This window comes from Coturnix japonica, chromosome 1 (assembly GCF_054131305.1).
Source record: "Coturnix japonica strain WE chromosome 1, WE-NBRP24, whole genome shotgun sequence".
NCBI lineage: Eukaryota > Metazoa > Chordata > Aves > Galliformes > Phasianidae > Coturnix > Coturnix japonica.
In genome coordinates this window covers 9,868,393-9,940,481 of record NC_140663.1, presented here as the reverse complement: position 1 = coordinate 9,940,481, position 72,089 = coordinate 9,868,393, and the positions used below count along the sequence as shown (strand labels likewise).

General features: G+C 37.6%; 1 protein-coding gene and 1 long non-coding RNA gene across 3 annotated transcripts; both read left to right on the top strand.

Annotated features, from left to right (window-relative positions):
• The first annotated feature begins 18,600 nt into the window (after positions 1 to 18,600).
• Positions 18,601 to 51,446, top strand: GNAI1 (G protein subunit alpha i1). 2 transcript variants are annotated; one of them, XM_032442286.2, is made up of 9 exons: positions 18,601 to 19,042; positions 39,575 to 39,617; positions 39,694 to 39,835; positions 41,766 to 41,923; positions 43,537 to 43,665; positions 46,844 to 46,973; positions 48,286 to 48,439; positions 49,299 to 49,513; positions 49,614 to 51,446. In XM_032442286.2, the coding sequence occupies exons 1-8, from the start codon at positions 18,925 to 18,927 to the stop codon at positions 49,487 to 49,489; spliced, it is 1,065 nt and encodes a 354-aa protein (XP_032298177.1). In that variant the 5' UTR covers positions 18,601 to 18,924; the 3' UTR covers positions 49,490 to 49,513; positions 49,614 to 51,446. The 2 variants fall into 2 exon arrangements, with proteins under 2 accessions (XP_032298177.1, XP_015732882.1); XM_015877396.3 differs by having other exon boundaries at positions 49,299 to 51,446.
• Positions 51,447 to 61,178: 9,732 nt separating this feature from the next.
• On the top strand, positions 61,179 to 64,389 carry LOC107320578 (uncharacterized). Its single transcript, XR_004306004.2, has 3 exons — positions 61,179 to 61,297; positions 63,633 to 63,703; positions 63,938 to 64,389. It is a non-coding gene; the product is annotated as an uncharacterized LOC107320578 (long non-coding RNA).
• The last annotated feature ends 7,700 nt before the right edge of the window (positions 64,390 to 72,089 follow it).

The following is a 72,089-nucleotide window of genomic DNA, read 5'->3' as shown; positions in this document are numbered from 1 at the left end:
GCTTAGACATATCACAGACACAGTTTTTTTTTTTTTACAAAACTGATAGCAAGTATAAGCAATGCCAGCTGCTGGCTTGTGCCAAACATTATGGTCACATGCAGAGCCTAAAGCTGATCATGTCAGTTTACTGTAAACCAAACACACCCCACAGGCCTCACCTTGTGAAAGCATTTGGGCTGCAAAGCTGTTGTATCTTATCAGGACAGGATCTCTGGATTCTTTGGCCTGGTGACTGAAGGGGACCATTTATATTATATATATATATAATGTCCATTATATATATATATATATATATAATGTCAGCTCAGGAATGAATATTATAAGAATTCTCATATTCTGCACATTTCCGTACTAATTAGAACTGCTTTGATCAATTTAGGTTTTTGTCATAAAGCTTGCCAAACATTGTTTGACAGAACTACTTTACCTTTATAGAGAAAGGCAATGACCTATAAATACAATGCCCTAGAAGAGAAGTTTAGCAGCCTTGAATTTTCCATCCTACTGCTGGTAGCATTCCAGATGAGGCACATGTCATGCTTTTCGTACAAACATATAAATCAGTTACAAACTTTAAAACATTAATTGCCTGACAGAACAGGCATCTTGAATTTATTCATTTCCATAGTTTGCCTGTGGAGCCGATACTCCCTGAAATTACAGACACATGTGTTCACACGGACTCATACAAAACACAGCAGCACAGACCCTGGCCACCCTGCAGCTGTAGGCTGTGCACTGCCAGAGCTCAGCTGCAGACTTACAGAGCTCACACAGCCTCAGCTGGGATGGCTCAACATTCCACCACACCTCTTACTCTTAGCACAACCAGCTAACTCTGATCTTAGGGGATATTTGAAAAGACATGACAGAGTCAGCTATTCCAGCTGTATTAGTAGCTTTCATACTGGCAGATGAGCAGCAAGGTGCAATCAGCACTCCATTCATTTCCCAGATAACTCCTCTTTCTCCCCCTGGGGCCAGAAGCTTGAACAATGCCTGGTGTAAAAGGATAATAGCTTGCTCTTACTCTGTACCTGTAATGAAGACAATGTTCTCCGTTCTGTTCTTCCTAGTACACAGTTAATTCACAGAAGAAACAACATTTTCTAAACTGTGAGGCTGAAACATTTCTTTGGGCATGCTGTCAAGTCATCTATTTGAACTACTGTCAGCCACTGTTGGAAGCTGCACAATATGCCAGTTGTTTCCATTCAACAGTTTACTGTGTTCAATAAATAAGAATGAACAAAGGAAGTAAAGATGCAATTGTGTTTCAACTCACACAGCTAAATGGAATAAATTATTTCTGTTTTCAGTTTTCTCTTTGCACTTTTTATAGTATACAATTACTCACCTCAGAGTTTTCTATCAAAGTACACAGCATCAAAATCTCAGTTGGAATAAATCACTACTGCTGTATTTTTACCAGTGGAATTCAGTTTATTTGTACAGTTGGTAATTTGCTCACAGTTACTGTGCCTAGACATTGGTATCCATCATAACTCAATGTCATTAAAACATTCTAGAACATTGACCATGCACATAAAGAAAGTTACAAAACACCCTGACATTAAGTTTTCTTTCTCTCCCAGTGGAAACACAAGTATTTCAACTCAAGGAACTCTCCCCTTCTGGGGTGTACTGTGGTATTTTGTAACAAAGCTGCATCAAGCTGCAAATTCACTACTTACGTTGTTTTACTTTTTGGACTCTACACAGACCTGTATTTCAGCTTCACTTTTTCAACCACTTTCCCTTTCAATTCCTCTTATCACCTGCAAGTGGAGCAAGCTGGGATAGCCATGCCTGGTTTCCTTTGTAATCAGCCTAAACAGACCGATAAATGTAGAGGGTGACTCATCTAATCCTAAAATGGTTGAACACAGCGGGAGATAAATTGCCTTTTGGAAGTGCTTATCTTTTCCATTGCTTGTTAAAGAGGTAACACTGATCCGGCAATTTCCTTAGATTGGATACCTAATGTCTAGATAACTGAAAGCAGAAGAAATTCTTCATTAGCAACTAGAGCACAGTTTGAAAGCAACCGATCTCTGAGATAGCAGAGATGCCAGTCTGAACTGTAAACTTGCTCTTGGTGGTAAGGCTTGCCATGTGGTGCTCTTTGGACTCCAGCAGTCCCAGGAACATGTCACATAACTCAGCACAAGCCAAGTGCTGTTGCGCTTCTAGTGGGCCACCAAGGGATTGGGGCAGAGAAGGGAAGTGAGAAAGTTTGTGCTGAGATACAACAGGTTTCACTGAATTGTGTAAATCTAGCTCTTGTCCTGGGGGAATTTGATGATTTTTTTCTGTAAGGAGACAATTCTACATATGCGTCAGTATAAGAAACTTCAAGTCATGTACTCGATACTTGAGTCCTCTTGATACTTCCCGTATTAAAATGCCAACATGAGCAGTAATAATATTTCCTATTTCTTACTTCATAACCTATCACATCCACTTCTGTGTCTTCCACCAAATTTCTTGGGTAAACAGTATCTGTTGGATCCAGGCATTTCAGTGTACTACTGCCTACAACAGTCACCACAGTTTATTTGCAGTAGGTTATTGCTTCTGCAGTAGAATTTAATGTACACCAGCTTCTCAGCTGCCCCAGCCAGCCTCCTTTGATCAGAAAGACATTAGGAAACAACAGGGTGAAAAATGGTCCAGAGGCAAATTTTTCACCATAGCTCTGCCAGTTGTGTTTGCAAACAATTGAATTATTGGTATTATTTTACAGAAGAATGACAAGGAATTCAAACGAACTCTGAGAAGTCAGGCTATAAAGTAATGGAAAGGGCAGACCAATTTCTTGCAAATAACAACAAGAAATGACAAAGATGTCATGTTGATTAGCTACAGTTTGGGTGAGTAAGTGGAACAGAAGAGATGGGAAGAATTTGGGGCTCAACACTTGTAAACCCTTCAACATTCTCATTTTTCTCCCCCTCCCATACTGCCAAGAAGACCCTCTTATTATCCTGGGACATGAGACACGGCCAGTAACTGAATCAGAGCCAGGTTACAAATCCTAAGGAAGTTGGCATAAAACTACTCAAGTTCATAAATTAAAGCCAACTGATCAAAAAGGGAAAAGTCACTAAAAGAAAAGTCTCATGTCTATGTAGTGAAAGATGTGAAGCTGCAGAAATGCAACTAGAAAGTAAAGAATTTTCTTTTCCCATCTTCACATTGGTTCTGCTGTTCAATATCAAATGATCCACTGTGGGGAGGAGCTGTATAAAGAACGTTAAAAAAAGCAGATTATACTTTTGTTACACTATTCTAATTGACAGAAGAACAACGATAGCCATTTCTCCAGGATTTCATTACTTTTTGAGAAACAGAACTAATAAGACTCTGGAATCAATATTGGCACTTATCAGCACTGGCCCATTTGTGGCATGTACCTCTTATCATGGTAACTGCATCAAGTGCTTCTGTTAATAAACTCCATGTCACTTGCCATACTATGTATTATTGAATGATCTTTCTCCAACATATAATTGCTTTTTAAAAGCAGTGGGTGATTTGCAATATTGTTTGATTATATCCCTAGGAGCTGGCTTGTCACACCAGCCTAGCTTTTTGCTGTTTTCAATAGCATAGGAGGAAACAAACAAAGAGGTTAAGTGTTCCTACAGTGAGCAGGCAGTAAACCTAGTGGGATTTCATGGTAAACTGATGCTCAGAGAGTACAATAACATAAATGACCAATTCAAACCCATAGAAGCAGCTGTAGGTTAGTAAAAGGTCTCATGATTGTCAGTGTCTCATTTTGAGCAGTAAATCATTTCCTGATGTTTTCTTTCTGATTAATTCTGTAGCTTTATCAGTTTTTAGTGACGTTTGATTTCTATATCCTTTTTAAAGTTTCAATATAAAATCAGAAGCTTTTTGTCAGTTTTGGTTGTCACTCCACATTCCTACTTTTCAGCTGTGTCTGTTTATTGAATTTATTCCACCTACCCTTCAGCTATTTGCTATATATTGTCTCCATAGCAATCCCTCTCTTCTCTCCAGTACAGAGGCAAAAGAAGATGCTTAATAATTATGATTTTAGATGCAAGGTGCTATTTGAATGCTTTCAGGAGTGCAGTCAGCAGGGGATATGGCATTTCTGACACTTTAGGATAACATCACTGCATGAATTCTTTTTTCCATATTCATATTTCATCAACCATTTGCAAATTCTCATTTTACTTGATTCAGTTTAACATTGGTTATGCTCACATTTAATAAACATGAACGATAAAAAATAATACAGTATTCCTCTCTTTGGGCTGCTTTCCTTGTGCAATTTTGCACTTACACTCTAAGTCTTAAGAAGATTTTATGAATTACCCTTCCGATAGTATGAGGGAAAATCACTTGCTTAAACTCCCAGTATAACACATGAAAAAGTCTCTTCCTCCTCAAAACATTAGCCACATCTTTTCTATCATGTTAGCTTTTTTACAAACCCAGTATTGTTAATATCAAGAGGCCCACTTAGAAATTTTCTTTCAATAACCAACAACAGTTATCAAGTATCCTTTATCCTTGAATGATTCACAACTAACCTCATATTTAGGAGGAAAAAAAATTACATTTTATTTGTGTTTGTGTGGTAAGAACATCAACCAATAGATTTTGATTCTATGTTCAAACAGGCTTTGTATAGTGACAAAAAATGGCACTCTAAATTTAAAGCTTATTATAACAGAGAAAACCGAGTATTGTAGACATGTAGCACTGCTGCTAGAGAGCAGCTGAAATACACTAATGACATTATGCCACTATGAAGTCTTTTTTGTAGAGTGAATTAAGTGTGGAGAACTCTCTAAAACACAGTGAGTTTTAGGCTGTGCCTTCAACAGCTTGCAGTATGGAATGAGCCTTAACAAAACACTGTGTGTAGAAACGTGGCAGCAGGGGCAGACAGGTTTATACATAATAGTCCTGAGGAGTGACTAAGCATGGGAGAAGTTTGATAGGAAAAAAAAAAAAAAAAAAAAAAAAAAAAAAAGAAAGAAAGAAAAAGACAGTGAAGTATAACATTTTACAACAAAAAAAGAACCACGGGTGAAAAATAATTACAGACCATAATCCAAAATGAAATTCAGTCAGCGTCATATGACCTACTTTTGAAATGCACAGCAAAGGGTTCTATTACTAAACGCTATTGTTATTTCTCAAGTTCTATAGAGTTTCATACACTCAAACTAAAGGAAAAGTATATTAGTAAGCCTGCACTTTTTTCATGCTCTGAGGTCAAGTCAGTTACCAGATATTCTGCAGAGAGTTATCTGAAGTTCAAGTTGCAGAAAACAAAGGTAAGAACCAGGAGAAGGAGGCTGTAAATGAAGATCAGGTTTGACACCATTCAAAGAACCTGGAGGTGCAAAAGTCCCTGGGACCTGGTGAGATTCATTCACTCTGTGGGAACTGGTGGATGAAGTTGCCAAGCCGCTATCCATCATATCTGAAAGGTTGTGGCAGACTGGTGAAGTTCCCCACTGGAAAAGGGGAAACATCACTCCTATTTTCCAAAAGGGAAAAAAAAAGAAGATCTGGGGAACTACAAGCCAGGCAGTTTCACCCATGTCCCTGGCAAGATCATAGAGCAGATCCTCCAGAAGGCCCTACTAGGGCACATAGAAAATGAGGCAATGAAGGGAGCCTACATGAAAGCTGGGGTGGAACTTTTTATAAGGGCATTTAGACTAGATATTAGTATTAAGTTCTTTACTGTGAGGGTGATGTGACTCTGGAACAGGTTGCCCAGAGGTTGTGGATACCATTTCCCTGGAGGTGTTCAAGGCCAGGATAGATGGGGCTTTGAGAAACCTGGTCTAGATGGATACGTCCCTGCTTACATCAGGGGGCTGGAACTAGATCATGATCAAATGATCTTAGAGGTCCCATCCAACCCAAACCATTCAATGATTCTACTAAGTTCACTGAAATTCTTTAAGTACTCATTATAAACTGTGAGATCAAGATGAAGGTTTAAATAAGAACTTTCCATCCTGTCTTTTGAAAAGTACTGACGTTTGGAAGAAATCTTGCTTTCTCTCTATTTTACAGTTTATTTTCGGTGAGTTCTTCCCAAATTTAAGGATTGGTATCTTACGGTTCAAAATGTCTTTATTAACCAGTGAGTGTATTAAGCAAATTAAAAGAAGGAACAGTTCATCTGTCAGGCTGTTGCCTATTTATCTTTCTGTCAAAGAGCCATGGTTGTTTTATGCTTTCTTTGCATCTTTTTGGCAATGAACCAAGTCAATAATACTTTCAGAATATACACATCTCATATTATTGAGGGCCAGAATCCCTCAGTGATACAGGGAAACAGTACGCTTCTTCAGTTAAGGTTCAGATATCAGAATTCTGCAAAAAGACGGAGCTCATTTATTTCTGTTCTCTCCATAGCAGCCTGTCCATACAAGAGCCACAAGGAGGGGAATAAACATGGTGGAGGAAAGAGTTTGGAAAGAAAACAACTTCTGACAAGAAGATTTAAAAACAGTATATCTTTTCTGTTATTTAACAGTAAGAAAGCCTCCATGGTGGGGTTAAATCTTACATCTCTTATGTATTTAATATGTTAAGAGACATAAGCATTTTTGGGATAATTCCCAGCCTACTTTAACAAGGCTTTAAAAAAAATAATAGAGTTCTAACAAATAACAGCCTCAAGAGATTGATTAGTTCCAAATTCAGGAAAACCGTGTTGGTAACAGACAACAATTGAATTTATAAGTAATATCTTATTAACCAATAATTGTTCAGTGTTCAGTATTGTTTTGAATCAAATTTAATGTTTACTATTTTCAGACTAAGTCTTTCGAATACTTTGAATACACAGACTGACAGTATGAATCTTGGCAAAAAAGAAGTAGTAACTAAAACTAGCTATCCTCAAAACAGAACACACTGCCTTTTTTTCTTTTTATGACACAAGTATTAAAAAAACAACCTTTTATGATCAAATTCTCCACTATAATTCACTTTATACATATTATAGACAAGAGGGCAAATATGGAAATCCTATTTCAATACAACTTATAATTCACCTCTATAACACTACCATGGCATATTTGTATAGATAAAAATGTTGAGGAAAAAAAAATCAGAGTGAATAACAAAATACTATCTCCAATGGCACAAAATTATGATACTAATATTTGCTAAGGTGATTTGTATAAAAGTTTACTTATTGACATATTTCAACATGATTGTCTGCAACATTTTGTAATATATACGGGGAAACGGAAGGGGTCAATTATTCTCCAAAAAGGGACACCTGAAAAGGATCATTAATTTCAAGTTATTACTACTCCTGTATGCCAGTAATTAACATTCTTTTTTCCCAACTTGAAAATGAAAGAAAGAATGTAAAGGATGACCATAAATTATCCCTCAGTAGAAATAGGTTTCTCTTTGGGTTACGGCAAAAAAATGATAGTAGAGATAGCAAGCCTGTGATATAGCTCCCCTGCAGTATATTAAAAATATGTTTGTAAAGCCTTTGGCTTTTGCACTATAAATTCAGTTTAGTGAAATGCCACAATTCCATGTAGTTTAAGACTTTATTACCATTTGGAGTAGAGAAAATGCACACTGCTTGCAACGTGGTGCTTACTGATGTATGTGTATTTTATTTTTTGAGATAGATTCTTGATGTTTTTTTTTTTTTCAGTGAAATTATTGCTTTGGCCTAAGGAATTGCAAATAAGCATTAACATAAAGCACTAAGCAATTATTTTAGCAGTGGAAAAAGTAACAAGAAAAGCAGAGGTGGCAGCATGCTAGTAAAAAAGCTAAATTATTTGGATTAGTGAATTTGGTACCCCAAATAATCTACAGTTATCTTAAAGGCATGTTGAAATATTTCTTAATAAAAAATACACATATTATATACAGAAAAATGCCACATATCTATGCTAGGTGCATAGCCCAGATATATCTTTCATTTCATAAACCACATACAGTGCACAGCACATGTATTCAAACAAAAAGGCATCAAAGTTCAAAGAACTCCCAGATTCGTACTTAAGCCTTTCCCAGTCTTCCGATTAGCATTTCTCTTTCAGACTGAAATAAAGATTTCTAAATTTGAATTTAAGTACACAGAGAATTAATTGGCATTCTGAAGACGAAAACTTTTTTGTCTCTTTTTTGATTGTTTGTTTGTTCGTTTGTTTCAGTTTTTAGATAAATGTGATTCTCATTTGGTGCAATGCTGAACATTTTAGTGTTGGCCGATTGAGACCCATCTGCATTATATAACTGTCAAAAGCCTGACTTGGCCTTGGATCATGTTGAAAGCAACTATTGTATGGAGGGTCACTTGTCATTTTTATGTAACTGTCCAGAGAATGCCCTAGTCCACATTTAAATGACTCTATGACACAAAATTTCTCCCAGCATTCAATCAGGCTTTTGTAATGCTCTGAAAAGACCCTATTAAAAAGCAGAAATGTGTGAATAGAGAGAATAGCCCACTGCCTGCTTCAACCCACTAGAAGCTGTTACAACATTCTTGTGAATAAACACACATATAAATACATAGATATATATGCACACATGCATATATAAAGATGAAGTTAAAATGAAAGGGTTCAGTATGAAGAATAATATTTGTATTCAGGCAGTCTACGCTGGTGTGACCTCAGCACAGTTCTTATGCCAGAGAAAGCTTGTGTGATATCTTTATTGTTCTTCACCCCTGAAATCTAGGTATTTAGGTGTCTTACTGTCGCCTTAAAAAGAGCATAACAAGCTATGAATGTTTGTAACTGTTTTGTAGGGTGCACATTAGTAGAGGCAGATACACACATACAGACCTTCCAAGCTGTGCTGAGGAGCCGTAGGAGCAGGAGACACAGCTCTGCAATCCAAGCCTGGCACTGCCCATAAGCCCTCATTGAAACAAGGCAACACAAAGATCTTCTTCCGTGGCTCTTTCACAAGATCACATTCAGGGCATTTACAGTCTCTAATTACAAGAGATTTGTTACAGTTTGTTTCTAAATTACTTTATGATGGATATGCTGACATGAAAATATTATTAAAAAAATGGAGTACCTGGTTTGATTTTCCATATAAAACTTGAGATCTGAGATAAGTAGCCTTCTCAGTGCATGATATGAGAGGATTGTTCTGAATCCCAGCTCTGCAATGCCTTCTGAAGAGGCTGTCCAAGGTGAAGTTAGGCATGCTGCAGCCAGCTCCTTCTGTTGGCTCTCACATTCCTTACCATTTTTATTAGAGAATTCTCCCCAGTCATTTTTTATGACTGTTTTTACTAGTTTTACACTGACTGTAGATTTTCAGCTTCCTTTTATGGAAGTTCCACACTAGCTCTTTAAGTAGTATTTAAATCTTAGTCTAATCAAAACTTCAAGAAAAAGTAAACATCTGTTCATAAACTTATTCCTTGTTTACCTACATAAATGTCACATATATGTAATTGTATACATATAAAATGTATGTAATTTTTTCCTCAGCACTACATTACATATTTTAATTCATTTCTGAATACAGTCATTTCTAGAGTCATCATATACTACAACACAATGAATAATACCCTATTCTTAAGCACAAAGTTTTGTGTGTGGCTGTAATAAAACACATCTTCTCAGAAATGGTCCAGCCTTGTAATTGCTCTAGGCCATTCTGTACAAATGCGCTAGACACATTATTAGTTAATGATTTGCCAGCCTGTGTGTCATGCTGATGATGACTGGAACATTTCCCTTACGAGGATAAGCTGAGATACCTGGGACTGCTCAGCTCAGAGAAGAGGACACTGAGTGAGGATCTTATCAATGCTTACAAATATCCAATGGGCAGCAATCAAATAGATGAGGCCAGGAGCTTTTCAACAGTGCCCAGTAACAGAACAAGGGGTGAGTGGCACAAACAGGAACACAGGAAGTTCTGTCAAAACATGAGAATAAACTTCTTTGAGGGTTAGTGAGCACCATAAAAGGCTGCCCATAAAGGCTGTGGAGCCTTCTCTGGAGATATTCAAAATCCACTTGGATTCCTTCCTGTGTAACTTATTGTAGGGAACATGCATTACTGGGGTGGGGGCGGTCTAGATGTCTTCAGAGGTCACCTACAACCCCTACAATTCTATGAACAAGCATTATCAGCTATGGTATGATATTTACTTCAGAGGTATCAAACAGCTTGTGAACAGAACAGAAATTAGTCCTATATTCTGTAGAACCTTTCCACAACAGTTAGAATCTGGGCATCATATTTACATAAATGTCATGAATGACAAAATTACACACCCATATATATATATATATATATATGTACATTTTAAAAAAATCTGTCATTTCACTTATCTCAAGTATATGCAGTATATCTGGCCTACTTTAGTATGGGCTATGTTGGCAGCACTCATTCAGTGTTAACATCAAGTTTATTTCTTACAGCGTTTCCATGTGTATCAACACATTGACACTTTCTAAATAAACAATACTGTTACATCAGATCCAGTTCCATAGGAACAGAAACCTGTAGAAATGAACTGCTTATGTATTAATTCAACATGGCTTGGAATTTCACTTGAAGTATAAAAACAAAATATAGATGAAATGCACACCTATCAAAAACAAGCACTGTGATGGGAGTTACTCTTTTTGCTTCAATATTAAAAGTAGGCATGTAAAGCTAAAAGAGATGGCCTCCTTATACTGAAGGAAACTTACCTAATGGGTTAGTTCAGAATCTAAAACTCTAAGAATATTATAGGGTTGTTTGATTGTTTTTATTTTGGTGTATGAATGTCTAAAAAATACAGTTTGTGGGTTCCAAACCGCTTTGCACATCGTGTATATAGTTTTAGTCCAAGACAACTCTGGTGGAAAGCTGCGCATTGCTCATAGGTCTATTTTGGAATCACATACACAAGGCTACAAGCCCAGACCAGCCTCGGGAGACAAGGAACTGCTGTGTTCTAAAGAAGGTGAATTGAGAGGTGGAGAACCTTTCACAGCTATTCATCAGGATACTCATTCATATTCATTAGCAAAGGAGCTGTTAGAAAGCGTAATGATTTCTCAACTGAAATCACTTGAGCTGTGAGCCCTGCAAACCTCAGTTTTCCCGTGATAACAGGCACTGTAAATCAAAGCAAGTACCTGCAGTACTGCCCTACCACGCCCATGGGAAGCCTAGCTGCTTAGTCACAGCAAACAGCACATTAGCACGATGGCAGGTAAGCCTTTGTTCTGATTGACACATCTTTTTCAGTGCTTTCTACCTTGCCGATGATGACCCATTTATCACGATGGGATGTGCCTACTTGTGCCTCAGTTCTCCATCTATCAGCTCAGGAGGACTCACCCTCTGTTCCACCTACAATACACACCTTGGTTTGGTAGCTTGCCTCCTAGGGCTCTCACACTCTGCTCTCTTTACAGTGACATATATCTTCTGAACACAGTTCTGGTTTGCAGTCTGACTCCCTTGTCTCTAGTCCAATTTTCTGCTTCTTTAAACAGCTAGGTGCCTTGTGGACTAGTCTGCACTGCTAACCTGGTTGGTCTGACCTCAGATTGACTTTCTGTCAGAAGCGCACATCTTCAGGGCAATGGTCATTCTGCACACAGCATTAGGGAGTTCTGCAGCAACGAACACTACTCAGACTTTCCTGTTTAAATTCCTGACAGCTCTTTCTCATCTAAAAACATTTCCTGTTTTTTTCCCCCTTAGACACTTTTATCAATACAGAGTTTTCTTAAACTGGGTTCCTCGCATTCTTTCAGCAAGGGCTCACAACTCAGTTTTACAGTTCTTCAATTAGGAAAATAGCTGGATCTTCCAAATGCCTCTCATGAGAGAGGCTTAAAACAGCATCTTCTTTCTTGGGAATAAAGCCTAGATCCTGGCCAAAACTCGTCCTGATGAAATAAACTGCATGGAATAGCTTGCCAGATTATTCCATCAGGTGATCTCAAGACACATAGAGGGAAAAAACTATTTTTGTATACAAGGAAAGGGAAGAGATAATTTTGTTAAATAAGGTTTTACTTCTACGTTTTTTACCACTTCTCAGTGCTGTGGAAAACATAACGTTAACAACAGCATTGCACACATACTCACAACAGCATTCTTTTCTCAGTACACTTGATCTAGTACTCTGAATTATTAGTAATGCTGGCAAAGCTTAGCTAACATGCATTATGCTCACATCTAGCCACAATATTTTTAAAACAAAACATTACTGAAAATATTCTCTCATTTTACAAATAGAATTTATGCCTGTTTCATCACTATGCTTTTATATTTGTGTTTATTCTGTTAACACAATTGTTTCCACAAATTTTATTCTTGGGGAAAAAAAAAAAAAAAAAAAAAAAAAAGGAAGAAATCTGTCAGAATCCTGCATTGGTAATATGTTTATTTATTTATTTTGTAGAATTTAAATGATGGGAAAAAATCAATGAATCTACAGAACACTCCAAGGCAAAACTTAGCTTTCAGATGGAAGACTACATTCAAAATATAATATATAATACCAGACACCATTAGATATAATGTATTATTCAGCTAAACGCCATAATGGTATTCAATTCACAATGATAGTTAAAAATTAATAACTTTGTAACCATTCATTTTCTGCATTCTGCACAGATTAAAAATAATAATAATAATAATAAATGAACTAGTTATTCTTAAAGAAGGAGCAGTCCATTATTTCTAAAAGCTTTAAGGACATGTAAACATGTAAACAAAGAAAAGAATTAATAGCGTAACTCAGGCAACTTGGACTAATATGATATTAACATAAAAGTGGAGTAACTGCCAAGGCAAACAAAGGAACGCTGAAATGTAACTCACAACTGTGTGAATCTGCTTGTTCCTGTTCAGAAGGTGAAGGAAGAAGAAACTGTTAGTTCTTCTAATACAGCAAATACCTCTTTTGCTCTGAATAATCAGTAATTTCCTTTGAATCAACAAAATGCAACCTACTTTACCAATGCATTAGAGAATATCCTGCATATTTATTCTGCCTTTTATTTCTTTAGGCCATTGAAAGAAAACTAAAATGAGAAAATTACTCAGACCAAAATTTTAAAGAGATGGAAATTAACTTGTGTTCTGATTTCAGGTCCTAAATCAGAGAATATACTTTCTCCAAAGACATGCAGAAGAAGATTTTAAACAAAAAGTTATAAGGACTTTCTTCATTTATGCAACAAAACCAGTGTTTTCACACTGAAAAGAGTGTCAAGCACCCTGGCTGTAGTTCAAGCATAAACTTAGACACATGCATAACTTCAAGCATTTGAGTTCCAACTGAGAAATTCTGTCTGTACTGATGAACAGTACGATAAGCTAAAGATAACATTGTCATTGACTTCAGTGGAGCCAACATCTGAACCATGAACTTTGTTGTTAGTAATAAATTGTTTAATCCTAAAGTTTGTTGGTAGAGGTAACAATTTTTATGTAGATCAACTGGTGCAGCTGAAAAAAAAACAAAGCTTTATGGCACATAAACACTTTTTCAGAAGGAGCAGGGTTCAAAGCTAAAGTAAGCATACATAGAAATACAGTTCTAGATTGAATCTGAGACCTTGTACAAGATCACCAGGAATATTCTGAAGATTGAGCATACGTGTAAGCACAAAATCATAGCAAACACCTTCCTTCTCACATGCCTGATATTGCTATAAGAATCAAAGGAGATGGGCAGCTTCAAGACTCTGTTCCTTTCCCATTGTTAGTAATCAAGAGAATTGTATAGAGTCACAGCAGTAGAATGTCAGGTTCTAATGTCAGGTTTTGTCATTGTGCCTGCAGAGGTGGACAAACCCACTTTGATACATTTTCCAAAGTTAAGATTTTATATATTGATCAGAACTCACAGTTAAGCAATATTTTGACATGGAAAGACTACAGCCATAACCAGCGCTTACAAAGTTGGCAAAAATAAAACAGAATACTTATTAAAAAGTTATGTTTTATGTACATGCTAATGTCATGTACACGCTATTTATTTAAAGTCACTAGTTAATGTCAATCTCCACAAGTCATCAATCCTGTTTTTCATTTTGGTCTTTATATGCTTTGTCAACAAAACAGCTGCTGAATTTATCGTATATTTTTAACTAGGAACTAAAATCTTGCAGTAATATCTTATAGAACCTATTCATCAGAATAAGTGATTTTCATAAGCAATTTTCAAATGCGGGGAAAGGAAACAGATCATTCAAGCCGCCTACTCACAAGAGCTGCCTTTTATAGTACATAGGATGACGTTACATACTGCAGTTAAAAAACTTGTATTTTCTTGAACTCAATGCTTGTATGAGAGAGAAGTGAAATATCTACGTAGCTGTTTCAGTCTAAATTCTCACAAATCTTGAATAAACATAATTATCTTAAAGTCGTGTAAACACATCCACCTTTTATGATTTAAGAATAATCTTTATGGGGATCAGTATTCTTGCATTGAGTAAAGTTTACTTCCTACAAATCAAAGTAGTCACTCCAAAAAAAAAAAAAAAAAAAAAAAAAAAGATTTATTAAAACTTTTCACAAGTAGAGTGTTATTTAATCTGTAATTGTTGCTGATGTGGCAACTACACATGAATATACACATTCCTACGCAAGGCATGGTTCTAATTCTTACTCATGGACAACACTGTTAATAAAGAAAACAGTAGTTCAAAGTGCTGTTTCACAATTACTGTGAAAGAATAGGAAGTTTTCTCTACCTACATGGAACAAAGAATAAACACATATCCCAATGGAACATGTATTCTGTAGTATTAGCTGGTTTTTTTTCCTGCTTTCATTTACATATAATTTGTTTCTGCTATGTGTATACTAAAGACACAGCATTCTTAAGCACTAGAGTCCTTGTGTAAGCATCAGCACTATGGAAATAAACGTATATCTTTGTGTGTGTGTGTCACTCTTTTACAAGCTATTATAGTATTTATCAGGAAGACTCAGTTGTTCAGTGAGTTCTTTTATTTGTTTATACTATGAATTCTTTATCATGATTAGTTATCTTGCAGCTCATCGTTAGAATGAACAGTAGCTTATGCAATTTCTTTTGCCAGAAATATTGAGAATTAAAGCAAATTGTAATCTTTCAAGACTATGCAGATGGAACAAAAAGAAATTCACCTTACTAAACATTTTCTCTTGGCTCTAATGTATTTAAAAACATTATATATTAAAAAATTACTTTGCATCCATTGCCTCCATATTAACAAGCAGCTTCTGTATTAGTACACTGACAAATTGCAGCTTAATCAATTCAGCATTGTTCATTCACGGTCTTACAAAATTTAAACAATTTTCATCTCTGTTCCCCCCAAAAAATTCATTTTGAAGAAAGTGTCCAAAATCTTAATAAGGTCATTCACATTTACTGCATTTGAGGACTGTCCTGTCACTAGTAACACTGCTGAGCAGGGACACTATCATTGCTCATTAATACTTAAAGTCTCCACTATCAGATATAGTTTTGTATGTGCATCTTACCTTTCATGTCTACTTTACAGTTTACTCATCTTTCTAACTTTCAAATAGTGGAACGTAACTTCCTACCACTGATAACAATTTACAGCCACGTGGCATCACAGCACCACAGAGAATGCCCCTGTAGTAATCTGGGAAAGAAAGCAGGGGTGTAGTAGAACTGTAAAAAAGTCAAGAAACTGCCTAAAAACAAAACTTTAATATACATACTTTAAAAATGAAATAGTAGTATGGAAGAAGGATACCTTGCAATGGACTTCAGTAATATTTTGTTTTCACACAATCACAGAATCATAGGGGTTGGAAAGGACCTGCAGAGATCATCAAGTCTAACCCCTCTGCCAAAGCAGGTTCCCTACACCAGGTCACACAGGTAGGCGTCCAGGTGGGTCTTGAATATCTCCACAGAAGGAGACTCCACAACCCCCTGGGCAGCCTGTTCTTGTGCTCTATCACCCTCAGCGTGACATTTTGGAATAAAACTAATAGATGGTGAATTGTTCAAATACAGACAATATTTAAATTTTTAATTATAGGGATTTTTTTTTTCTTTTTTACGCTTCAGTAGAATATTTCAGATTAATAGAAAATACTTCAGTACACCAGAAGTGAACTTCTGCCACCACGTAAAGATCTCTGCTGGCTCCAAGTGTAGATTCAGACCTTTGCTGCTCTATGATTTAACATTATATAAGGTGTTATTTGTGGAAAGTACTGCTACTGATGCAAAGCACCTCTGCAATACAATCAAGTATCAGTTGAGGAATTACTTAGTATGTGGAAGTAAACAGATGAGATTAATGAACATAGCTGAAAAAATCTTCATTTCAAGGAATACTGCATGAAGAAATAGATTCATGGAATCATAGAATGGCCTGGGTTGAAAAGGACCACATCTACTTTCAACCCTCCTGCTATGTGTGGTGTCACCAACCACCAAGCCAGGCTGCCCAGAGCCACATCCAGCCTGGCCTTGAGTGTCTCCAGGGATGGGGCATCCATAACCTCCTTGGGCAACCTGTTCCAGTGTGTCACCACCCTCTGTGTGACAAAGTTCCTCCTAATACCTAACCTAAATCTCACTTGTCTCACTCTAAAACCATGCCAAATGGTTTTAAACAAACAAATGGCATTGTTGAAGCATATGTAACCTACAATGAATATTTCCTCTGCTCCTCTAAAATTAAAAACCCACAAAAACTGGCTGCAAAGAAAAACCCGGGCCTACTTCAACCTGTATGAGTATGGGTGTAGTGACAGCATTAAATAGTCAAGAAGGACATAGACAGATTTGTGACAGACACTTGTAGTCCAAAGTACAAAAATATGTGAACTGGGTACATAATTAAATGAAACAAAATCCATACAAAGTTGGGATGCTCCACTTGTAGTGTCTCAATCCACATAACACCTAACTCTTCCATGGTTACATGTTTCCACTTAGCAAAATCTTTGCTTACTGCTTTCTTATTCCTTAATCTGTACACTTCCACTTGCCACTACCCAAACCACGTGCTGTTTACATCAGACATAATTCTTTATCTCTTACTCCTAAATCAGGAAACTATCCCAAAACTGTTTAGTAGCCTCACCACCTTCTGAGTAAGTACTTCCTAACATCTAGCCTAAATGTCCATCTTTTAGTTTAAAGCCATTCCCTCTTTTTCTATTACAATCAAACTGAGTAAAAAAAGATAATAATTTTGCACCTGCTGATAAGCTCCCATCCAGTACTGGAATACAGCAGTTAGGTCTCCCCAAAGCCTTGACTTTTCTAGTCTGAACAAGCCCTGCTCCCTCAACTGTTCTTCACAGGAGATCTTGTGGCCCTACTTTTCAAGCCTGTCCTGGTTTCTCTGTATGGCATCTTTTCTGCCATAAAACATCACCTGTGCTGTCAAATGCTCTACTTTTAGAGCCCATTCCGTGAGAAAAATAAGTAACCTTAAAGGCTCACTACAGAAGACAAACCTGAATGTAACATGCTTGTCTTGTGCTTGCACGTGATGTTCCGACTGAAACTTATCCTTCAACTCAGAAAGTTTTGTCTCATACAGGTTCTGTTGTACTGTACTGGGTTTACATGGTGACGTTTTTGCAGCAGGGTGACAAGAAGGAGTCGCAGGGGTCACCCCTGAGCACAAAGCCGAGCACCCTCCCCACATCACATCATATCACACCAGCTGCTCCCAAGGCCTCCGCTGTGGTATGGAGCAGGGGAGCTCGGATGGCTGTCACCAGTGAGGCAGCAGGAGGCGACAAACAGTGGGTGGAGATATTAGCAGCCATAGGCTGCCAGATGATCAGGGGGCTGGAGCACCTCCCCTATGAGGACAGGCTGAGGGAGTTGGGTTTGTTCAGCCTAGAGAAGAGAAGGTTGCGGGGTGACCTCATTGCAGCCTTTCAATACCTGAAGGGAACTTACTCCCAGGAGGGGAGTAAACTCTTGGAAAGGGCTGACAATAGCAGGACACAGGGAAATGGTTTTAAGTTAAAAGAGGGAAGATTTAGGTTGGATGTTAGGGGGAAGTTCTTTACTAGGAGAGTGGTTAGGCCCTGGAACAGGCTGCCCAGGGAGGTTGTGGATGCCCCGTCATTGGAGATGTTCAAGGCCAGGTTGGACGGGGCCCTGGGCAACCTGATCTAGTAAAGGTGTATGTTTGGTGGCCCTGCAAGGCAGGGGGGTTGGAACTACATGATCCTTGAGGTCCCTTCCAACCCAGGTCATTCTGTGATTCTGTGAGACTATGCCTAAGAAAATCGGACACCCCACCACAGGTGGCTCTCAGTCTCCGGAACAAACCCTATAGGCATTAGCACAGCCTTCACTGGGCGTTCCCTCCTCAACGCAATGGAACCTCCCGCTAAGAGCTATTTAAATTCGAGCCCTCAGCAGCAGCCCCCTCCCTTCACCCCCCGCCCGCCGCCAGGTGTGCGGAGCTGGGCGCTGACGTCACACACACGCACGGCAGCCTGAGGTTCGCTCCGGCCGCTCGATGCTGTGCGCAGGCGCACTGCCGCCCGCCCCGCCCTCCCTCGCGTGCACGCGCACGCCCCCTTTCTCTCCCTCCCGCGGCGCTGTGGGCTGTGCGCGCCGCCGCGAGCAGCGGAGAGACGGGGGTGGTGTACAGCAGAGTCGAGGAAGGGGCAGCGCATCCCCGGGGACGGATCGAGGGAAACATCCCCCTGTTTCGTTGTGGTGTTTTTTTGTACAAATTTGTGGGTTTTTTGTTTTGTTTTGGTTTTTTTTCTTCTTTTTGCTCCGCTCTTCCCTTTACTTGCGCTTCAGGTGGGGAAGGAGGGAGAAAGAAAGCGGGCGGGCTCTGCTCCCCCCCCCCTCCTCTTTTACGCCTCTCCGGAGCTCTCCGCTCCCCGCTTCTCCCCGCGGCGAGGTACGCAGCCCCTGCCGAGATGGGCTGCACGCTGAGCGCCGAGGACAAGGCGGCGGTGGAGAGGAGCAAGATGATCGACAGGAACCTGCGAGAGGACGGCGAGAAAGCGGCCAGGGAGGTGAAGCTGCTCCTGCTGGGTAAGGGTGGGCCCCCCCCGGTCTGGCCGAGATGCGGAGCTGTGAGGGCCGAACAGGGGGCGGGGGACCGCGGAGGTCCCCCAGCATCGCTCCCCCGGGACCGGCGGGTGGTGGGGCGGGAAGGCCGCTCGTGGATCCTCGGAATCCGCTCGTGGATCCTTGGGGGCGGAGGGAGGGGGAGCGCAGGTGGGCGCGGCGGGGCTGCGGGCCGGGCCGGGGAGCGGTTCCGAGCTGTTGGGGCTTTGTTTAGATAAGGCCCCGGCTCCCCAAGGGGAGGGAGTGAGATCTTGTACTTTTGATGTGGGTTCTGGGTACTTCGGTTCCGAGGAAGGGCTTAAGGGGATTTCAGGTTGGGGGATGTTTGTTTAGTGTGGAACATCCCCTTCTGAACTGTTGCTGTAAGAGTGAAGTGGGAAAAACATCAAAGCAACGCGAGGAGCCGTCTGACTTCTCGCTTCGTATTCTTTTGGAAGTTGGTTCTGTCGCCGAACTTTTACAACGTAAGGTCAAACCTTGATGGGGTTATAAAGTGTGTAATACTGGGGATCACTGGAATAGGGTGATGAGGAGCTGCACAGAGAAGCAATGGATTCCCAACCTCAGGATGTGCTCGGGGTGGCATTGGATGGGGCCCTGGGTCCTGATCTGATGAGCATCAGTCCTGCACAAGGCAGGGCATTGGCACTGAATGGCCTTTGAAGTCCCTTCTAACCCAAGCCATTCTGTGGTTCCGTGCTACCAAGTCTTCTTGATTTTACTTCCAAGTTCTTAAAACTGGCAGCTTTGTTCATTTTAAGTGATGTTTGTCTATAAAGATAAATGAAGTAAAATTACTGCTAAAAATTACTATGAAAGAGGAAGAAATGTCTAATTAGTAATGCCTTTGTGCAGCTCTAAAACTACTGTACGTGCTGTGGACAGCTGAATCCTGCAAGGCATATGATGTATTGATGTTACGGGGAGTTTTGTGTTATGCTTTATAGCTCAACTGCACTGGATCCTTTTAACCCATAATTAAAAAATAATTAAAAATAAATAAATAAACATGGAGTTTCAGTTTTCCTTGTGCTGCTCATCCAGAAGCTACAGTTCCAAGGAAGGTTTCTGTTTATAAAATAGTACCCAATTTTTTCTTCTCCATATATTTGTTTTCATGTAGTGCTTCCTTAAGCATTCTATTTAGTACAAATCTTGCTGTAGTAGAACTCTTAATTAATTAACTTCTATCTGTTCCTTGTAAAGCTTGTAGCTTGTAAAATAGCTCCAGACAGGTCCAGGGAACTGAAGCACTTCCTTCTGTGTGTCTGTGAAGAAACGAAACAAGCCTAGTATAGGTAAAGCAAACTTCTGAAAACGTGTGTATAGGCTTAAAGTTCTGCATATGAGGGGAAAAAAAGCTTTTCGGTTTGCTTTCCAGAAAGTGTTAGGCTGTTGGTGTGCTTAGTCCTGTACAAATTCATAAGCCTGGAGTCTGTTGTGTGGAAAGGTTATCCTCTGATCAATAGTAATGCACTGCAGAAAATGTCCTTTTTCAAGAGTCACAGAGTACTGCTCTGTGTGTGCTCTGACAAGTCATTAGAAATGGTTTTTCAGAGTTCTGCTGTTCTCTACTGAGCTTTAAATACTACATAGGTAGTAATTATGCTTTTCCGTGAGTATGGATAAAGTCTTCTATAAAAGTTGCGTTAAACTTGAGAATGAGCTGTTTACAGTAGCTTAATATTCTTGGGTACAAATTCATATGATAGTAGCTTTTTATATAAATTCTATCTGATATAGATCAGCTTTTGGGGGAATTGTTTTCTGCTGCAGTCTCCTGAAATCTTAGGATATGAAACTAATCACAGAATCACAGAATTACCTGGGTTGGATGGGACCTCAAGGATCATGTAGTTCCAATCCCCCTGCCTGGCAGGGCCACCAAACATACACATTTACTAGGTCAGGTTGCCCAGGGCCCTGTCCAACCTGGTCTTGAACACCTCCAAGGACGGGGCATCCACAACCTCCCTGGGCAGCCTGTTCCAGGGCCTAACCACTCTCCTAGTGAAGAACTTCCCCCTAACATCCAAACTAATCCAAACTAATGCTCAAATACATGTGTTTTCTCACATTACAACTCAGTGTAGCGTTTTCCCTTCAACTGTTAAAAAGTGAAAATGAACAGATCAGGAACTTTCAGGGCCAGAGCTGAGAGTAAGTCTTTGTGTATACATCTATGGATACATTTATACATTTCAGATCCTAATGGAAGCTTTTCTGTTCAATTTCCTGTGTTAGCTGTCCTAAATGTTGTGTGAATGCTTTATCTGATGGCAAAACTATTTTAAGCTACTTCCACTAGAGTCATTTTCTTCTCACCACTCATTTTCCCAATTGCTTTTTCTGCCCATATGTCGTAGTTTATCATCAACTCAGTTGTATTCTTGCATCTATTTATGGGCTTGTTCTACTTAAAAGTTACTTGAAATAAAAGGAAAAGGAGAAGTTGTGGTCTGCTGACAGGAAGATATGCTGTGTGAAAGGCATCTGAAATACCTTGCTTATGTAGAAAAAGAGTGTAGCTCTATGTTTACTACTCAGTAAGACAGGATCCGTAAGAACTATTTTTATATGGTGATTGGAGGATGCTAGTGAAACTTGAGTTAGTGTGTTCAACTGAAGGGTATGTTTATAAAATTAGTCTGTTTCTGGCTTACAATGGAATTAAATTAAAAAGCTTTTCTAAAGCATTCTAAACCAGGAAATATCATTGATTTGAGAGAAATGTGATACTGCTGTGTGTAAACCATGACTTTGTGAATAATATCACTGACCTATTGTAGATTCATATTGTGCTTTTCTGTATCAAGGAAGAGGCAGTCCAATTCAGGCTGTTAGAAACACCGTTACTTTGAGTTATCTAACTTGTTAAAAACATACCATCTAGAAGTTGGTTCTGCATTTTGTACAGATTTGACTGTAGATCATGCTTCTGTTCTTGGAATAAGAATATTGGATTTGTGTAAGATATTTTAACCTTGTAATTCACTTCAGTGTTACATGCTAACAGCAGGAGAACCTTTTCTGGAAAATCTGAAAACCATCTTCGTTATTAGAAATAACCTGAACTTCAGCACATAGTTTATGAGCCAGCTGGAAAATGCTTGTATATGGAGCTTGGTGGTTGATTTTTTTTTTTTTAATCCTAAATTATTAAATAAGCTTTTTTCACTTAAATGGCTTTTATCCATATATCTCCTGTCTGTGATGAAGGGTTTCCTTTTAAGTTTCTGTGAAATCTAAGTGCAGTCCAGCGTGACGTCCAATGCTGGAAAATTTAATGTTCAAAGTGTTTTTCCTTAAGCCCTTAACATTTGTATCATTGGTAGATCCTAAACCTATATTTTCATGATTGCTTGAGGTAATGTTTTGTTTTACCATTGTTCTTTCTCAAAGATAGGCTCATACATCTATGGAGTAAACTATATTTCTGAAAGACTGTGTGTATCTTCTATCCTGACTGCCTTGCAAGAACCAACAGAACAAAGTTCTTCTCTTCCGTGGTTCTTCATTTTTATTTTTATTTGTTTTTAAACTTCCTGTGTTTGGAGTAGGGGGCGGGTATGAAGAAAATACTGTGATACTTGCAGAATGAGTGTAATTCTACTCATTTCAGAAAGTGGTGGCTCTTTGTGACTGGTCTGAATGCTGCATTAATATACATGTGATCCAGATCAGGTGTGGATTTGCAAGTACATTTCAGCTGAATTAGCCAAAGCACATAAGACTGAATTCATGCCAACAGCAGGAGAACAGACAGTACCTCATTTAGTAGAAAGCCTTCTGGTATGAGGTTAACTCGTTGAGTTTTATGAATACATTCAAACTGGCAGCATGAGTTTACAGGATTAACACATTTGTCTCGTGGCTTATCACATTTTTCATCTAATACAATAAATTAAGTGCTGGTGTTCTCAGTATCACTTGAGAAAGCAGTAGAGTTATTCTTTAGGAGTGGATTCTGGGGTCCATGAGGCCACTGATCACGTTTGACAAATGAAACTGTCTTCTTTTTGGATAGTCAAGCTTCTTGGTTTAAGTTCAACAGGGACTTTGTAGTCATAACCAGCAGAGCTTCTACATTCCTAAACAGATTCTTATGGTTCATACTCAAGCACTGTTGCCATGTTCTATCTTAAAAAGCTTATTTTTCAGTTTAAGGCACTTTTTTTTTTTTTCATTGCAGTTCTCCCTGCTGCTGAAGGCACTAACTAAAATTATATGCAGTTCTAAATTTTCCCCTCTCAAGCTTTTTTTTTCAAGCTGCTGTTCTTTTGTTCCAGACCTTCATAATTCTGCTCAATTGACTCCCACTGCATACTCATCTTTCCTGCAGCATCATCTTCACAGTCCTTGGCAATACACTCTTTCCTCCAGACCTGGCTGAAAAAGCCATTTTCTCACAAACACATATTGCACCTTTCGGGAATTCTTAAATTTTATTTGTAAATTATGCCTGCCTCTCTTGTCATGGTCCTGGCAACATCTCCTGCCTAACCTTTGGTGGCAACTATCTTTAGAAACTGATGTTCATATCTTATTTAAGGCTTTGTTATGGGATAACTGAGAGAAGTGTTTAATGTTACTTTTAGTTTAGAATAGAATATTTCATTTGGAAGTGACCTATGAGGATCCAATTGCTTGACTACTTCAACACCAACCACAAGTTAAAAGATATACTTAAGGGCATTATCCAAATGCTTCCTGAACACTTCTGGGTCTGAGACAACAACCACCTTGCTAGGAAGCCTGTTCCGGTATTTGACTACTGTCACAGTAAAGTCTTCTTTCTTCTTATCCAGTCTGAATCTCCCTGTGTGCAACTTTGTGCAGTTTCCATGTGTTTACTGGGGAGAAAAGAATTGCCGAGGAGGAGAAAAGTAGAAGCCAGTTGCACAGAATGATAACATTGCTGCTTCTCCTTTACTCCAAACTAGGCAACCCAAGCGTCCTCGGCCTCTCCTCACGGAGCATGCCTTCCATCCCATTTAACCAGTTTTGTCGCCCACTGCTCCACACACATTTGAAGAATTTTACATCATTTTTATATTATGGAGCCCTTATAGGTGCACAGTTTTTGAGGTATACCCAGCGTAGTGTGAACCTGTTCATCTCACAGCTGGACAGTTTATCCAGAGCAGTACTGTGGGGGATGGTATCAAAAGCCTTGCAGAAATCCAGAAAAATTGCATCCACTGCTTTCTCTTCATCCCTTAAGTGAATGACTCTACTGTAGATAGACATACATTAGTCCGAATGGATGGACTTTTCCATCATGAAACTATGTTGATGATGCCTAGGACAATCTTCTCCATAACTTTTCCAGGTACTGAAGTTAAGCTAACAGGATGTGCCCACTTCACATCTTTTTCTTATTCCTTTTTTCTCCCAGACTTTCTGCTACATGATCTGTTTAAATTTAGATACTTAGTAGTTCTGAGACAGGAGCTGTCTTGTGTTTTAACATGGTACAGCTGAACACTGGCATCAGGATGTTATTTCTGTGAACATCTGTGCATGACTTGTAATTAAGGTCATGCAATCCTCAAACCTTAGTACTAAATATAACAGTTTTAAGGACAAAGTCAAAATTGCTAGATTTCCCATTGCATCTGGTTTCTTCTTATTTCTTTTTTCTTTGTGAGGAGACTCATGCATGTACAAAAAACTGAGTCTCTCATTTGTGTGTTTGTGTAATCGCAGCCTGGGGTTTTTGCTTGTTCCTCTTTGAATTTTGGTGTGCTAATTTATATCTTTGCTCATTAATGTGTATAGACTTCTTAAGTGCCATATGAACAATCTTAGTGAAAGTTTCCTTATAAAAATCACTATTTAGGATTGTATCATGGTTTTCTTCAGCATTCTTTTGATCAGTTTGATTTAGTACGTGTGCTTTAAGATGGGACAAAAAAAACAACAACAATGCTAACTGTTCTTTTTTTCCCTCCTCTCTTGTTTAAAAGTAGTGTAGAATATATATGTGATTGTATATCTTTGCTTTCATATCAATCATTAAAGAAGTTTCTGGACTTTAAGAGTTATGCAATAGAGATTTCAAATGCTTGTCTTTAAAAGAGAGATTTCCTTCAAGTTGTCTTCTAATGTTATCCGATTTTTTTCTCCCCTCCTGAATCAGTGACCAAAAAGAAACCCCAGTAAAATACTTCTTAGTAAGCAGCTCATTTTCTGCACCAACACTGTGTCAACAGAGTACATACATTTTGTGATACACCAACTTATTTGGTTTCTTGTTATTTTTTTTCTGGCAGCACAGTTTGTTGTATCATCATTGTGTGATACTAATGTGATAGTTTGTTGCAGTTCTACAGATTATGTTACTGAAATGATCTTGTTTTGAAGCTATCCCCACTTGTGTGAAGAATTATTCTTCATTAGCTACAGACAATTTACAGCACAGCTCCTTGCCTAGTTGTGTTGGCATAACTTGAACTCGAGCTTTGTGCTATAAAGTTAGGCCATGCTGATTTATCTATATAATCATTTCTGAAGTAGCTTGTATTATTGTTGCTGTATTTGCCCCTTTGTCTTGGTATTCTAAGAAGGAAGGATTGAGTAGTGGGCACATCCTAAAATCTGGCTAAATATTTTGAAACCAAGCCATCAGTCTGCTTCAGAGGTCATGAAATTCTGAAGTAAGTTTTGCTGTTGAGTTTGATAGATATTTGCAGCGTTTCCTGTAATGTGCTGTCTGGCAAATGTCAAGGTAGAAAACTGAAAGTAGAGAAGAGAGATTAGAAATGTTCTGTTAAGTGTGGAGATTTTTCTGCCATGGAAACGCTGCAATAAAGATCTGAACTGAGTTGATAATTAGCTATTAGGAGGCTTTTTCTAAAATGTTTATAGGAAAGCCTGTATTGATAGAAAACTTGCTATTCTGAGCTTGACTCTTAGTCATTGACCAGCTTTACTGAGCTCAGCTGTTCTATTTATTGCCCTTGTTTGTTCAGTGTCCTAGTGTTGTCTCAGGCTTTGTGTAAATTACTGTTTTGTTATTTTATAAATGGAAATTGGTTGGCTTCACCTGAGAGATTCTGTATCCGGAAAGAAATACTTTAACTGGTAAGGGATCTTATGCACTTGGAGAATTTGGGACCTTTAAACATGTGAGAGCAAGAAGTTTTGAGTCTCGTGCTTAGAAAAATGCAGTTTTGGAAGTGGCTTAACTTGGTGACATTTCTGAGCCAAAGGATATTAGGATGCTGAAATCTTTTAGAAAAATAAGACACAATAGCATACACTTTTTACTGAGACAACTATGTGTACTCATAATATCACAGAATAGCTGAGGTTGGCAGGGACTCCGGCTCCGTTTGATCCAAACCCTACTCAGGCAGGGGCAGCCAGATCAGAGTGTCCAGGACTACATCTAGGTGGCTTATGAAGATTTCCTAGGAGGAAACTCCACATTCTGTCTGGGTGACATGTGCTATTGCTTGGCCACCCACACAGAAAAGAAGTGTTTTTGTGAGATTCAAGTACAATCTCTTGTGTTCCCATTTGTGCCATTACTTCTTGTCCAACCACAGGGGACCACTGAGAAGATGTGTGGCTCCACCCTTTTTTGTCCCTTGCCTTCAGGTATTTAAACACATTTATATGATCCCCCAAACCTCCTCCAGACTGAACACTCCCAGCTTTTTCAGCCTCTTCAGTACTGGAGCAAGGTACCCAGAGATGCTATGGAGTCTCTTCCCTAGAGATTTTCAGAAGCTGCCTGCATGTGATCCCGGCGCTCTGCTCTGGGTATCCCTGTTTGAGTGGATGGCCTCTACAGGTCCCTGCCAACCTCACCAGTCTGTGATTTGGAAGTATTGTAAGTTGAGATCAAATGTCATTTCATTTTGGTTTTTGAATGCCAGCCCTTTACACTTTGGGGGGAAAAAAACAAAACAAAGGTTTAGTTATTTTAGAGGAAAAGCCCAGTCATAACATTTCTGTGTGATCTATGAACACTTTATCTCAGTGTCATTCTTTCAGGATTTCAGTTGTCAGGGTACTTTGCCTTACAAGTGTATGAAAACAGTTTCTTTGTGAAAAGTGACTTGTTAACATAGGTTTAATGTAAACATTTATTAATGTGCATGAATTGCTTTCCTTTTCCTGGCTTTAGTAGTTGAAGGGTTAGTAGACCTTCAGGTAATACAATTTCTTGTCTGTGTAAGCATTAAATTGATAAATAAATAGAGATGCTGATATATGCATCTGTCCTTTTATATGAGCTATACATTTTTATTGAGAGTGCGTAAACTGCAATATTATGTGTACCTATAGAAATTGATAATGGAATTAGTACTTTTAATGCATCTATTTTATTTAAAGGAATCAGTGTTTAAGTATATAGTGCTGCAGTTTATGGAATAAACTGTATGTCATTACTTTTTCATACAGGCTTTGTAGAAATGTATTACTGCATTTGAAATGTGTAATAAATTTAGCGAAGGTACCTGATTACATCTTCAGTGAAATGTAACTGTATCTAGGCAACCAAATTGGACAGGAAGTTTCTACAATCATTGCTTTGAACTGATTGCTTTTAAAGAATAAATCAATATACTGTAGCATAAATTCCAGTTGTAACACGGGGAAGGATGAGCCAACATGAAAATCTCAGCTCACCTTGCAGCAGAGGACTTATGGACCTTCCATGAAGGGAATTGGGCTTGTTCAGTCTGGAAAAGAGAAGGCTCCTGGTGTGAGATGCCATCGTGGCCTTCCAGTACTGAAAGGGAGATTATAAACAAAAGTGGGACTGACTTTTTACATGTGCAAATAGTAATAGGATAAGGAGGAATGGTTTTGAATTAGAAGGGAAGATTTGGATTAGATGTGAGGTAGAAACTTTTTACTCAGAGAGTGATGAGGCTCTAGAAGAGCTTGTCTAGTGACGTTGTGCATGCCCCATTCCTGGAGACATTCAAGGCCAGGTTGGATGGAGCCCTGGGCCACCTGCTCTAGTAGAATAGAGTGGCAACCCTGTCCAGAACAGGAGGGTTGGAACGAGGTGATCTTTAAGGTCCCTTCCAATCCAAATGATTCTGCTGTTCTGTGAATTTTCATGTTTTGAACAGAAAATACAGATTGCATGCACAGCTTGGAATCAAATGGCTGTCTACATCACTTCTTTCACAAAGTTTTAAAACTAATTTCTCTCATACGTCTGTCTGTCATTTTTTCTTACAAGATTGAAGCTGACGTCATTTGTTTGGCTCATAACATGAGTTGTGTATTACAATGGCAAGGAAACACTTTCCAAGGAAACTTGGAAAAGTGGAGAATCTTGCCTGCTTTGTAAATCCATGTTGGAATGCTAGAAATAAGCAGTCTCCATTGTTTATTAGTGTAGTGACAGAAATAGTTACTCCATTGTGGGAACTCTTGTGTTGCTAAAAGGAAAGAGCTGTTGCCACATCTGGCTGAAAGGTTTTGCCCTCTCCCTGGTACTTTAAAGTGTGTAAGTCAGTTTTGTGCTGGTGTAATAGTCAAATTAGCTATCCTGTTTTGCTGCTAGAGTGGTCAATTGTAAATGATTTTAATGGTCTGGTCAGCACCTGAATGAGTCTGAATGAGTGCATAGTGAGCAGCAGAGATATGTGCCTGATGCACATGGAGTACTAGAGGTGAGCAGCAGCAGATGGAAGCTAAGTGCAGAATGAGATTTTTTTCAGTTTCTGCATTTCTCTGATACAATTTATACTGTAGGATTGGAGTAGCAAGAATGTGAAGTTGTTTGCCTACAAAATCCAGTTGGTAGACTTGTTAAACTTATTCAAAACCCATTATTATTTTAAAATATTGCTATTGTAGGAAATATCAGTACACTTCTTGAAAAGTAAGTTAACTCAAATGGAAAAAGGAGGTATGAGCTTTGGTTTCATTCCAAGTACAAGGAAAGTCAAACCTGTTTCCTTATTCTTCTGTATGCACTTCAATGCACAGGTTATACTCTCAAGCAGGAAAAATCCTTTTCTATCCGGTGCTTTGTGAAGGATGCCATGTGGTAGTGGGAAAAAGACATTGACCAGCTCAGTGTCCAAACAGTAGAATAGTATAGATTTTCATCTTGGTTAGCAGTGTGATATGGGAACAGTGTGAGTATTAGAATGCTGTTTTAAAATTTGCTTTGATTGAAGGTAAATGGCTTGCACTAAAAGAACTGAGAATAAACAAGACAGTTGTCTCAATTATTGTAGGTTCTGTTCGGTTAAATATCATTTTGAATTCTCATTGATTTCTGAATCTAACATGATGTGTGGTACAAGAGTGGACTGAAAATAAGCTGCCCAGTCTCATTTAAGTGCTGCCTGTAATCTTGATGCTTTAAATATTTCTTGAAGCATTTTGAAAATGGATTTATCAGCTGTATGCTGCTTCAGTTACTAATCCTCAACAAATCCGGTAAACCATTATATACGTTCTAAAGCTCTTAATGACATTGACAGGGATTCCTTCTAATATGCTTTAGTGCCTCAGTGTTCACTAGCAAAGGTTGTCATTTAATGCCTACATGAGAGGCTATTTAGATTATTTTATGCCTGCTGTTCTGGAGCACATTGCCTTTTGGAGTCAGATCAAACCATGACAACATACTTGTTTGAGGCTATCAAACTGCTGTGTACGTATCTGTCTTATTCGTCCTCACTTCTGGTCTGGATGGGTGTGACTGCCTGTTTGAATGGATTGAAGTATGGGAAACCTCAAAGCTTTAACACTTTGAGACCAGTTATTTATTACAAAGTCTATTAAAAAAAACCCAATTTTTGGTTCAGTACTGTTAAGAACAAATAATTGTGTCTACTTGGAGGAAGCTTTGTGGGGAAAACACACGTGTCCAGCAGAATGTGACTTAATATGCACACAAGTTTTCTACTTTCAATTTAAAAATAATAATAATAAAGAATTCTGAAAAGATTTTTTTGGAAGAGATCAGTTTGGGTGGCAGGACCCTTTTTGTTCAGCATTTCAGTCTGTATCAGCTTGTAAATCTGCACACCTTTTTGATGGAGGTAGAGAGTTTTTTAAAGTGTATTTATTTTAACTGCCCATGTGCTTATTCTTATTTTTCTGGAATTCAGTACTCAAGCTATACAGGATGAGAAACATTTTACATGATAGATGTGAGTGAAGGCTAAATTTGTGTGAACCAAGGTTTATTGCATCGTTTTTACAATGTGGACTAACTTTATTATAACTGCATTTGTCCTTGTATAACCTTTGATGATACCCATTTCTCTTACTTGCGAATGATACCTTGATGTTACATGGTAAGTAGAGCTTTAAAAAACTAAACAAAAAATACTTTTACATGAGACCTCCTTCTGTTTTGGGAGGAATGCATCCACCTTGCTTTCTGATTTTTCCCAGCTCTTTTTATAGTTACATAGTAACTACTCTTGATAGATGAAAGAATAGTACCGTTCTGAATTGTGAGGAGCACAAAGTGAAAATATGCTGTGAATTTTAAGTTATTTTGTTGTATGTCTTTATCAGAATGAAGTGGGTAATGTATACCTCTACTGCAGCTATGAATTTTTTGTAAGGTTTCTTTGATTATGATTATTGATGGCCTGCTTATGTCTCTGCTATCTCACATATACTTCTCACACGTATCTGTTATTCAGAGAACAGTAAAAGGCCATGAAGGCCACCACAATGTCAAGAGAAAAAGGACAATTTGAAGTTCTGGATATTTAATCATACATATTAGGTATGCTGTATACTGTTGACAGATTGACAGTCGCTGTCTTGGTAAATGTTGTAAGACCAAAGGGGGTGATTCTTTCTGGTGAACTGTTCAGCATTTATCAGTGTGCTTTTATGTAACGTCCTCTCAAACTTGTGCTCTAGGAGGTCTTTAATCATATCCTTTCATAGTAAGACTTCAAATTATACAGTGATCATTGTTTCTGAGCATTCTACTTGAATAATTATCTTAAAAGAGGATAACTACTTTTACTTATGCTTTTTAGCTAACAAATTCAAGTCTTCAGTTTTGAGGAGTAGATCAGTTATTTGCTGTTCTGTTAGAAACACCAACAGATTTCTGGACTTGTAATTTTTGCGGGATTCCCAAAACTTTTAGAAGCTGACCTTTGATTCATTTAAGTAATCGACTGATAAACTTACTTAGAGGCTGTTGGCATTCATATGTTAGAAAAAATTGGAGCTGTAAGTCTTGTCTGTTGGTGCTATGACATTTAGTAATCATACATGCTGCTTTTTAACAGCTGTGATTTTCATCTCTAAGCCCGCGTCCATTTCTGACGTGATTAAGACTTATTTCAAAGTTTAGAGTTGAGGTATTGTGTGTTGGGCACCTCGTACTTATTTGTGTGAAGCCTTGCATATGTATTAATTGAAGAAAATGCTCCAGAATTAAAAGTATGATAACACTGCCTCTCATCTTGTAATGCAGTGATTATGCTTTCTTTCAAGAGATCTCTTGTATGCCTTTAGCAGAAATCTCCCTTAAAAGTAGCTTCAGTTTGAAGGTGCTGCATTTCCTTTATAATACTACTGGATGACAGCAGCTGTACAGCCAATGATTAAAACAATTGAGGAATGTGGATATAAGAATAGCTTTGAAGTACCAGGTGTACTTGATCTTCAAAAGCTACATGGATAACTAAAGTTGCCTACTAGATTACCCTTCTTAACATATCCATCAAATTCTAAGGAAAAAGATAGTTTCTTAACATCCTTGTCATAATAAGATATTAAACACTACTAGAGAATTTGAAATAACTGGACACTCAATTTGTTCTTCTAAAGATAAATGGGAACATGAATGGGAAGTTACCTTAAAATCTGCACAGTAGAATGTCTTGTGCACATTTACTACAAACAGTATTCTTTAGAGAGTTCCATAGGTTATGGTGAATATAAAAATACACATTCTTTGCTACTTCAGTACTAAGCTAATGAATATGGTTTTATTAACCACTTTATATTTTTACATTAGTAATAGCCTACATCAGGAACTTAACTTTAAGTTCATAGTTTTTCACAGAATCACACAGAATCACAGAATGACCCGGGTTGGAAGGGACCTCAAGGATCATGTAGTTCCAACCCCCCTGCCTGGCAGGGCCACCAAACATACACCTTTACTAGATCAGGTTGCCCAGGGCCCTGTCCAACCTGGTCTTGAACACCTCCAAGGACGGGGCATCCACAACCTCACTGGGCAGCCTGTTCCAGGGCCTAACCACCCTTCTAGTAAAGAACTTTCCCCTAACATCCAACCTAAATCTTCCCTCCTTCAACTTAAAACCATTTCCCCTAGTCCTGCTATTATCAGCCCTTTGGTAATGCAACCTTTTTGGTTGCATAGACCTGGGTAAGCACTCAGGACACTGACTTGAGCTACTCTGTGGTTGCTTTCTTAAGAACATTTTATAATACTAGTTTTTAAAAATAGTGTTTAGTTGTGTATCGTTGATTTCAAGGTGATACTGAAGGCTTGGGGAAAAAATAGTTGCTTATAATTAGTTCTTAACAGAGATGGTGAATTATAGGTTCGCTTAGTGCTTTTGCTCTAGAAATAAACCAGCATGTGGCTGCTGAAACTTTGAGAATTATCTCAGTTCTTTCATCTGAGTCAGTGTCATAATTTTAGAATCTGTCACTCTTGTGGTTTCAGCGAATGATGTAATCTGGGATTTACACTCCATTACTGCATATTGAAGTTACTGAAATGTTTCCTTCCAGACAGTACTAACCACAGCTTCTTTCTCAAGTCATTCAGAATTTTCTGACATGCTCAAATTCTGATACTTGCAGAAATTCCAAAACTAATATCACTAAATCTATAATGACTATATTTGTAAAAGGAAACTTCTGCTTGACTATACTGAAACAGTTAGAATGGGGGGAGAGGAACAGAAAATGTCAGCAGTAGTAGCTGCCATTAGAGGAAAGCAAGATGGTAGTAGATAAGAAGCCTAACTGTTATGAGATTTGGAAAAGAGAGCACTAGACAAAAAAGAAAGAAAACTTTGTAGGGGCAAATATTCCTGTGGAGAGCCTGGTGCTGAAGAATATTCCATTCGGTGGTCAGCCTGGCTGGATGGCAAAAAAAAAAAATCACTGTGGATTTTTTGTACTGCTATGGATGTGTTTGTGAGTATGGTAATAGTGATTAATAACTTGAATGATAGCTAAAATGAGTTTCATTTCTGGTAATGTGTCACGAGGTGATAAATGTAAGAGATTGTATTTGCAAGCTGTTTTATGAGCCATGCCCCATTTGTAAGAGCTTCCTGGCCCCATGTCAGAAACAGCACTTCGCTTTTGCTGCCTATTGTCAGTGACAGCTGAAGGCCAGGCACCATTCTTCTTGTCCTCCAACCAGAAAATGCTAACATGTGACAGAAGGCTGAGTTGGAGAGTTGTGGGGAGAGGGTTTTCAAGAGATGAATCCAATAATTTGTTATATAAAATTAAAATGTTGCTTTTTTTTTCTTTTTTTTTTTTTTTTTCAAGTTGATCTGGTACTCCTCTACGTTGCAGTCTGAAAAGCGTCCACTGCAAGTTTTATATTAATTGCTCTTGTCTATACTTGAACTCTTCTCTGGCATCATACAAGACTACTTAATTTGTCTGTAGTTTCTGCTCCTTTTGTGATTGATCTGGTGGTTCAAAGCCAGCCCTGTTCTACGCTTCAGCTTTTATGTAACTCTTCAACTAGTTCTTTGCCCCAGATTTAGAGTACAATTATTTCTGTGTTAGTATTGCCAGGAATATCGTTGCACAATTCGAAATTGTTGTACATAACAGTTGGTTTCCTCCAAAGTGGGATACTATGTACGTGATACTGTGAAGTTGTTTGGACTGCTTTTTATTTGGTATATGAGTAGTTTATTCAGTAAGCAGTTGTCGAGTCTTTCACAAATTAGAAATGTTGCTATTAAGGTATCAGAACTTAAAAACAGCAGATTCTGTGCTTGGTTTCATACAACATTTGCTTGTGAAATCTGTTGTTCTGGAGTGCTTGCTATGTAGGCAGTGTGTGGGGTAGTAAATCGTGAGACTAATTTAAAGTCAGGTTCTTGCTGACATTTTTTCAAATTATGGAAATACTTATTTTAATTGTTTTTGAACATGGATATCCTTCATTTGAAAAGTAAATGAAAGCAGCTTGCAGGACTGAACGTTGTTTTAGCTCTTATATTTATTTGAACTTTGATATCCCTACTCAGTTTCTTCAAAGTACAATTCATGCAATTGATCTGTTAAGCACTTGGGTGTTTGGTTTTTTTTTTTTGGTTTTTTTTCTTTCAAGACATTTGGATATGAAGAATTAACAAGTTTTCTCTGTTTCCAAAGTAGGAAGTTGTCATCAAAGAAAAATGGCAGTACAGTTTAGTGTTTCTTACTAAGTTACAGTTTGTCTCATGAAGGGTGTAACAGTGTTAGTTATGTGCTTGAACTGAGTTTGTTGAATTCCCATATTCCTGTCATAACTCATGCTGGATTGAAGTAAAGTAACTTGTTTGGATACCACCAATAGCTGTCAAAGTGCTGAGATGTGAAGATAAAGTCTGATTACTTTGAGAGAGGGGGTACTTTTCAGATTCTAGTACAGTCAGTAGGGGTAACATGGTTCTTCTGTCTCCTTAAATTGTGCTGAATAAATTGGATGTCCTTTGCTTTCACACTTCATTGGCTTGCAAAATGAAGCATAAGGATCTACCTTTCTGGCAAGCAGGTGCAATATGAATATTAGGCTTAGATGATGTTGCTCTGAATTATATCAGTGAAAGTTTTAAAGGAAATGCTATGCTTTAAATGAGATTTTCATCAGATATGTTGATTTTTCGCAGTGGGGAGCTCCTGTGGTATCACAGAGGAAACGAGAGATGAAAATACTCATCATTCAAGGTTATTCAAGCCTTATTCTAGTGAAGTGGAGATGACTTAATAGTTAACTTACTCTCATTTATAACTAAGCAGTCAAAAAATCCCCACCATTACTTCAAATCTGGAACTGATACACTGCCACTTTTCAGGTTAGAGCAACTCTGCTGTCTCTTTCTGTTAACATATTTTTATATTATTCATAATTATTATTATATTACTATTTGAGCCAATAAGACTCACAGCATTAAATTTATTGGCAGTAGCAAAGTTGCAGTCAAATATCACGCTGTTGTAGTACCAGAAACAGTAAGTGCTATTCTTTACTAAATGACAGAGGGATATACATTCAAGACTGCCTAAATTTGGGTTTGGTTGTGGCAGTATGGCTATCTTTGACATGTTATATGCATCTGTCACATGAAATACATAATGCTGCTTGCTCCTTATTAATATTTTCTGAAACAGCTCTCATTTTGCTGTTAGAAACTTATTAACAATGATGCAAAGGAAAGGACATGTCTTTTACCAGTGCAGCTTTGTATCCAAGAAAACTTGGCTGAGCTCTGCATTCTGGAATGCAAAAATTGTCAATTTCTTTTCAATATGGGACAGTGAGTAAGGTGTCTTTTTCTGACATATTTTGAAGGATTATTATCAAGCTGCAGACATTGTAGCATAAAGTAAAAGCAGATACACAAAAAAAACATCAAAACACACTCTCAGTAAAAAGAAGAACAGAAAAATAAACCACAAAAGCAAAAAAAATGTGTTTCTATTTTGCAGTTGGTAAAGTAGGTAAAATAGGAGTATGCATCTTCCAGGAGCTCCTTGTTAATGCTGGGTAGACTGAAATGAATTGCTTGGTTTTCTTTTTTTTTTTTGTACATGTTATGAGTGTTTATGGTTGTGTTACTAAAAGAACTTTTATGAGAATTCTAGGTGTTTGATGTGATTTAGTACTAACAACCGTAGTAGAAGATGGATTTCCAACTCAGTAAAAATTGAGTCAGTTACATATTACCTAATACATAATTTTGATCTAATAACCAGACCTGACACTGACCTGCTCTGTTAATCAAATATGTTAAATGTTTAATCAGAAAGCACTTCACAAGGTGATGGAACAGTTTGTTCTGGATATCCTCTCCAACCAAGTTTATCAAGAGTAGTCAACATGGATTCACCAATGGGAGATCATGCTTAACCAACCTGGTAGCCTTCTATGACTGGCTGGGGTGAGCAGTGGATGTTCTGTACCTTGACTTCAGCAAGGCATTTGACACAGCATCCACACAATATCCTTGTTATGAAACTCAGGAAGTATGGGTTAGATGGGTGGATGGTAAGGTGGATTGAGTACTGACTGGCAGAGTGTTGTCATCAGCAGTGCAGAGTCTGGTTGTAGGCCTGTAAACAGCAGTGCTGCATCTGGTCTTGTTCAACACCTTCATCAACAACCCAAATCGAGGTGTCCACCCTCAGAAAGTTTGCTGGTGTTACAAAGCTGGGAGGAGTGGCTGGCGCACCAGAAGGGTGTGCTGCCATTCAACAAGGCTTGGACAGACTGGAGAGTTCGGCAGGGAGGAATCTGATGAGGTTTAGCAGCAGCAAGAGTAGAGTCTTGCATCTGGGAATGAATAACCACATGCATCAGTGCAGGTTATGGGTTGACCTGCTGGAGAAGAGCTCTGTGGAGGAGGATGTCGGTGTTCTCATCTGCAACTTGGTCATGATCCAGCGTTGTGCTCTTGTGATCAAGAATGCCAGCGTTACCCTGGAGAGCATTGAAAAGAGCAGGACCAGGAGAATAAGGAAGGTGATCCTCCTACTGTACTATGCCCTGATGAGGACGTGCTTATTATGTCCAGTTCTGGGCTTCCCAGTTCAAAATAGACACGGATTCCCATACGAGGATTCACTGGATAATGTGGATCTGATCAGCCCTGGGAAAGCAAGGCTGAGAGGGGGTCTCATAATGTTTTTATAAATCAAGTTGGGAGGCAAATGGATGAGGCCAAGCTCTTCTTAGTGGTGTGCGACAAGGAGCAGTGTCCTAAAACTTGAACAAAGAAAAATCTATGTAAGCATGTGGAATAACTTCATGATAAGGGGTGACAGAGCACTGGAGCAGGTTGCCCAGAGAGATAGTGGAGTCTGCTTCTATGGAAATATTCAGGACCTGTCTGGATGCCCACCTGTGCAACCAATTATAGGGTACCTGCTTTAGCAGGGTGATCGGGCTTGATGATCTCTTGAGGTCCCTTCCAACCCCTGCAATTCTGTGATTCATATCTTGTAGTAAATAATACTTATTATCTCCAAAATTCATCTTGAATAAAGGAGCGTAATAGGGTGATATGCTTTTTTTTTATGATTTGAAAAAAAAACAAACAAAACATCAAAGCAAAGATTGTTTTATTCATTAAATTAATTTAAACCTTTGACATGTATTTATGCATATGTGCACAATTAAAAATTTACAGATTAAATATTAATTTACTATATAACTGTTCAGATGTCACGGAAAATTTTCATAATGTTGTCTCTGCATTTGTAATGCTTTCATTCTTCTAACTCATTATGGCATATGTGGATGTTGTCATGGTGTTCCGTGGTGCACAGATTTTGCCCACTCCAGTAAGACTATTATTCCTAAATCTGTCATATTGTCAAAATGTGTTGTACTTATTAGCAGTTTTTAGAGGTTAGTGATCACTGGTCTTGCCTACATTTGTGTAAAGTGCTGTTTTCTGTTTATATTAACATACTTTTATTGAACTTCTGTAGCAGCTCAGAGCCTGAGAGCTCTTGCTTCTCTGTAATTAGTAGTATGTTTATCAAAACCATACCTTTTACTCGGACATTAGGTAAAGAGCATAAACCGGTTTTAGACCAAACTCAGCAGCTGCTTTATTTCATAGCAACGTAATTCTAGTGTACTAGCTTCAGTTGGTGATAACAGATAACATTGTGCTGAGTATTGGAAGAAAAAAAATCTATCACATCAATTGCAGCGCTGGGGAGGCTGTGGGGTGATTCTTGCCTGACAAATAGTTCAAAGCTGGATTCAGCCTGTCATGATGTTACACATTTTGTTTAACCTACTAAGAAGAGCATTCCAAATGCTCTTGTGCAGTAGTGAAAGTATAAAATATTTTGTCAGTCTTCAAAGGGTATTTAAGTTGGAACACACCTCTAGAAGTCATTGGTTTCAGTCCTTGGCTCAAAATTATGTGAAGTTGCTTAGGGCTTTAGCCAGTTGCATCTTGAAGATTTATGAGACTGAGTTTCTACTTCCTGTACAGACAGTAAGTTCCAGTGCCTAACAGCTTCCCCTGTGATAGCCCCATTTTTCACAACACCCTCCCCAAATCTCTAGAGTAACATATACTGCTGCCTCCTATTTACTTCAGTGTTTTATTTTGTTGAGAAATTTGGATCTGTATTCAGCGGTCATAAGTGGCTTTTATGGAGAAGAAAGCAATTAGATCCCCCCAGCAGTCTTTTCAAGATTAAATAGCCTTCTTTTTGTAGTTTATCCTTTAATGCCATGTAACAAGTTCCTTATTCATGAAAGTGACAAGCTACTGTTTTTGGTCCTGTTAATCTCATTTTTTGGGGTGCTGAGGGGAAGAACAAGAGGTGCTGAGGTACAACCTCATAGATGCTGAGAGCTCAGTTGTCTAAACTTCTTGAGGATCCTTTGAATAAGGAAAAACCTTTGCACTCCCAACCCTTAAACTGCTTTCTGACCTCCAGAACTGATGTTGCCTTAATTTAATGACTTAATGCAGGTGTATTCTGTCCTGATTTTCAGGTCAACGAGAAGATGTTAAATAGGGTTAACCAAATATTGGCTCCTGAAGATTACCTCTTGTAACTAGCTTGCAGTTGGATTGGCTACTAATCTTTACATTTGGCTGTCTAGACAGTGTTTGAGACATCTTGAAATAATTATTTATTCATTGTGGTACAAGGATATTACTGTAGATGATATTGAAAGGCTTGCTAGAGGCACAGTAAATGATATAGTTGGCATTCTACATCCACAAAGCCATCTGTTTCCCCATTGAAGCACTACCAAGTCAAGTACAGTTGGTAAATCTATCCTCGTTTCTGCCAGTCACATGCTTATCCTTCATGGACCTGGAAATGACTTCCAGGAATATTTACTGTATCATTAATTGAAGAAACAAAGTGAAGCTGACTGCCCCTTTTTTAAAAATATGAATATAGCCTTTAGCAGTGACTTCTTATGGTCACAGTAACCTCTGCAATGTTAGAGAGTTTTCTTTGGTCATCATTTGGGATCACTTGGGATTGGACAACTGGCGATCTGTTTGCATTTATAAACACTATCAAGCTGTATGAAGTTTAATGCTCTCATGCACAAAAAGAAGAACAAAGATTTTCCAGCGTTGAATGATTTCTTGTCAAAATATCTCAATTTTGAAGCTTAGCAAGAGGCATTTAGGTTTTATGTTAAAAATAATTTGTAATGTGTTTGGATGAAGTTTTTTGTATTGGCTAGGTATTTGAAGTGTAGAAACAGAAATTAAATGTGTTCTCAAAGATGCGCAAAAATGTAATGAATTTCCATTTATTTTTCAGGAGCTGGTGAATCAGGGAAAAGCACAATTGTCAAACAAATGAAGTAAGTATAGTAAAATACAATCATAGAGAGGCTTCTTTTATTTGAATAGAGAATTTATTTTTTTTTCCTTCCGTAGGATTATCCACGAAGCTGGTTATTCAGAAGAAGAATGTAAACAGTACAAAGCTGTTGTCTACAGTAACACCATTCAGTCAATTATTGCTATCATTAGAGCAATGGGGAGATTGAAGATAGACTTTGGTGATCCAACCAGGGCTGTGAGTATTGACGTAAACGTGTGCATATACAGCTGAAATATCCATTCTGTTTCAGTTTCTATCCACTGTTATTTCCTGAAAAAATCTCTTCATATCCAACAGACCTTGTAGTCTAGAAGGTTTGATAAAAAAGAAATGTCATTTAGTTTTCTACATGGTGAAGTGCTCTACTGATCAGTTAACTCTAGGTTGATTCATCACAACTATTTTGTTTATGTACAGACCTCCAAATTCTGTGTAAATCCCAGTCTGAGGGATTTTTTGAAAAATAGTAAGCTTTGTAGTTGTACTTCTTAATTTTTACTTAATGGGCTGCTGTAAGTCCTTCAAGGTGATCATTGCTTTCCTTAAAAAACACAGATTAAACAGGTAGGCATCTAGTTGTTCTCTGCACTTCTCAACACTTCTCAATTGAGTCACAGACACAGTAGTGCCTAAAACATTCTCACCTGTAGGCCAGATCCAGCATCATACTGACTAATAGTGTGAATTACTTTACTGTACTATACAGGCATAGTGCTGCTGCTTGTACTCCTTTTTTTCGATGATAGCACATGGATTAAGGATTTTTCCCAAGAAAACAGTTGACCATTTCTTGCCCTCCTTCTTGTACATATTTCATCTCTGTTCATCCACTTATTGGAGCCAGTCTGCAGAACTTTTTGCTTATCATTTTACAGTTCCTAATGCTGTACACTTATATGTGGTGAACCTGATTGTGTCCCTGTCAGATCAGGAGGGTAGATGCCGTTTATGAAATGTAGATATGAGACCAGAGATTTTCAGGGCAGGATCAGTATGTGAGTGCATATTAGTTCATTTGTACAGTGAAGTCCTCCTTGATCTCTGACAGTTAATGTTGGAAGAAAGGTGGATTGTATATTTTTGTTACTAAATACGAAGTGAAAGAAAATGGAGTAGAGAGTAAATGTAGATTTTATCAGATAAAAGGACTGACAAGAAGATTGTGAAATTATTTTATGTATTATACGAATTTTTCATTTTCATCACGTATGATAAAGAATTTTTCAACTTCAGAGAGCTATATACCTGAATGCAAACTCTGTTGGGGATATTCCGTAGCACTTAAGCAGGTCTTGGTGATCTAAATTCTTTTTACAAAGCAAAATTGCTATTGAAAATAAGTATTAGTCTTGAAGTAATTTCAAAATGAAAAACTGAAAAAGGAATGTTTTTGGGATGCAAGTCTGCCTTTTTAGAAAGTCTATGGGATGTTCTTCATTATACTAAATATAGGCCTTTAATTTTTATTTGATTTTATTAGCATTTCTACAGAAGAAAAAATACGCAAAATTGCAGTGTCCTGAGGAAGGCTGTTATTCAGGCTCTTCCTTTGTTTTTTGAATTGAATTTTTGGAGATTTTACTCTGAAAAAAATAAATTTGTTTGGAAAATTGCCTGTTCTCCCTTGTCAGAATAATGGCAAAGTAACAAGTTGAATATTTTCTTTCATGAAACTACTGAATCAGGAGAGCACAAGTTATAACAGGAACTTCAGAAACGGTCTGTCCTGGGATTAGCATTCTAATTCTAATATGCATTGTAACTGTTCTGTTCTGTCTGAAGGATGCAACAATAAAATAAAGTTAATGTAGACTTCAGCACAAAGTGTATAAAATATTTCTGTTCATAGAAGCTTAGTTCAAATAATAAACTGATCAGAATTTTTATCAGCTGTTGCGAAATTACTGAACTCATCTTTTTCTCTTGTTGAAAAGAGTGGGAAGTAATATCTAACATAGGGTACTAATTGCTTTCCTTCACATTTTTTGTTTAGTTATAGTCATGTATACCAGGTGGAGTAACTCTTGCTGAATGTAGTTTTTATTCTTAGGTGATGGGGAACTTAGTATAACCTTTGTTGTATTCCTCAATGTTTCTCTCTCCACTTTTTGTTTACATCCTAAAGGATGATGCTCGTCAACTCTTTGTGTTAGCTGGAGCAGCAGAGGAAGGATTTATGACTGCAGAGCTTGCTGGTGTTATCAAAAGACTGTGGAAAGACAGTGGAGTACAAGCTTGTTTCAACAGATCTAGAGAATACCAGCTTAATGACTCTGCTGCCTAGTAAGTACTGTGTGACATACAAGGCTCTCTTTTGTTTTCTATGCAGTAGATAAAAAATTTAAGAGAACTGTAAATTTTTAAGTAATTCTCCTCCCACGTAGATGGAAAACCTAGAAATATCTAGCCAAAGATATTGTATACTTGGATCAGAATGCAAAACACAGCCTTTGAGAACAGAGAAAAAGAGATGTGGTGTATAACTATGAGTTTAAGTCACATTCTGATCAGTTGATAGATTTATTTTGAAGAAAAAAATACTTTGAGATACTTTAGTATTTTTTGCAGCATTTTTATTACAAAATTGTGACTCGGTTACCTGTTCAGTATCAGGACATGTCCAGGAAACATGACTAATTGATGTGAATCTGTATTACAAGGACTCAATTTCATGTTCATGTCAAATTTCTCCTACATAATTCTCCAGTAGAATTCAAATTGCCACATTTTCTTTGTTAACCTACAGTATTTATTAGACATACAGAGTAAACATAACAACCAAGCTGTATTTTTTTGTGTTAGGGTACTTTGAAAAATGATAATAGGAAAAAAGTTAGGAATCCAAGGTATGACGAATAGAGTATGACAACAGTAAGTAAGGGTAAGTTTGTTAAGAAAGAGTCAGACAAGGGCAAAGTAAGATGGTAGACAGGTGTGACAGTTGTTATCCTAAACAACTTAAAGTACAGTGAGATAACTACAGATGAAGTTATGTAATGAAAGACACTCTTAATAAATAACACATTTCGAGCATGATCATTACTTTGTTTGTTGGTCTTGTTGAGATGAGCTCACAATGACAAATCTCTTGACTTAAACAATAATAGCACAAGTATATAAACTTCCCTCTGTACAGAGCTCTTCATTTAGAAGGATCCCTCTTCCTCTAGTAAACTCTGCTTTTTTGTTTCGTTGTTTTAGATAACTTTGCCTCCAGTTTCATAATAAAATTGATGTTTTAGACATGCAATTGTATCCTGAGAATTGCTAAGTTTTGATTACACTTAAATGTTGATATCTTCTCTATTTACTGTGCAAAAAGCACAAATAAGATTTGTATTGTTTTTAGAATCACTGGGCTTCTTGGCATGCATCACAACAATTTTGGAAATGAGACCTTACTGTTGTAAACATATGTGCAATTATAAATTCTCAGTAGAAAATCACTGACCGTGTATTTAGCATTATACTAAAACATATATTAATTCTGACTAGGATACTGAGTTGTTCTCTTCACAACTGTTTTCAGAGTAACTTGGGTTTTAGTTGTAGTAAAAGTACATTAACTTCCTGCAGAGCTATACAAGGGTGAAGGTGTTAATACAAAGAACACTGGTAAATGTAGAACCGTGTTTGCTTTCTGGGATTTCAGAATAGTAGTGCTTTGTAGTAGAATCAATCATGAGTTTTCTTCTAGAACAAAGGTGTCTTTAAAACTTTATTTTTAAAAAAGAAGTGGGAAAATTAGAGGAAAATAATGTTTTATCTCAGAGAACATTGTTCATATAAGAGTCATGTACAGTGTAATCAATAGAACTAGAACTTGTGTAATTTTTCACAATTATTTCATTACTATTTTATGAATAACTGAATGCAGTATTTATTTTTACCTCCAGTTACTTGAATGACTTGGACAGGATAGCACAAACAAGCTACATTCCAACTCAACAGGATGTTCTCAGGACTAGAGTGAAAACTACAGGAATAGTGGAAACTCACTTTACTTTCAAAGATCTTCATTTTAAGTATGTAAATTATTCTGCGTGTTCATCTGTCTGTTAGTAGCTTTTGTAAAGTTCTCGTGGATGGACTTTTAGTGATGCAATTTAACAAATTTGTCTAACCATAACTAATTATTTTATTATTTTTCTTTCCACTGGAAAATTCCTGCTTGTCTCAGTTTTCTGAAGGTATCTGGGAGTTGTTTGAATTTCTATAGTATATCAGTATAAATATGGCAATATTAAGTAATAAATGCTTTTATTTTTATTTGAAGCTTTTTGGAAAGTTTATTTTCAGTGTAAATCAAATCTTGAAATATTCAATTTTATACTGTGTTGACATATAGTTGTTTGATCAGATTTTTTCCCTTTAAATTCAGTTGGAGAGCTGTAAATATTTGTTGCTCTGGTTATGAAACTGCAAATCCTTTTCCCTAGTGAATTGAACTTAAAGCTATACTTTAGGTTTTTGTAAGGTCATACTTTATTTACTGATGAAAGATTGTTAGTAAAGTTTCTTTTGACACAGTTTGTACCAAATACTGCTAGCCTTGTAACCATCTTCTGTTCAAAGACATTCATTATGAAAGTGTAGAATAGTGTAAGTGTAACACTACTTTGGCTTTTCCTTTCTAGGAAAATGAGAAGGAAGCTCAGTAAAACTCTCATTGCATGTATGTTTTAGAGTGTGTGGAGATAGTTGTCAGCACATCTATACACATTCTGGTTTCTAAAAATAACCAATTGAATCTCATCAACTGCAATTTATCTTAGTCATGTGGTACACCAAATCAGTAAGTTTTCTGTCTACACATGCACATCACCACCCCCTCCTCTTACTGACTGGGGAAAACATAATCAATGATAAAAGTCAGTTAATTAATTATGAGACTTTCCAGAGCCTCCTATCTTTTGTGACAGGTGAGAGAGGTTACAAAAAATATTTGTCAAATAAGCCTTATTCATGTCTGGGGCTTGGGGAGTAGGGAAGCAATCAACTTGTATAACCTTAAAAGGAAAAAAAAAACAAAAAACAAAAAACAAAAACAAAAAACATAACAAGAGCAACAAGAAAAAACAAGCTAACAGTGAAAGAAATCATAAGAAGTACCTGCTGTCCTTTTGACCTATATCACATGTTCTATGGGTGCTGGAGCTGTGTTCTCAGCTTAAATAATAGAAAGGAGCAAAGCATCTCAAACTTGGCAACACTAGCTTTAAAAAAATCATTAATTGTTAATGAAATACCTTGCACAGATCTATAAATTTGCACACTTGCTGATAAACCATTCAGAAACCAATCCATAGAGCTAAGCAACAAAGATTAGCATAGAGATGACTTGAAGGACAGGACCATCTGTGGTGCTTTAGACTTGGTTCAGTGAAATAATTTCTCTTAATATATTGACATTCACCATGCAATCTCACCAGGGAAGTCTGTATTATTTAAATACATTAAATGGAAGTTCCTTGAAGCATTTATTTAATGGCATCATCCTTTAGATAGGGCAGGTAGATTCAGCTCTTACAAACTTTAATTCTTTCAGTATTGCCTTGTCTTTCTTTGTAGTCTACTGTAGACAGTAATGTATTCTGCAGAAGCAAAACTTTTATAGTATTAATATAGTATTCATAGTATAGTGCCAAACTGCACTATGATTGGAATATTAAGGCATACTCCCAGATTGTGAGGAGGAATCTGTAAAGCATCCAAGCTTCTCATTCTTTCAAAGCTCTTTTATTTATCTGAAAATCAGGCAGCTTCTGTCAGTGTCTTAGTGTTCTGAGACTGTGACCTAACAGATCTCTGTGTACACAATTAAGGCTTTCATGGTAGATGCTAACTAAAGTGGATGGAGAAGTTCTATCCTTTGTTCTTCCGTCATCTCCTTCCCGTGTAAATATTTTTATACTTACTGAATTCTAAACTTTTTCATGATGATGCCTTAAAAAGTTAAAATTGCTTGGAAATATCACTGAAGACATAAGTCAGGCCTGTCTTAAAAGGAATAATTGCATTTCCTTGTAACAAGGAGGAAAAATCCAATATTTGCATGGTAAAATATTGGCTACCATAGCTAAGGAGGCATATGGTGACCTTTTCACATTGTTTTTAAGCTGAAAGTAATCACAGGAATCTGAGACAAGACTCTTCTTTGCATGGTAGAAAGGAGACAGATGGAAAAGGGCTGTGTTCTGTTTTGTTGAGAAAATTCAGCAATTTGCATCCATTTTAGGGTAGTACTATTGTCCGCTTATTAGATTGCATTTTGTTTCTGTTGTTGTTGCTTGGTTGTTTAATTCTTTTTTTCATTACTTAGTTCATTAAATCCAGGATACTGTTTTTCTGGCTTGCAGAATACTTGAGGTTCAGTTAATAAAGATGTCTAATAAAACATTCAGTCTTCCAGATTCACTGTAGCTCAGATGTTAAAAAATAGTCCTCAAAGCACTTAGATAGCAGAGAAAAGCAAATTTATGTAAACTATGCTAACTTGCTGTTCCTCTGCTGTTAAGTGCTTGTATGTGGTCTTTTCATATCATGCTGTTTCTGATTAGCAGGGAATTGGAAAGAAACATCTTTATAGTTTAGTTGTGCCACTTAACTGCATTTCCAAAAAGTTTTTTATTAGAGGGGAAATTACTAGTCTGTCTTATTATATGATGCCTGCTTTGTCTTTTAAGAAGAGAATGTTGAAAATAATTTTCAGTGTCACTTAAGAAGTACACTTAATATAGAATAGCATTTTTTCAACTACTAAAATGGAGTGAATTCTGCTGTTAAAGAATTTTATACTGTTGACATGTTATTACTTAGGATTATTCATTTGGGAAAAATATTGAAGAACTTCATGAAAGTTTGCATTTAGTTAAGCTAACAATATTTTTATAGGTCACAGTTAACTGTTACTGGAATTATTTATAATAATTCATTTAAAAAAAAAAGAAAAAGATTTATATTGCTTTTATATCACTTTCTAATGTTTTGTGAAATGTATAGGAAGACTTCTAAGTCCTAGATAATTTGAAGTTATTTCTTATACTAAGAAATGAAATTGCAGTAAATACTGCAAAGTTTATGCTGTTTTTCAAAATTCTGTGATCAGGCTTGCACAGCTGATGGTTTCAGATTTTATCACTTCATGTTTAGAAAGCTGGAAAATCCAAAGTTTATTTCCTGTTTTGTATTTGTGTTTTGCAGAATGTTTGATGTTGGAGGCCAAAGGTCAGAGCGGAAGAAGTGGATTCATTGTTTTGAGGGTGTTACAGCAATTATTTTCTGTGTGGCATTAAGTGATTATGACTTGGTCTTGGCTGAAGATGAGGAAATGGCAAGTACCTTAATGCTGAAGAAAGGAATAGTTGTTAGAAACTAAGCATTTTGAAAGGGAAGCTAAATACCTCTTTCAGAATAAGAAGCTAAATACTTCTTTAATGAGATAGATAGGCTTTTTGTAAAAGTTTTCAGAGAACTGATGATAGATTTCATGCTTTCAAGTTTCAAAAATAATTTCTTTATTCTCAAGAGTACTTTGAGACAAGTACTCTTTTGAGATGTATTCTTTCATAAATTTCAAATTATGCATAAATCATTGAGGATGTCAATAATACATGTCCTTGTCTCTATGGGTACTCCGAATATCAAAGAAGTTGTTTTGATTATCTGTCTCTGCTGTGTTTTGTTACCCTTCCCCAGCCTTCAGTTTTTGTTTCTTTATAAATGTACTCCAACCTATTTCCTTAGTTGCAGAAATCTTTATTTTCTTTCTCTTTAAATCCCTTTTCCATCCTTTCTCTTCTTTCAGGATGTGACTCCTCCCACATCAATATACACAGAGTGTGTGCTTTTTATTATCTGGGTAGTCTAAAGTGATGCTGATGTAAATCGTTAACAAGCTTCTGTGTTATTCCTCTTGTTCTGCAGCTTCTAGTAAAATAGTTGGAGGGAAAGAAAAACAAAACAGGAAAGAAATGCACTTTCAAGTTAAATCTAGTCAAAATAGATCATACCTGCCATCTACTTAAATGTCTGGAAGTAGTGTGAGAGTACTTTTATACTGAATAATTTATCTACAGTGTTAAAATTAGGGTAACTTTTTTTTTTTCCTTTTTTTTTTAAGGTGAAACAAGCCCAAGAGCCTTATCATTTAATTCTCTAGTTCTACAGAACTATTTTTTTCATTATATTGGAATCTGAACTGTGTGCTGAAGTTAATAGTCAGTTTTCAGAATATCTGATAAATATCTGGCAACTTCTGATCACTCAGTGAGTTTTCTAGAGTATCATTATTGCAGAATGTGAAAACACACAAAAAAATCCTAACAAACTAAAAAAGACTTAAGCCTGGAAATGGAGAAAAATAATACAAAGTAGTTGCTTAAAGTGTAATCATTTCATCAAGTCATTCTAGTTGGAAAAGGCCTTCAAGATCATCAAGTCCTCTAAAGTGTTATTTGGCCACTGTGTATATCCCTGTGGTAATACGTGATTCTGCATACTGGAAAAAGTGTTTTTTAACTTAACTAGTTGTAATTAATCAGATATGTATATCCTCATTTTACTTCTAAACTCTGGTAGAATACAATAAAGTCTGTTTCTTTTGTGTTTCACCCCTCTCCCTCCCTGCCCCCCCCAAATTACAGAATCGGATGCATGAAAGCATGAAATTGTTTGACAGCATCTGCAACAACAAATGGTTCACAGACACTTCTATAATTCTCTTCCTGAACAAGAAAGATCTTTTTGAAGAAAAAATCAAGAGGAGTCCTCTCACTATTTGCTATCCTGAATATGCAGGTATTGTGAATGGACAGGTGTCAAGTAATTTGGGGTTAAATTATCTTATTTTTGATGAACAAATTGGGAGGAATTTGGTAACTGTAGATGTACAAAATATTTAAATAAAGTTTAAATTGCTAGGATGCTCTTAGAATTCATGAATAAAGGAGTGTGGAAGTCAGATTAGTCTCCTTAATGAGGTGAAATGATGGTGATCCACTTGATGGTTTTTAGGTGTTGCTGTCATAGAGCTTGTCAACCTACTCTGGTTTAGCCTGTTCTTTATTCTGGATTCTATTCTTTTATACCCAGGTGTTTTTTTGTTTTTTTTTTTGCCCCTAGTGGGAATCTCTGAGGATACGTGAGAGTTTATTTGAAGGGAGCATATATACAGATATATTAGAAGAGGTGACTTGTTGAAGAAATATATAACAAAAGACAATTTTATTTAACAAGGCATAGACCTGTTATGTATCATTTTCATTGTAATTTCAGACTATTCTTTGTCTGAAGAAAAGAAAAACTGTCAAAAACATGAGAATTGAAAGTGAATAACTTGAATGAAAGAATCATATACAGTCTGTTTAATAGTGATAAGTTGTTAATGACTTGTTCCATCTACCGTTGTTATAAATACTCTTTCTGCAGCACTTTATATTATTAAAATAAAATAAAATAGTTTAAAAATTGTCCGGAAGATTTCCTTCAACAAGATGCACATTATATTGTAAAGTAGTGGCTGTGAAATTATTTAAATCAACATACTCCTTTTCAGTTTTTAGTGGTTGTTGCAGAGTAAGTACTTCCTTCTAAGATACAATGTAAGTTTAGTTCTTCCTTTTTGAATCCTGCTTACTGAGCAATTTTCTCCTTCTAGGATCAAACACTTACGAGGAAGCAGCTGCTTACATTCAGTGTCAGTTTGAAGATCTTAACAAGAGAAAAGACACGAAGGAAATCTACACTCACTTCACATGTGCCACAGATACGAAAAATGTGCAGTTTGTTTTTGATGCTGTAACTGATGTCATTATTAAAAATAACCTTAAAGACTGTGGCCTCTTCTAAGAACAGACAAGACATTGTTAAATGGTAAATTACATGCCTGAAAAAAGGACTTAGGCATTTGGAATAAGCCCATATTGTGTGAAACTTGCATAGATATACTTAATTCTCTTTATTTTATTTTTAGGTTTGAAGAATGACTTCGCACAATTCTAATCTGATTGATTTCAAGGTGAAAGATATACAAAATATGTTGTTCTGAATGATAGATCAGTACTGTACTTGCCTGTTTTAACAGCTTTATTTATGTTTGTCTTGTAAATTTAAGTAATTAGGTAACACTGAGATGTCTTTTGACTGTATGTAAACTTGTAGTAATGTATTTGTATAAATGTTGAACGGAATACTTTGGTAACTTGTTGTCCTCTAAAATTTCTGTGGTTTATGAAGATACTCTTAGAGGAGACAGAAACTTTTTGCCTTTTGGTTATTTAAACATCTTGTAAAATTAAACTTTCTTTTCATCTAGAGGGTGCATGCTACTTTATTCTTTACTTTTTGTTGGTAATACTGTATATGGCACTAGCTTTTTTGATATTTAAACAGCCTCATACACCTGCTCAGATTTAAAGAAACATAACTAATACAAGTTGTTATTTTGCCTTAAGTTTTGGGGGAAAAAAAAGTTTTTTATAAATTTAGGTTGAATACAAAAATTATTTTTAAAACTTAATTGAAATCCACAGCTTATGAAATCTGGATTTTCAGTCTTTGCAGTGCAAATGTGACTATACTGGAAAAAATGAATTTTAAGGTTGAAATATCATTGAAGCTCATGGAAATGCAAAAAGGAAGCTGCTAAAAATATGCTTGTAGAAATAAAAAAAGTTTGAAACTAATCTTTACTCACTGGAGTGAATGGCACTTTTTTTTAAAGACCTTTAACAAAGGCTGGACTTTGTTAATTTATTAACAAATCACATTAAATCACATTAATGTGATTTTTTTCTTCTTAAAAATTGAAATGATGTTACCCTTTAAATCTTTGCTATCTTGTGGTAATAAAGCTAAAACTAATTTGCTAATCTGATAGCCATAGAAGTACTAGGCTCTCCTGCAAGACATGACCCAGTCTTTTTATGGTTTAAAGCAATTTACAGTTGCTTATTAAAAATAATCTACAGTATATTGGGTAGGATGACTTTAGTGACTTGGAAAATGCTGATTCTTTAGTTATATTTATAGTCTCATACTTTCATTTAAAAATAAGTTAAAGAATGATATTTTCTTCTGGTTATGCTTTCAGTATGTGATTTGCAATTTTAGGTATACATCATCCATTGCCTTATGGTTAGTGCCAAAACTGATTTTTATACCTGTTTTAAAATGAATAAGCTTCTATTTGTAAATAAGTTCCTGGATGGCTGTCTTAAATGTATGTCTTCTACATAATACAGACGTACCAAACTTGGAAATATGATTTTCTATAATTGTTAGAATATTCCAGGCAGCTACAGTACACTGTAAGTTTTTTTGAGAATGATTCTTTGAATCTGTTGCTATTTTTCTATACTATCTTAGTTTACTGTTCTTAGAAGTGTTTGACCAAAACATTCAAATCATTGTTCCATTATTTAGTTTTTAATTGTGTGTATGTTTCATTAGGCCTCAGCTTGAGTAAAACTTTGATGCTTCCTTTGTTAGGTACAGAATTACTTAAACACGTTTCAAATGAAAGTTTAGAAAGGAGTTTCTAATTTATTACTGGAGGTTGTTAAATATATTCATACATTATGAGCTCTTTCAGCAGTTGTGGTAAAAAAAATCTGTATATCCTGGGCTGCTTTTAATTGTGCTTTACAGTTCTGGATACGTAACTGATTTTAAACTTCATTGAACAACTTTGTGGAAATTGTATTTACACCTACGTTAAAGTTGGTTTTTGTACTTGTTGTTAAACAAATCGGGATTAATCAAATTACATAAATAAATTTAAATTTTGTGCCTTGCTTGAAAGAAATGTTCTTCCTTAAATGTGCTGATGGAAGTCTTTCTGCATCCATCCTGTAGACACAAATGGGTAGTAAAACTGAGAAGATAAAAAGTCGAGAGCCAGTTCAAATGTTCCATGCAAGAAACAAAAAAGAGCATTAAACTATTAATTAATTCCTAAATATTTTTCTTCAACCACTATTCCTAAGATCTTCAATTTCAGATGTTTTGGAATTTCATAACTGTTGATTTCTTAAATATTAATGTCTTAACCCAGAACAAAATTGTGAAATAGTTTTGTTCTAAGTCCAGGAAAATGAGCTCGTCTTTTGTGACTTGATGAGTTGATACCTGATACGTTTCCTTATAGATGCTCTGTAGTTGTTCTTTGTTTAGGTTTATAAATTGCCTGTATAAAAACTTCTCATATTAAAGGCTCGATAAATCATTGATTGCATCTGTTCAAAACTTTCCAGAACTGGTTTCTTGATAAAAAAAAATAATTTTTTATACTTAAGCTGGGAACTCCTTCATGTGATAAAATTACCATTTATTTAAAAAGTGTTTTTTTTTTTCTTTTAGTATTCTAAGAATTATCTATACTGATATAAAATACTTTGCTTTTCTTCTGAATTTGAATATCTTCATCTTTGAACCAAATGAGTTTTACTAATTTTGTTACCTAATAAGACTGTTCATATAAATCCCTTCTTCTTTTTAGGGTGTAATTAGATGATAATGAGATAATTCTAATATGAATATTTCCAGACTTACTTTCAACTGGTCATATGACTCTGCCTGGACTTCATGGATTTTAGTTATATACTTCTTCAGTATGACTACATGCTGCAGTGGACTTCTATACTTTGGACAAATTTTTCTGAGGATCTTGTATAACAGAGTTGATTATTCTTTTTTGTCTTGGGATTAAAGTTTGTCATCCTAACCTATTCGTCTAGGAAAAACTACAAGAAGGCTAAAATGCAGTGGTGGGATTCCACTCTGATTGTTATAGGGCTCCATTCTATCTCTGCTTGATCAGGAGGCTCCTTTGTATTTGAAAGTAAACAAAAACAAGGAAATCGTACTGGTCTGAGGGCAGTCTTGTGCCTCACCAGTCTGAGCTGCTGTTCTCTTCCAGTTCTTCATTCCTTGCATTTTTTCCATTCAAAGTATCCAAACTGCTTTTTCTAGCAACATACAGGGAATCTCCTTCTACTGTCTCAAAATATTTCCTAAAATTATTTTAAATTAATCTTAACATGTATAGAGAATTACAGCATGATGGAGGGTTCTCTTACGCCAGGATCTTGTGGATTGTTGAAGTCTCAGTAAAACACAGCCACTGATTAAATTTTCTTTTAAAGAAGATCATTTGTGGGGGAAATGGGGTTTGGAACATTTGGTGTGTGGCTTTATGATGCTACCTATTGAATTTGGAATAATTTTCTCAGCAAATATAGTAACTTCGATAACCAAAACAGGGTTCAGGCTCAGCATGGAAGCACAGTAGCGTTTGCTGAATTTCAGTTCCCATTTCCACGTACACAATTAACATCTTCATTATTTAAATTCTACATAAAACCTTAGGGGGGAAAAGAGATCAATCTGCAGCCTGCTGAACAGCATGATTCAGCTTGTAAGCATTTAGAATTGGGAAGAGTGAAAAAAGTTTCTTTTGCAAATCAAGCAAAAAGGAAACCCTACCAAGACACTGACTGTCCTACTGTGTAGAAGTCTCTTGAAGCTATCATACCTCATATGAATAATAGCCTCTGAGTCAAAGAGAAATGGCAAGGTTGAAAATTTCAATTCCATACTTATTTCTTTTTGAAAAAATAGCAATAAGAAGTTGTAAAAAGCTCATCCTTGCATAGCTTAGATCTTGTGTGAGTGCACTCAAGGAAGATGAGACTGGATATTGAACAACTTATTTCCCACTCATTAACTACATCAGAGTGTGTCTGCATTTTTCACGTAAGAACTTAGTTGATGTTATAGGCTCTGAAAAACAGAAATCAAGTTGCAGAAGTGGAAACAATATTTCCAGCCTTGCATCTACAGGGTACTTGAAAAGAAGCTTCTTTGACAGGCAGGACAAAAGATAGTTAAGACCAAGTATGTTGTCAGCAGAATTCACTGCAGTCCCACAAAATAGAGAATTTTGGGGAGTAGTTTTGCATGTGTGCTTTTCTACTCATGCATTTGTCATGTGAAGACTGTACAGAACATCTGTGCAATGTCTGCAACAGTACTGAAGGAATACACTGAATTATAAGTGTGCTTAAAACTGCACATATGTGTATCTTCAAGAGCATGAACAAAAGTCTAGAAAACAAACCTGAGGAAGAGAAGGATTTGTGAGTGTAGTTAAGTTTCTGAAGTCAGACACAGCCTGATCAGATAGATGACTGTGCAGTGTGACACAGACTATGCCTTTTACAAATAAGTGTCTGTATAACAATATAGTTTTAATCCTCCATTCTAACACACATAATAATGGTGAAGAAAATACTTAATCTGTTAGATACTACACGTGGAAATGTGAGTGCATTTGGTTGAATTCTGAAGTGGCTTTTAGATTCTGCCTGTATCTTTCCTAGCCAAGTTATGTTGCTTTGGCTTAAATGTCTTTAATTTGCTTTTTCTACTTACAGCTAAATTCTCTATGACATTGTCAGTCTTTGGATTTCTGACTCTAAGGGATTGAAGAAAGATATAAACTATATCATCTGCTGAGATTAAAAGAACATTTTCAAGATGTAGTCATTTAAGGCATAGGAGATTGAGGTTCTGGGCAAGCTGTAAGGAAAGTACTCTGTGATGAACTTGACAGCTGTATTCAATATTTGAAGAAAGTAACTTTGGGAGAGTGATGTGGCATAAAGTTGCATCTGTTTTCGTTGAGGAGCTCTGAGTGTGAGGGGTCATGTAGTCTGAGGTATGTAGAGTTGCTCGGCTTTGTACCTGTTTCCCAGATGAGGCTGTCAGATGCATGTGCTTTGAAGCCAAGGAAGTGTGACCTTATAAATATTAAGGAAATGCCCCTTTCTGTATTGCAGTCTAATGTTCAGGGTATTTTTGAGCCTGAAAATTTTTCAGCTGCCGTCTACATGTGAGGGGCGTGTCACTGCTGGCACTGATACTTGTTTAGAGCTTCTCTCCAGCTTGCCTGAACTGTGCAGTCAGGAATAAAGAAGAACTCAGCAGAAAGCAGTACACAAAGTGCATAAGAGGCCCCTTCATCTGCTGCAGGGGGAGCGAGAGGATGCTCCCCAGATAAGTGAGTAGAGATTGAGGGAGAAGCTGCTCTTCTGATTCTTGATGGTGTGTTTGAATGCTTTCAAGGCTTAATGCAGTTTTACAGGAAGTGATGGCAGCAGGAGAAAGTTGGTGTTTTATATACTGCAGTATGTAGTGTGTGTGTCTTCAATGAGGTTTTTTCACAACGAGAGTTTTTAGCGGTGCAGAATTACAAAGATGATCTAGATGATAAATCCAAAGGCTCTTAAATATTCTGATATTTAAAGTGTGGAGATAAGTGGAACGCAGTCACTTATCCCTCATTTTTCCTCCTGCTGAGTCTGTGAAAGGAGGGTTAACGGAGCACTCAAATTGATCATTGTGAGCCCTGAAGAGACCAATGCTGAAAGGCAGTACTGCCATGGGCTGTAATGGAGGTGGAGTGAAGAATTTATGTTTTCTGTGGAACTGCAGTTCTTGAACTATATGGCCCTTCATTGCAATCTGTGGTCAGCTGTCTGCTGACATGGTAATGGGTGCTCTTAGCCTTTGACAAATACAGGGTAGTTCATCATACTTTAAACAGTGGAACTTATAAGAACTAAGGAAGACATGATCGGTAAGGAAGTAATTTGCAAAGTTCAGATGATGAAGATGAGGTTACAAATGTTTGCATGCTTCCAATAACACATGCATTATGATCATGTTATACCTGTATTTTCTGAAAGTATGAAGTGGATCTGTGCTGGATTTTTGGCAGTAGCACATCTCATTGTACTTTACACAGAACTGAGGAGATGATGGCACTCATCCAGATGTGTATTCCTGTAATCCAGCTGCAAGACTTTTCAGCTGGCAACTGGGGTACTGAGCTTTATGTAGTCTGATTTCTGAAGTGCATCTGAATAAGAGAAACGTCTGGGACAGCAGATACTCTTGAAATAATGACGTCCACTTTTTCTTGTTACATTTATTTTACTTCAGAATGACTTCTCATCTCCATAAGGATTAAAATCTGTACGTATCAGTTACCATACCAAATCTTCCTTTTTGGCAACAAATTTTTGAACAGTCAAGCAACTTCCATAGAAGATCTCAGAGTAAAACATTTGCTTAGATCTGAGCTCTGAATAAAAGCTGATGCTGAACTTACTTGTGTATGTCCTGATCAAGCATCCTAGCCAGCTGTATTATGTTGTGTAAGTTTAAGCTATGTCCTCTCTCATCACCTTTAAATGGTAACAGAATCACCCTTCTAGATGTTTTGTTTTCCAGATATCATCTTATTTACAACAATCTTAAACATGCAGTTCAATTGAAATTAATTTATGAACCATTTTTGAAATTATCTGCAAACAGGGAAGTAACATACAGAGCTTGCTTGGAGACTAATCTCATCCTTTTGCAGTCTCTTTGTTGAGCTATATGGATTCAGCATATGAGACTTGCATTCCAGAAGCATAAATATTGCTGGAGTGGACTGTAGATTTCTGAGCAATTCTTACATGCCTTTTAAAAAATAACACAGGTTGAAAGACTGGAAAACACACTATGAGACCAAAGAAAGACAGATGAAAGTCAGAATACAGCACTCATTCTGGAATAATTCATTAATAAGGAGGAAAGACCATCAATGAAACAGGAGAGTGAGATTTTACTTATCAGAACTCTGCATTTCTGTAGGAAAGCAGTGCTGCAACCCCACGAGTCCCTTGCCTGATCTGATTTTAATTAAAGCTCCCCACTAACACTTTTATTTTCCTGACTGACAGCCATTTGTACTGGAATATGCTCCAGAGCCATGAGTTTTTACTACTGAGTTCAGAAGGGGGTTCCTAGGAAGTCAGGGCTCTTTGTCTTTAACTCTTATAGCTCCCCAGGGCACTTCCATATTCTTAGGTGGGCTCAGGAGGAAAAGGCTGGACTTTTCTTAAGAATAGTTTTCTGGAGGTAAAATGCTGTAGTTAATACATCTGTGCAGGCTTCTGTTCTTTAAACAGAACAGCTTGGTAGAAATACTACCATTTCATTATGCCTAAATGAGGTACATAGTTAGCCATTGTACTGGCCTGACTCTTTACTTGTATTCTAAGTAGGTCTCCAATGGTGCAGCATTCTTCCCTTTTATGCTGAATTCTTTGAAAGAGGGAGGTGACAAAAGTGTGGTGAGAAGCAAACCATCTGCTATCACTTACCTTCCCGTGTCTGTTAGTCTTTTAAATCTGATTTTCTTATTGCTGTCAGACAGCAGGGAGGGCAACATACTCATGCAACAGCATAATCAACATGCAGTTTAAATCACAAAGATTAATTTGGTTCTTATGCCAAAAGGTACAGATAATGGAGGAGTAAAAGCTATTAAATTGTACTCAATGCTTCTGTTGGGGCATTTGATTGGTTTTGCTTAGTGGATTTTTGCTTTAGATCTCAGCTGGCCATGGATGGCTGCTGCACAGAGGAGGTTTTTCAGCTCCAAGGGCAGGTAGTTTTGTGGCCGTGGTATTCTGTAATGCTTTGACAAAAAATCATACTGTTTTTGTTACAAACTGTTCTATCATAACTGCCTCTCTTCCAGAGCTGTGATCCCTGATAGATGGAAAATGCTCAAAATATCCATCCTTCCACTAGTATGTTCTCATGTCCATATTCTAGATATAAGCATCTTGTTGGTTACATTTACAGATTTGTTTGTTTGTTTCTCATTTGTGTTTTCTTCCTATTATTATTATTATTATTATTATTATTATTATTATTTTGCTCTCTTTTCTGTCTTTTATGGCACTACAATTATGTTCAATATATCAGGAAGAAAAAAATCACAGGTATTTAGCAGTCTTGGTGATACAATGGTTATTTTGGACCATGATAATTAAATGTTTCCTCCAGAGTTTAGAAATGTCATCTGTGTTTTCTTTTTTTGTTCTGGGACTCCACTTGAGGGTGTGGGGGCTTTTTCAGATTATTTTTAAATATAGGCTGTCTGAAATCTCTCATCTTGGACTATTAGCTCATGAAACATAGATTTCAGTAAAAGCTGAGTAGATTAATGGAACTGTGAGCCAATGAACGTTTTCCACTTGCTTATTTTTTCCCCTCTAGTTATTTATGTACTGCCACAATAAATGTACTTGGCAAGTAATGCATTTGATTTAGTGTTTTGTTTTGGTTTGTTTTTTTGATATTTTTTATTAGCAGAGGTAAGTAACAGGAAAGGCAGTAAGTAGAACTCGGGGAAGAGGAAGCAGCTGGGGATGCCAGTGGCTATGGGATTTGTCATAGCTGAAAAATAAGACTTTAACGTCTCTGTTGTGAATGCTATTTTTAATGTTCTGGAGAGGAAGCAGATGGAAGGAGACTGTCAGATCTGTGCAACAAGGAAAGGTAAAGAATAAACCCTTCAAAAGCAATATATAATCCTTACTAGTATGGCTCTCTTCCATAACAGTCTCAATGTGATGATCACATGGGCATACAGGCGGCCTCTGGCTGGCTGTGCAGCTCATGAGCTCCTTGCTGCATGTCTGATCAAATAAGGTTCTGACACACTTCTAAGCACTTGCTAGGTTGTGTTTAAAGAGTTTTGTGCTCAACTATCGTCTGTATCATGGGTGTGCAGTTCCAGAGCTTTTAAAAGTACAGTTCTCAGTCACTGTTGCCCTGCTGATGGAGACAGGTACCTCTTGGCTCTGCTGATGGTTTAATGGTGGCATCCCTAGGCAGTGAGGTACAAAGTATGAAACCATGCAGCAATGACTTTATGAGAGTATTTAGAGAATTGCCAGTATTGGACTGTTTTTATTACAATCTCACATTTATCCTAAAGCAGACAAACTCATCCTGAACTGGAATTGCCTCATTTCCTATACAGCTTACTCTCTCTGACCAAGTATATGAAATCTTCTTGGTTTTGTTTCCATATATAATCATTTGAGGTGAACGACTTGGAGGAGCATTTTGTGGAGACAATGCATGAGTAAAATCCAGTTCTGTGTTTACTCACAACATGTAAGAAGTCGTTCCACAAAAGGGATAACAGCTGAGAGTCAGCAGCGTGTACAGTTCTTTCAATGACATCATGATTTACCACTCAGACAAGATTTTCCTCTAATAAATTAGCTTGAGGGATTAGCCTGGTCTTGAGAAGAATGTGAATCATCTTTAGAAAAGAAAGCATTCATCACACTTTATCCTGCAATATTGCAATTCAGTGCTTTGTAGTCACAGAATCACAGAATTATCAAGGTTGGAAAAGACCTAGAAGATCATCTAGTCCAACCATTACCAATACTTCCCAGCTAAATCATATTCCTCAAATATGATTTGAGTCATAGTCAGGATATTTTCTAGAAGAAAACCTGAAAGTTCTTTTCTACTAATGGAAATCACGTAGGGTTGTTAACCTGCTACTGAAAACAGATTGAAACTGACTTCAACAGAATCTCTCAATAACCATTTCCACGTATACCTGATTCATTATAATAATTTCTTGTTTCAAGTTCCATGCAGAATCTGTGACAGAACAAGTGAATATGAGATAATATTTCAGCTGTACTCTCCATAATTGCTCTGCTACTGCTCAGTAATTTCTAAGGTCTGGTTCTCTCACCTGTCATATAGACGGTGTATTTAGTGCTTAACTATCCCTATGGTTTGTAATGCTGCTGAACCTAACCTCTCTTCATAAAGGCACCGAATAGAAGAACCCTAATCTTCCAAAGAGGTGGGTTTGAGCTGATTTGGAAATTAGATATATAACATTTTGGGGGGGGAAATGTATGATTATGTCCATTTAGAAAGCAAGCTTACCTGAACCCTACAAAAAAAGATGTGACTTCAGATTAGTTTCTCTGAAGTATATCTTGTAACTCCTTCAATCTGGAGGTAAGACAGTAAATGTTATGTACTTGCAGTTGCTTACAATACAATCTGCCAGCAATCCTGTTGAACAAAACTGAACCTCTTTTCATGGGTTCATAAAACTAACACTAAAAACACGTTACAGCTGAAACTAAAATTGCCAGATCCATTCCAGGCTGAAGTGCTTTTTATATCCATTAGAGAAAAACAGAACACCCTATGCACATCTTTAATATAAGAAGCAGCTGAGGAAGGCTCTTCTATTTCATGCATCTGGGAGTGGTCTGTGTAGCCATTTCTTCCCTGCCCCAGGCAAGCACAACCAAAGCAAGGCACATGATAGGTCTTAGTTTCTGTATTTTGTACTACCATAAAGGGTTGAATTTTTTTGAGTCCTCGTAACTACAGAATATAGAAGATTTAGGTTTAAAGATTTATATTTAAATTAAGATTTATTACATAAATCCGTCATTTTAGTCTATTTTACTTTGTTCCTCAGTTGCAAAAACCAGTTGGGTCAATGAGATGTAGCAGTTGTACTGCTTTCTTATATATCTGTTCAGTGGTAAAAACATTCAAGGATGTTGCTAAAAATAAACATCCTCTTCCTGCAAGGCTGGGAAGATGGACTGTATAAATACATCTCTAAGGGAAGTGTGATACGTAACAGGAAAGCACTTCAGACTTAGCTTCTAAATGATGTCACCTTTCTAAACCCTGGGGTAGGTCCTGAGAATAAAAGTAGTCATTTTTTCTGTTTTGCAGTCCAGTTCTTGAATGATGTGACCTCAGTTAGCTGTTGGACTGAGCAGTTGGGAAGGTGGGCTGTCTGTGCTTTCTCCTTGGGCAGCTGATGTCATTTCCGCAAAAAGCATATATATTCATACTCTCTTTTCCCTGAAGTGTTAAAGCAAGTGATAAAGTGTTCAAGGAAAGACTGGATGTTGTGTTGAGGGACATGTTTTAGTGGGAGCTAATAGTAATAGGTGAACGATTTGACTGGATGATCTTTTAGGTCTTTTCCAACCTTGGTGATTCAATGATTCTATGAAAATAGATGCATTTAACATCATGTTCCTTATGCCAATACAGCTAATAAAAATGGTGGTTTTGAACATCTTTACTCTATTCGTTTCTCTAGTTAATTTAATGAGGTCTAATGATGATGCAAGTTATGCACATTCGTACTTGGTTTGGGCTTTTGGAATTCTCATTTACTATGTAGGAATAGCAGAGAAGGAGCATAGAAACAAAAGCACTATTTTCCTGATAAAGGAAGTGTGTCATCAGTACAAGGTGCACAGGATCCTGTCTATTAGAAAACAATCATAATGGTTTTAGCAGTTGGGAACTTTTTGCTTCGGAGTGTTTTGACTCAACTGATAGTGATTTGAAGTGAAATTCTAACCCAGGGACTATTGAAGAGGTTAAATTAGCAGCCAGTGGCATTTTTATAGTAATAGAAGGTTTTTCAGTTCTAACCTGCATTCCAAATTTCAGTTGTTTTTCCATTTTCTTGATTAGATCTGTTAAAATGTGTTCATGATTGCCCAGTGGACTGTCTAATGGCATATTGGCTCCTAGATTAAATTTCAGTGCTGAAGAATCATATGGTTTTTCATGTTTACTTTTTCAACTGATATATATTTACTATCTATTTCTGATTTTTAACACTTACATGTTTTCACAGAATCACAGAATTGTAGGGACTGGAAGGGGCCTCTGGAGATTATTGAGTCCAACCCCCTGCAAAGAGGGCCCCTACAGCAGTCTGTGCAGGTAGGTGTGCAGGCAGCTCTTGAATATCTCCAGAGAAGGAGTATCCATAGCCAACCTGGGCAGCCTTTTCCAGTGCTCTGTCACCCTTACTGTGGGGAAGTTCCTTCACATATTGGTGTGGAACTTTCTATGAAGTTTCTAAGTTTTACCTTAGTTTTACCTTAGCATGAAGTCAAGACTCAATGAAGTGGCGTCCTTAAATTCTTTAGAAATGAATGTGTTACAAGTCTTTTGTTACAGAATGTATCCGTATATCTAAAGTGCTTCATTAAAAAACATCAATAAAGTTATTACTTTTCTACAAGCAGGAAACTGAGTGGTGAGAAGAGTCACTAGGGCAACATATCATTGTTCAAATGAGAGGGAGACTGTCTTATTTTGGTCTCTCTTATACCATTCACATAGGTGTCACATAAACGTACCATTTAGAATGAATCTGGCATCCATAGACAAAAATAATATGTTTAGACAGGAAGGACTTTCACTGGCCTATTCAAAATACAAAAATCCTGCTGAATATGGCCGATTTACAGAGCAGAAAGCCCAAACCTGAAGCTTCCCATTTCTGTGTGACTCCACCTTTAGGATGACTTGTATCTGTATCTTTTATTTCATATAAACAACCTCAAAATTACATTAACTGCAACCTTCTCCATGAGGTGTTGCATTTTTAAAGTTGAGTACATTAAGTCAGTTCCCAGCATCACTGGGACAGAAAATGCTGCACATCTCAGAAAGACGGCTAGAGGCTTCCCGTTCTGCCTCATGTCAGCAAAAACTTCTTTACAGAAAGGGTTGTTAAGAACTGGAATGGGTTCCCTAGAGAGGTGGTTGAGTCACCATCCCTGGATGTGTTTAAAAACCATTTGGTTTTTGTGGTGCTCAGGGACATGATTTAGTGGTAGGTTGTTAGCATTAGGGTAGTATGGTTGGATTTCAGTTGGACTTGATGATCTTGAAGTTTTTTTTCCAACCTGAGCAATTCTATGATCCTATAAAATCGCAGTGTTGAGAACTTTTTTGTCTTAGTTTCCCAGCAGTGAAGGAAGGCAGTAGGCAGCTCTTGTCCCTACCAATGCTTGCTGGTTTGTCTGCGTTGGTGGCAAACCAAGAGGCAAAGTGCAAAAAGCCATGATGAAAACAGCTGAGGAGCACTCAAATTTTGTGTGTTCTTCCTGGATTTGCTGCGTAAATGCTTAGAGATACGCTATGTAGCAGTAAGAAAGGTGACAGAATAAAAAGAGTAAATAGCCTCCCACAAACTCTGTGACATGTATCTGTAATTGAAAGTAAACTAAAAAAAAAAAATAAAAATAATAATAATTGTTTGAATCATTAAATAAAATTATTTGTAGTAGGAGAGTTCAATGGCTGCATCAAAAAACACAGATGTATGGGAACACCTTTGTTCTCCAATAAACAACTTCAAGGCTTGTTTTCAAACATGTTTACATTATTCAGAAGACTTGAGTTGACTTTTGTACACTTTGAATGTGACATTTGAGAACAGAGTAATTATTTATTTTCTATTAGGAAAATAAGCACAGAAGTCATTTTTGAAACATTAATATATGTGGCCAGGGACTTCAGTTCTCCTTGGGATTTGATTTGCTTCAGGAAGCAGAGAGACGCTGAACAGAGAAAACCATTCCAGGAATGATTCCCCCTGTGTTTAAGCTCAATCATAACAGATTAGGAAATGTGATACATGACCTTTGGGATGCATGAACAACTACTAAAATATGCAGTCTTAAAGACATACCTCAATGTTATATGAAGAATGGAAATTTTGTCATTAGCCAAAAGACACATTTTCCATTTAAAGCTTAACATTCTGAGGAAAACAACTGTCTATTACTGGCGGAGAAGGATTTTTATGGCTACACGGACTGGTACGTTCTCGCTGGTTTACATCATTCTGCTGATACAGAGTAGGCATTTTTTCAGAGCTGGTTTTTCATTTCAGCAGTTTATGTCTGCTTTTCATCTTGGGGATGGCACAAAGCAGGTAGGGTATGTTGTTGGATCTGGCTCTATACTTAAGCCAAGTAAAAGTCAATACTGTAGACAAATATTTGCCATGCCTGGCAATGAACAATAAGAAACATTGAACAGCTTCTGAAGTTAACATCTCTTTGCACAGCTGATCTCTTGTTTCCTTAGAGTCTGATTTACAGCTGCTTATGCCTGTGGGTGAGGGGGCAAAAGAAGCAAAGATCACGAGCTCTTTGGAGTATTCTATGCCCAAAATGGGCATACCTACCAATTTGCACGTTTTGGGCTTTTATGAATCATTCTCCTTTCTACTTTCTTTAATCAATATTTTATTTCACAGCAACCACAAATGCGTGATAGAAGCAAGACAGCACAACTTTTGCACCACTGAATGCAACAAAGGAAATTGAGGTGGCTTTTTTTTTTCTTATCTGTTCTAATTCTTCCTGGTAGACTTCCTTTCTTCTTTGAGTTCTTCATACATTTAGAGCAAAAGATATTTAAAGCCGTTATTCAAGGTTGCAGTGTGGAATAGAGCTGCTCTCCTTGCTGGGGGTTAGAGAACCAGCACTAAAATGAGAATAAGTTACAAGCAACAAATTATGCCCTGTAGGCCTGATCCTATTGCTGTTGTTTGTGTTCCAGGAAAATCACTGACCATCGCAAAGCAAAGCCTTCCATGACACGAGTGGCATTACAGAGGAAATATTCTCTGCACTCATCCTCTGTTTTGTTGAGTGGAAAGCTTGGTGGACCCGTAGGTTTGATCCAGCCCATTGAGAGAATCTTCAACACACATTGAGCGGTGTGATAACAGGTTGCTTTGGTCCTGCTGGGGTTGTCAGGGCTCAGAGTATGGTGCAGTGCCAGCACCAGGAGCTGTGTGTCTGCAGCTCCTTCTGAGCTCCTCCGCTCTGGGTCTGACACAACAGAGGCTTTTTTTCCTGCCTCTGTCAGCAGTTCTTGCAGATGATTGTCCATAAACAAGCACTTCATTGTTATAATTTATTATGAATTGCAGAAGCCGAGTGTGGCTGCTCGAGCTGAATTACAGCACGGAGTGCAGCAGTTACCAGAAATAAACACTGAGACTCTTGGCTCTGTGCACCTGCCTGGAATTGTATAAGTGGGTACAGATAGTGCGTGGGAAATCTGGAAGGGAAATTTTGGAGCTTCCCACCTAGGAAGGCAACCCATTCTGAATGAATAAAGTCATTGTACAGTCCTAATGCAGGTAGTGAGGGCCAGTGGGCTGCTTTTTCTCATTGGTTTTATCCCAAATAAATTATTAGCTCTCTATTTAGATGCGGTTGTGATGATGGCAACTTGATTCCTGGGATGATGTATTCAACTTTGTGGCTTTACTGGTGAACGCTGTAGCAAGGTGATACATTGAAAAAACAGGCTGCCCAGGGAAGTATTGGGAGTCATTGTCCCTGGAGGTGTTTGAAAAGGTAGATGTGGCATTGAGGGACATGAGTTAGTAAGCATGGTGGGGATGGGTTGATACTTGGGCTGAGTGTTCTTAGTCATCTTTTCCAACCTTAATGGTTGTATGATTCTAAGGGTTTAAAATTATAGATTTAAACCTTATGCTCATCGTTGTGGGTCTCTGAAATACATAATGAGCCAAGTTGCTCAGCTAGGTAATTTGGTAAGATTGTATTAAGGTAACTGCTTATTTATCACATCCTGTCAGCAGAGAATCTGGCTGAAAATGCTTTCACAGAATCACAGAAAGGCCCAGGTTGGAAGGGACCTCAAGGATCATGAATCTCCAACCCCCTGCCACAAACAGGGCCACCAGTCCCCACATTTAATACTAGACCAGGCTGCCCAGGGCCCCATCCAACCTGGCCTTGAACACATCCAGGAACGGGGCATCCACAACCTCTCTGGGCAGCCTGTTCCAGCACCTCACCAATCTCATAGTAAAGAACTTCCCCCTGGCATCCAACCTAAATCTTCCCTCCCTAATCTTAAAAGCATTTCCCCTTGTCCTGCTGTTATCCACCCTTTCAAAGAGTTGACAACTCTCCTGTTTATAAGCTCCCCTTAGGTACTGAAAGGCTGCAATTAGGTCACCCCGTAGCCTTCTTTTCTCCAGGCTGAACAAGCCCATCTCCCTCAGCCTGTCTTCAAAGAGGAGGACCATGTGCTCATTCCTCATGTGATCAAGCATGTCATCCAGGAGGATCTGTTCCATGATCTTCCCAGCTATAGAGATGAAACTCACTGGCCTGTAGTTCCCTGGGTCTTCCTTGCTCCCTTTCTTATAAATGGGAGAGATGTGACACTTCATCCAGCCATCCCCGACCTCACCTGGCAGCCATGACTTTTTAAATATGATGGAAAGTGGCTCAGCCACCACCTCAGCCAGTTCCTTCAGAACTTTGGGATGCACACCATCCAGCCCCATAGACTTGTACACATTCAGTCTCATGAGGTGGTCTCAGACTTGCTCTGCCCTTCAGTCCCCACTTAGAAGTTTAAGGATGCAGAGCTCAGGGATTTAAGAAATATTAGAATCCTGGCTGCCAGTGAATATTGAGGCAAATAACTCATTCTGCTTTATTGAGCTGATTCTTGCAGTGCAGCATTGTCCATGTGTTGTCACTTGAAATAACATACAGTGAAAGGTGGGCAGTGGAGAGGCATTGTCACTGAATCATGAAATAATAGTAAAAAATCATAGAATCACAGAATGGATTAGAAAGGTCATCAAAGATCAGCTATTATTTTTAACTCCCTGCCATGGGTAGGTTGTCAACCACTAAATCAGGCACAAGATCATGTTGCCCACAGCCCCATCCTTGAGCTCCTGCCATTTACTGTGCCTTTGTAAACCCTCACACTGCCCTGTTTCAGGAGAAGCAACGCTCTTCCTGCCTTGGAGAAGTGATGCTCCAGCATACGTGTGGCTGTCGATAGCTACAGTCTGTTTCCAGATTTTGTATCAGATGAAAATGTCATCCTTCTCTAAGGACATGGAGAATTTACCACGTTAAAGCATATAGAGAAATTATGATTTAGTGCATTACTCACTAACTCAAGCACTGGGTGTTTTTACAAAGCAGCAGTGAGTCAGGCTGGCAGGGCAGAGCAGAAAACACCCTTATGCATGTTCCCGTGGCACCTTGATGATGTTAATGGGAGGGAGCAGTGGTGCTGGCACACCACAGACACATGGTGATGAAGCAGTGTGCCACCGTCTCCTGTTTGCTCTGGCAACAAAGTTCCTTTTAAAACTACCTGAAGTTTCTTGCTTTTACATGAAAACTGATAAATAAAAATCTGAGTCAAATATATAAACATCCAGTCAAGAATCTGCATGAGTTAGGAAAGTGTGTTTTAAAAAGCTTCTTTCTCCCTTTTCTCCAAATTTCTAAATGTTAAAGTACAAAAAGTTCCAGTATGGTATAAATATCTTTGGGAAGTCCTTTCTCTCCTCGGGTTTTTATGATTCAGCATGTAATTTTATACAAAAGTATTCTCAGAGAAGTTTGAAAGCTTCCCTGTGAATTATTTCTGGCCTTCTGATGCTTTATGAAGCATCATATTTTGCAGTTTAAATATTTTTAGCATGATTTTAGCACATCTGATTTTCCAAAATCAGAGAGAGCCTTTCTTGAAACATGGAAAATGTGATAAAAAGCTGAAGGGGAGTTTGGAAATAAAATGGATAAGGTCTGGGTGATATTCTGATATTCTGTGCTGGACCCCCTTCTTCATCTCCTTTGCACTCAGGCTCTTTCTGCACAGGAAATTCAAAGGCAGAAATGTGTGTGTTTTGTGGGGGGTGGGAGTTGAGGAGGGGAGGGAACAAATGTAGGGAGTTATGTCTGAGGAATTCATCTTCAGAAGTGAAAGGCAGAAACAAAAATCCCCCCTGACTTGGATATTGGGTAGTTCCATATTATTACACATTTCTTTCATCTTCCTCTAAAATAATAACTACTGCTGCCAGGGTTCTGGCAGCGTGCTTCTGTGTAATATTTTCTTCAGTCTTTTCCTCTTCTTGCAGCTGCTTTCATACTCATTTAATGGTGATAATTTGTTGGAATAAACTCACTTTGTCCAGAAGAAGACAAAAATTATCATTGATAATTATCATTATCAAGGGTGGTCAGGCACTGGAATGGACTGCCCAGGGAGGTGGTAGAGTCACCGACCCTGGGGGTATTCAAGGAGTGACTGGATGTTGTGTTGAGCGGCATGGCTTAGTGGGAGCTATTGGTAACAGACGAGTGGTTGGACTGGATGATATTTTAGGTCTTTTCCCACTTTGGTGATTCTATGATTCTATGATTCTATGATTCTATAATTCTATGATTCTAGACACTTTTCTCCTCTGCCCCCAAAACACAAATCCAGGGGTGAATTTGAGTCCAGAGCAAAATCATCGATCGCAGATCAGTCTCTGGGCCACAGCGCTACCCAGCAAAGGGGGAATGTTGGAAGCTTGGTGCAGTTCACTCTTCTGCCTTTCCCAAAGATGCATTTACATTAAAATTCCAACCCTGTCATGTCTTTGTCATGGAGAGCAACCTCTTCTTCCTCCCACTAGAATCACTGAATGCGTGATCAGTCCCCACCATGGTAATTATTTCCCAGCAATGGAAATGGGCACAGTGGGACAGTACACATGCAACAAAGATTGTACTGCATGAAGAAGGCAATATTTTTGGTTGCTCAGTGACTGCTTTAGTCTGTAGACCCCCCAGAGGCTGGGACTATCCGTCATGCTCTGTCACTGCAGACAGCTGGCACACAGCAGGAACTGCCTTTGTTGCTGCAGGCTTTTGTGTTGCTTTAAGATTTTTGTAATTAAATATGAAACAGCAGTTCAGAATAATACAAACTCAACCGGATATTGTTGTTTTTTGTTTTTGGGTTTTTTTTCCAGAACATCGGAGGGGTTCCATCAGCTTAATTTATATTAGTTGGCCCACTGGTGTGCTGGGATCCTTGCTAGTGACACTGACCTGTATTGCTGCACTGCTCTTGTACACACCAGTGCATTTGTGATCTCCTGATACTTGCTTTCTGATTAGACCACAGGAATTCTTCAGGGTGACAGTGTGGCTTGTTGGATGATTTCAAAGTTCTCTCAGTCTTGTTCTTTGCAGTATTTCTTGGTGTGATAATCATCGTCATCATCATTAGCAGCAGCAGCAAATTCCCAGGGTAAATAGGAATTTAGAGAGGAATAATTCTGTGGCTGAAGCTTGGCTGGGAACTGGGGAGGTGCCCTCTGTAATCACTCAGCCCTCCTGACTGGTTTATTCCATCTGGAGTTAGGTTTTGTGATGTTTGCCTTAGGTGTTGCTGCCATTTGGAGCAGGTTTGGCTGAAATTTGCCCTAAAAATATTGCTTGTTCTCCTCTACTTTAGAAGTCATTTCGTGAATGTGAAGGTACATAAATGTATATCCAAGAAACAGCTATGAAACAAGATGGTCCAATGTTTGTTACTGTGGTTGGGTCAAGGATGGTTACCCACAATCATAGGAGTCAGTGTAACAAATAAAATCACAGTGTTCCTGAGAGGTCTGACCCATTTAATATATTGTAGTATTTTCCAAAGAAAACTGCCATATGTGCTTTGCAGGTCCTTTTAATACATGTATACATATAATAGATTTTAACCAGGTACAAAATCTGTCCTAAGGATTTTCAGGTGTTTTCAGTTGTAGAAAGACGTTTGGTCTGCTGTGCATTCCATGTACATTTATTTTTACAATTTGTTATCAGAAAGTTTAAAACTGATGAGGATCCTTATAGTCAGAGCACATCCCATAATCCACACTGCACTGCCATTCTTAACCAGGCGGAGGTCTGAGCACTCAATGAGTGTCTCTCCCCAGAGCTTCCCCTCTCTTCTCAGCATCATTTAACCCATACTGCAATAGTCAGACACTATCAGGAGGAGACCCCAGTCACATGCAGGAATTTGTGTGACTGTGCCAAATTCACATCTGCTGTAAGTTTGATGACATCAGGAATTAATTCACAGGCAGTGTTTTCTATATTCCTCCAGCTGAGGTCACATAGTTGCACTGAGCCCATCTCCTGAAGTTTTAACTTTGCTCACAAGACAGGCATGTGACAGAGACGGTTTCATTTGAGTGTAACACAAGGGTGCTAGATGGTTCTCATTAGTAACTAGGGCTACCCCACCATGCTGAGGCCGTGACTGAGATCAGTGTCTTCATATTTTATTGCCCATCAGGACCTGCCAGCTTTTTCTGCACTGTAGCCAGACCCTTCTGCTCTGGAGGGAGAGCATCCCTGGATGACAGTTGCTCCTGCAATCTACTTGGACTATAAGGAAGATACATAGGTGCAGGGCCACTGCCAGTTTATTAGAGTGGGAATCTTGATTGACATCTATAGTTTTCATTCTGAGTATGCTGTAACAGTTTATATGATTGGGTAGGCTGGTGAGAATAAAGGGAATAAAGGCATCCACAGGTGTATTCCACCATGGCGTGGTGTGGTTAGATACTAGTGCTAAGTCTCAAACCAATATCTTACCCCATGAAAGGATTTGGGTTTCCCCATATGTCTTTAAATAGGTCAAATGGTCCAAAGAGCTCTCTGTTTTTTTGTTCTTTTTATTTTTTAAAACTTAATCTGCAGCTTTCTGCTAAAATAAATATCCTATGTTTTCACCCCTGGTTCTGCTGAGAACTTAAGACATACAATGATTTATTTTCACTATTTCCTGCTTTGCAGATCTTTGCTTTCTTTCTTTCTGATATAGGTATTGTATGTTTTCACTTCATAGTGAAAGTGAGCAGAGGAATGGGCTCTTGAGTCATAGCCTGGTTTCAATTGGAAAGGAATTGTAATGAGACTATAAAAAGAAGAGGCCTGCAGTGTATGTAATCCACATGAGGCATTTTGCTAGAAGTGAGATGTGGTTGCTAAAGCATGCTTATGTCATTCTGATCTTACTAAATACGTTATGGAAAGGATAACATTCTTATGACATGGTGTCTGGTAGACTTTATATTAATTTACAGAGAGATTACTCTGTGGCTGCTATTCAGGCCCATAGATTATACACAGTTTCCCATATTATTCTCAGCATGATTCAGATTATTTTTTCACTGAAAACATTCTGACACTACAGACATGTAGAGGATGCATCCTGCCTTAGCCCTGACAGAGCAAGGTGGGGGGGATGCAGCCATGACTGGTTTTGATGCGCCAACCAGTCAATTTGTATCAGATGCACTTTAAGCATCAGTTTCTCCTCCACTTTGTTACAGTCTATTATGAGCTGAATATTTTGCTCCTTTTGGAAGACCACACTTTCTATTTTTGTTGCTTTATTTTGCTCCGTTTTCCTATTACAACTTCTTGCTCTTCAACAATTATTGTGTAAATTTAAATCATACATTTTATTTTTTACTATGGAAAAAAGGACAGCCAGGGTTGAGATTTGATCAGACATGAACAAGAACTTAATTTATCCTAATAGCTTTTAGAGGGAAGAATTATTGAAGAAATGTCTGAATATTTATAAAAACAGACTTTGGAGAACAGTAGCCTTCCTGCTCACTACAGACGTGTTTTTCCTTCAGAAGACATTCTGTAATTGTAAAGGTGTATAATTTCAGAGGATGTCATGGTTGTCATGGCAATTGCATTAATATTGCATGGGCATAAAGTGTGCACTAACATGGTGTCCATACCTCCTGCCCTCAAGCTACCACTAGTGACTCATTTTTCCATTTAGAATTGTGTTAATTTTTCCCTGTGAGCATACATATTACAAATATCAACTAAAGACCCTTCTGTTTTTCAGTCAATTTGCACAGACTGCCATTCTATCTATCCACATTAGGAAGGGACTTTTAAAATCTTTTTTTTTAAAAAACAATAGATAACCTTTATTTATTTATTTATTTATTTATTTATTTATTTAATATATTGCTGCACAAACACTGAGAGAAGTAGTGGATATAATAAAGCCTGCATCACAGATTTAAGACACAATTATTGTCTCAGTTATCTGCTACATTTATGTCTTTTCCCCTTAAATTTTCCTTGTCATTCGGTCTCAGGTTGAAACTTACTGCTATTTAAGTAGATGAAATGAGCCACAAGATAATAAAAAGAACTAGAAAAGCACAGAAATTCTCAGTGGTTCAGATTGTGCTACTATTGCACGTGTTATGCCAGCTGTGCTGGAACTGAGGAAAGTTGAGGTCTCTGGGATAGAAATAACCAGATCTGTGGGTCAGAGGCTATGGATTTCTCTTTCCTTTCATTTGACTTCAGTGGGCTTTACAATAACATGTAAGGATGCATGACACAATCCTTTATGCTTCCTGCACCTATGGTGTCTAGCGGAAAATGCAAAGTTGTAGTAACAGCCATAAAAGCTCCAAAGGATGCAGCTGCCATGCATACACCTGCACTGCCTGCATGGGGATGAGCCCAGCCTCATAATGTTTTGATAAAACCCATTTTGGAGCTACAGTTGCAGCAGCATTCATCCCTGCTAGTTTAGCTGTGCTTGTCTGAGCAAACGACCTCCTACTCTACTGTCTGCACTGGCTGCCTTTGAATTGGATGTTCATTTTGGGACTTTAAAACTCTAAATACGGCCTATCTGTCTATATCTGTTAAGTGGCTCAGAGGATTAATTTATCACCTGTTTCCATACTACTGCACCTTCAGCAACTACAGCGGTGTCAGGAAATCAGAGAGGGAAAGTACTCTTTAAAGATATAGTTTGCACGGAGGCAGCTTTGCCTGCTCTTATTGGTTAGCAACATTCTTCA

Excerpts from the sequence above, each read along its gene's own strand:
- GNAI1 (XM_032442286.2), top strand. The coding sequence starts at position 18,925 with ATGGGCTGCACGCTGAGCGCCGAGGACAAGGCGGCGGTGGAGAGGAGC. Across the intron at positions 39,836-41,765 it reads TTGGTGATCCAACCAGGGCT|GATGATGCTCGTCAACTCTT; the intron begins GTGAGTATTGAC and ends TACATCCTAAAG. Across the intron at positions 43,666-46,843 it reads TTCAAAGATCTTCATTTTAA|AATGTTTGATGTTGGAGGCC; the intron begins GTATGTAAATTA and ends TGTGTTTTGCAG.